Source organism: Salvelinus sp. IW2-2015, linkage group LG23, assembly GCF_002910315.2.
Source record: "Salvelinus sp. IW2-2015 linkage group LG23, ASM291031v2, whole genome shotgun sequence".
NCBI lineage: Eukaryota > Metazoa > Chordata > Actinopteri > Salmoniformes > Salmonidae > Salvelinus > Salvelinus sp. IW2-2015.
This window is the reverse complement of record NC_036863.1, coordinates 26,542,367-26,614,455: the sequence shown is the minus strand read 5'-3', so window position 1 is coordinate 26,614,455 and position 72,089 is coordinate 26,542,367. Positions and strand designations below refer to the sequence as shown.

Here is a 72,089-nt window from a genome sequence, read left to right as displayed (position 1 = left end):
ACACAACTAGCTGTATAAGGCCATAAGCAAACAAGAAATTGTACCAGTGAATCACTCAATAAGGAAGTGGTCAGATGACGCAGATGCTAAGCTACAGAACTGTTTTGCTAGCACAGACTGGAATATGTTCTGGGATTCTTCCGATGGCATTGAGGAGTACAGTCAATGGCTTCATCAATAAGTGCATCGATGACGTCATCCCCACAGTGACCGCACATACATACCCCAACCAGAAGCCATGGAATACAGGCAACTTCCACACTAAGCTAAAGTGTAGAGCTGCCACTTTCAAGGAGCAGGACTCTAACCCGAACGCTTATAAGAAATCCCGCTATGCCTTCCGACAAACCATCAAACAGGCAAAGCGTCAATACAGGACTAAGATTGAATCCTACTATACCGGTTCCAACGCTCGTCGGATATGGCAGGGCTTGCAAACTATTATGGACTACAAAAGGAAGCACAGCTGTGAGCTGCCCGGTGACATGAGCCTACCAAACAAACCAAATTACTTCTCTGCGCGCTTCGAGGTAAGCAACACTGAAGCATGCATGAGAGCACCAGCTGTTCCGGACGACTGTGTGATCATGCTCTCCGTAGCCYATGTGAGTTTTTAAACAGGTCAACATTCACAAGGCCGCAGAGCCAGACAGATTACCAGGACGTGTACGCCGAGCATGGGCTGACCAACTGGCAAGTGTCTTCACTGACATTTTCAACCTGTCCCMGACCGAGTCTGTAATACCAACATGTTCCAAGCAGACCCAAGAACACCAAGGTAACCTGCCTAAATGACTACCGACCCGTAGCACTAACGTCTGTAGTCATGAAGTGATTTGAAAGGCTGGTCATGGCATACATCAACACCATTATCCTAGAAACCCTAGACCAACTCCAATTTGCATACCGCCCCAACAAATCCACAGATGATGTAATCTCTATTGCACTCCACACTGCCTTTTCCCACCTGGACAAAATGAACACCTATGTGAGAATGCTATTCATTGATTACAGGTCAGCGTTCAACACCATAGTGCCCTCCAAGCTCATCACTAAGCTAAGGACCCTGGGACTGAACAACTCTCTCGACAACTGAATCCTGGACTTCCTGATGGGCCGCCCCCAGGTGGTAAGGGTAGGTAACAACACATCTGCCACGTTGATCCTCAACACGGAGGCCCATCAGGGGTGCATGCTCAGTCCCCTGCTGTACGTCCTGTTCACTCATGACTGCATGGCCAAGCACGACTCCAACACCATCGTTAACTTTACCGACGTCAAGACAGTGGTAGGCCTGAGCACCGACAACGATGAGAGCCTATAGGGAGGAGGTCAGAGACCTGGCCGTGGGGTGCCAGGATAACAACCTCTCCCTCAACGTGATCAAGCCACCGTGCTTCCTAGCCACTGTGCTTCTACACCTGCATTGCTTGCTGTTTGGGGTTTTAGGCTGGGTTTGTGTACAGCACTTTGAGATATCAGCTGATATGATTTTAGTGAACTATTGCTTCAAAAATTGAAATAATTGTAACATTCTGTACCAGATAGAACCTTTTTACTAAACCCAGATTGACATTAGAGAACTACAAGGTTCAATTTGCAATTCCCTAAAAAATTGGTTTTAAGAATGTCTCAGGATTTGCGCTTTAACTGGCTCACCAAGAAACAAATATAAAAATGATGTTTTTAGACTTAAATGCCTACTTAAAACGTGATATATAAAGCACGTTTCAACCAGACGGTTGAGTTGCCCAATTAGGAATTAGTATTAGAATTTGCATAGACTTTTAAAATCCTAAAAAATTTACTTAACATTATGTCTGCTTCAGTTACTCATAATGGAAGATACATTTGTGTGCCAAAACATGAAAATGTAAATATACAGTACCAGTCAAAAGTTTGGACACACCTATTCATTCAAGGGTTTTTCTTTATCTTTACTATTTTCTACATTGTAGAATAATAGTGAAGACATCAAAACTATGAAATAACACATATGGTATCATGTAGCAACCAAAAAAAGTGTTAAAGAAATCAAAATATATTTCAGATTTTAGATTCTTCAAAGTAGCCAGCCTTTGCCTTGATGACAGCTTTGCACACTCTTGGCATTCTCTCAACCAGCATCATGAGGTAGTCACCTGGAATGCATTTCAATTAACAGGTGTGCCTTGGTAAAAGTTAATTGTGGAATTTCTTTCCTTTCCTAATGCATTTGAGCCAATCAGTTGTGTTGTGACAAGTTAGGGGTGGTATACAGAGATAGCTCTATTTGGTGAAAGACCAAGTCATAATGATGGAAAGAATAAGCAAAGAGAAATGACAGTCCATCATTACTTTAACTTCTTGCAACTATAGGGGTGCTGTTCCGCATTACATATTTGTGTCTCCAAATTAAACTGCCTCGTGCTAAATTCTTGATCGTACAATATGCATATTATTGTTATTATTGGATAGAAAACACCTTCTAGTTTCTATAGAAGTTGGAATTTTGTCTCTGAGTGGTACAGAACAATTTCTACAGCACTTTTCATGACAGGGTTCAGATTTCAGAAATTTTTACCCCTGATCTGGGGTCTGTTTTTAAGGCGACAGTGAATGCTATGAAGAAACGACACTGCCTACGTCTTCCTCTGGGTGTCTGTACGTCATCACGTTTTGAATGAAATCGATGGGACATTCACAGCCTTATAAAACCACAAAATGTTTAGGGACCGCCCTTTCTCGTCGTGCGCCTGAAGCGTGAAGGCCATCGGACTTGCCTCGTTCCAAATCGTTTTCTAACCAGCAATATTTCTCCGGTCATGTTTTCAGTCGTTATAGTTGTTAAAAAAATCATAATGTAGTTAATTTGAACCGTTTTATAGCAATTTATATCCGTTTAGTGCGATTTTGAGGAATTTCTTTGTTGTGCATCCTGAAAGTTTGGACACGTTTTGGGGTCCCGTTCGATCGTTAGTGGATATTTCGAAGGACAGAGGACATCTATCGACCAAAGACGTTTATAACATAGAAAGGATACATTGCCCAAGAATCTGATGGAAGAACAGCTCAAAGTAAGCAATATTTAATATGATAAATCGTGTTTCTGTCGAATATTTTAAACGCATATTTCGCCATTTTGTTTGGTATAGCTTCACTTGGCGAACCCTGTTTGAAAAGTAAGGATAATTTTAAAAATGTAATCAGCGGTTGCATTAAGAATAATTTGTCTTTCGATTGCTGTCAACCCTGTATTTTTTAGTCAAGTATATGATTAGCTTTCAATTAAACTAGATCACTCTGATAGATGACGTCAGACATATTGAGGCTTGATTTCCTAGTATTTTTATTGTGTAACCACGGTTTTGTATGGCTAAATATGCACCTTTTCGAACAAACTGTATATGTATATTGTAAAATGATGTTACAGGAGTGTCATCGGAAGAATTCTGAGAAGGTTAGTGAAAAATTAATATATTTTGGCGGTGATTACGTTATAGCTCTTTGGCTGGAATCGATGCTCTGGTAACGTTTGCACATGTGGTATGCTAACTTATCGATTTATTGTGTTTTGCTGAAAAACGCTTAGAAAATCTGAAATATGGTCTGAAATCACAAGAACTGGGTCTTTCCATTGCTATGCTTTGTCTATTTTTATGAAATGTTTTATGATGAGTAAATTGGTCATACACGTTGCTCTATCTAGTAATTCTAGTCGATTTGTGTGGTGGGTGCAATTGTAAACTGTGATTTCTACCTGAAATATGCACTTTTTTCTAACAAAAACTATCCTATTACCATGAATATGTTATCAGACTGTCATCTGAAGAGGTTTTTTCTTGGTTAGTGGATATCAATATCTTAGTTGAGCCGAATTGGTGATAGCACCTGAAGGAGTAAGAAACTGATGGAGTTAGAATAGTGGTGTATTTTGCTAACGTGTTTAGCTAATAGATTTACATATTTTGTCTTCCCTGTAAAACATTTTAAAAATCTGAAATGGTGGCTTTATTCACAAGATCTGTATCTTTCATCTGGTGTCTGGAACTTGTGATTTAATGATATTTAGATGCTACTATCTATCTGTGAAGCTATGCTAGCTATGCTAATCAGTGTGTGGGGGATGGGGGTGCTCCCGGACCCGGGGTAGAGTCGTTAGAGTTAAGACATGAAAGTCAGTCAAGAACTCTGAAAGTTTCTTCAAGTGCAGTCGCAAAAACCATCAAGCGCTATGATGAATTGGCTCTCATGAGGACCACCACAGGAAAGGAAGACCCAGAGTTACCTCTGCTGCAGAGGATAAGTTCATTAGAGTTACCAGCCTCAGAAATCTGCAATTAACTGCACTTCAGATTGCAGTCCCAGTAACAGACACATCTCAACATTAACTGTTCAGAGAGAACTGCGTGAATCAGGCCAAACTTTTGTCCAAACTTTTGACTGGTATGTACGTAAATGAATGCATTAACATTTACATTTACATTTGGTGCATTCACCTTATGATATCCAGTGGAACAACCACTTTACAATAGTGCATCTAACTCTTGTAAGGGGGGGGTTAGAAGATTACTTTATCCTATCCTAGGTATTCCTTAAAGAGGTGGGGTTTCAGGTGTCTCCGGAAGGTGGTGATTGACTCCGCTGACCTGGCGTCGTGAGGGAGTTTGTTCCACCATTGGGGTGCCAGAGCAGCGAACAGTTTTGACTGGGCTGAGCGGGAACTGTACTTCCTCAGAGGTAGGAGGCGAGCAGGCCAGAGGTGGATGAACGCAGTGCCCTTGTTTGGGTGTAGGGCCTGATCAGGCCTGAAGGTACGGAGGTGCCGTTCCCCTCACAGCTCCGTAGGCAAGCAACATGGTCTTGTAGCGGATGCGAGCTTCAACTGGAAGCCAGTGGAGAGAGCGGAGGAGCGGGGTGACGTGAGAGAACTTGGGAAGGTTGACCACCAGACGGGCTGCGGCGTTCTGGATGAGTTGTAAGGGTTTAATGGCACAGGCAAGGAGCCCAGCCAACAGCGAGTTGCAGTAATCCAGACGGGAGATGACAAGTGCTGGATTAGGACCTGCGCCGCTTCTGTGTGAGGCAGGGTCGTACTCTGCGAATGTTGTAGAGCATGAACCTACAGGAACGGGTCACGCGCTTGATGTTAGTTGAGAACGACAGGGTGTTGTCCAGGATCACGCCAAGGTTCTTAGCACCTCTGGAGGGAGGACACAATGGAGTTGTCAACCGTGATGGCGAGATCATGGAACGGGCAGTCCTTCCGGGAGGAAGAGCAGCTCCGTCTTGCCGAGGTTCAGCTTGAGGTGGTGATCCGTCATCCACACTGATATGTCTGCCAGACATGCAGAGATGCGATTCGCCACCTGGTTATCAGAAGGGGAAAGGAGAAGATTAATTGTGTGTCGTCTGCATAGCAATGATAGGAGAGACCATGTGAGGATATGACAGAGCCAAGTGACTTGGTGTGTAGCGAGAATAGGAGAGGGCCTAGAACAGAGCCCTGGGGGACACCAGTGGTGAGAGCACGTGGTGCGGAGACAGATTCTCGCCACGCCACCTGGTAGGAGCGACCTGTCAGGTAGGACGCAATCCAAGCGTGGGCCGCGCCGGAGATGCCCAACTCGGAGAGGGTGGAGAGGAGGATCTGATGGTTCACAGTATCAAAGACAGCCGATAGGTCTAGAAGGATGAGAGCAGAGGAGAGAGAGTTAGCTTTAGCAGTGCGGAGCGCCTCCGTGACACAGAGAAGAGCAGTCTCAGTTGAATGACTAGTCTTGAAACCTGACTGATTTGGATCAAGAAGTTCATTCTGAGAGAGAGAGTAGGAGAGCTGGCCAAGGACGGCACGTTCAAGAGTTTTGGAGAGAAAAGAAAGAAGGGATACTGGTCTGTAGTTGTTGACATCGGAGGGATCGAGTGTAGGTTTTTTCAGAAGGGGTGCAACTCTCGCTCTCTTGAAGACGGAAGGGACGTAGCCAGCGGTCAAGGATGAGTTGATGCGAGGTGAGGTAAGGGAAAAGGTCTCCGGAAATGGTCTGGAGAGAGAGGAGGGGATAGGGTCAAGCGGGCAGGTTGTTGGGCGGCCGGCCGTCACAAGACGCGAGATTTCATCTGGAGAGAGAGGGGAAAAGAGGTCAAAGCACAGGGTAGGGCAGTGTGAGCAGAACCAGCGGTGTCGTTTGACTTAGCAAACGAGGATCGGATGTCGTCGACCTTCTTTTCAAAATGGTTGACGAAGTCTACCGCAGAGAGGAAGAGGGGGGGGGGGGGGGGGGGGGGGGGGGGGATTCAGGAGGGAGGAGAAGGTGCAAAGAGCTTCCTAGGGTTAGAGGCAGATGCTTGGAATTTAGAGTGGTAGAAAGTGGCTTTAGCAGCAGAGACAGAAGAGGAGAATGTAGAGAGGAGGGAGTGAAGGATGCCAGGTCCGCAGGGAGGCGAGTTTTCCATCATTTCCGCTCGGCTGCCCGGAGCCCTGTTCTGTGAGCTCGCAATGAGTCGTCGAGGCCCGGAGCAGGAGGGGAGGACCGAGCCGGCCTGGAGGATAGGGGACATAGAGAGTCAAAGGATGCAGAAAGGGAGGAGAGGAGGGTTGAGGAGGCAGAATCAGGAGATAGGTTGGAGAAGGTTTGAGCAGAGGGAAGAGATGATAGGAGTGGAAGAGGAGAGAGTAGCGGGGGAGAGAGAGCGAAGGTTGGGACGGCGCGATACATCCGAGTAGGGGCAGTGTGGGAAGTGTTGGATGAGAGCGAGAGGGAAAAGGATACAAGGTAGTGGTCGGAGACTTGGAGGGGAGTTGCAATGAGATTAGTGAAGAACAGCATCTAGTAAAGATGAGGTCAAGCGTATTGCCTGCTTGTGAGTAGGGGGGGAGGTGAGAGGGTGAGGTCAAAAGAGGAGAGAGTGGAAAGAAGGAGGCAGAGAGGAATGAGTCAAAGGTAGACGTGGGGAGGTTAAAGTCACCCAGAACTGTGAGAGGTGAGCCATCCTCAGGAAAGGAACTTATCAAGGCGTAAAGCTCAATGATGAACTCTCCAAGGGAACCTGGAGGGCGATATGATAAGGATGTTAAGCTTTAAATGGCTGGTAACTGTGACAGCATGGAATTCAAAGGAGGCGATAGACAGATGGGTCAGGGAAGAAAGAGAGAATGTCCACTTGGGAGAGATGAGGATCCCAGTGCCACCACCCCGCTGACCAGAAGCTCTCGGGGTGTGCGAGAACACGTGGGCAGACGAGAGAGAGCACATAGGAGTAGCAGTGTTATCTGTGGTAATCCATGTTTCCGTCAGTGCAAGAAGTCGAGGGACTGGAGGGAAGCATAGGCTGAGATGAACTCTGCCTTGTTGGCCGCAGATCGGCAGTTCCAGAGGCTGCCGGAGACCTGGAACTCCACGTGGGTCGTGCGCGCTGGGACCACCAGGTTAGAGTGGCAGCGCCACGCGGTGTGAAGCGTTTGTATGGTCGTGCAGAGAGGAGAAGAAGGGATAGACAGACACATAGTTGACAGGCTACAGAAGAGGTACGCTAATGCAAAGAGATTGGATGACAAGTGGACTACACGTCTCGAATGTTCAGCAAGTTAAGCTTACGTTGCAAAAAATCTTATTGACTAAATGATACAGTACTGCTGGCTGGTGAAGTAGGCTAGCTAGCAGTGGCTGCGTTGTTGACTTTGTTTGAAAGTGTAGTTGGCTAGGTAACCTCGATAACTGGCTAGGTAACCTCGATAACCTCGATAATTACTCTAAACTACACAATTATCTTGGATACAAAGACAGCAAAGACAACTATGTAGCTAGCTAACACTACACTAATCAGGTCGTTCCGTTGTAATGTAATAGTTTCTACAGTGCTGCTATTCGGTAGGAGTTGGCTAGCTGGCTAGCTAGCAGTGTTGACTACGTTAGAAGGACGAAAATAGCTGGCTAGCTAACCTCGATAATTACTCTAAACTACACAATTATCTTTGATACAAAGACGGCTATGTAGCTAGCTAAGAAAAAATTGCTAAGATCAAACAAATCAAACCGTTGTACTGTAATGAAATGAAATGAAATGTAATACTACCTGTGGAGCGAAATGTAATACTACCTGTAAATTAAATGTACTGAATAATATTGTGAAACATATTGAAGATAACAGGCAAACAGTAAATACTGAAATGAATATGAAAATATTATTCTATTTACACAGACCAAAAATTCCATAACAATATTTCTCCATTGTCCAAATAACATTAATTTAATGGACATCTCAACCACCTGGTAGACAACATTTTTCTAGCGTTCCTAAAATGATAAAACAACATTTGAATAATTTCATTCCAAAATTATGTTTTAGAGGTCAACAACATTTTACAGTCAAAATTTCCAATTTTATATACAGTGCCTTCGAAAGTATTCTGATTTTGATTTTTTTCCACATATTGTTACGTTACAGCTTATTCTAAAATTGATTAAATATTCCCCCCCCCCGTCAAATATTAACACAATAACTACATAATGACAAAGCAAAAACTGCTTTTTTAGAAAGGTTACTAATTTATAAAAATCTAAAATACTGAAATATCACATTTACATAAGTATTCAGACCCATTACTCAGTACTTTGTTGTAACACCTTCGGCAGCGAATACAACCTCAAGTCTTCCTGGGTATGATGCTACAAGCTTGGCACACCTGTATTTGGGGAGTTTCTCCCATTCTTCTCTGCAGATCCTCTCAAGCTCTGTCAGGTTGGATGGGGAGAATTGCTGCACAGTTATTTTCAGGTCTTTCCATAGATGTTCGATCGAGTTCAAGTCCGGGCTCTGGCTGGGCCACTCAATGACATTCAGAGACTTGTCCCGAAGCCACTCCTGCATTGTCTTGGCTGTCTGCTTAGTGTCGCTCTCCTGTTGGAAGGTGAACCTTCACCCCAGTCTGAGATCCTGAGCACTCTGGAGCAGGTGTTCATCAAGGATCTCGCTGTACTTTGCTCTGTTCATCTTTGCCTCAATCCTGACTAGTCTCCCAGTCCCTGCCACTGAAAAACATCCRCACAGCATGAGGCTGCCACCACCATGCTTCACCGTAGGGATGGTGCCATGTTGCCGCCAGAACTGACGCTTGGCATTCAGGCCAAAGAGTTCAATCTTGGTTTCATCTGACCAAAGAATCTTGTTTCTCATGTTCTGAGAGTCCTTTAGGTGACTTTTGGCAAACTCCAAGCGGGCTGTCATGTGCCTTTTACTGAGGAGTGGCTTCCGTCTGGCCACTCTACCATAAAGGTCTAATTGGTGTAGTGCTGCAGAGAGGTTGTCCTTCTGGAAGGTTCTCCCATCTCCATAGAGGAAGTCTGGAGCGCTGTCAGGGCCCTTCTCCCCTGATTGCTCAGTTTGGCCGGACAGCCAGCTCTAGGAAGTGTTTCCAAACTTCATACATTTAAGAATGATGGAGGCCACTGTGTTCTTGGGGACATTCAATGCTGCAGAACATTTTTGGTACCCTTCCCCAGATCTGTGCCTCAACACAATCCTGTCTCTGAGCTCTACGTACAATTCCTTCGACCTCATGGCTTTTGCTCTGACTTGCACTGTCAACTGTGGGACTTTATATAGACAGGTGTGTGCCTTTCCAAATCATGTCCAATCAATTMAATTTACCACAGGTGGACTCCAATCAAGGATGATCAATGGAAACAGGATGCACTTGAGCTCAATTTCGAGTCTCATTGCAAAGGGTCTGAATACCTATGTAAATAAGGTATTCCTGTTTTTAATAAATTTGCTGAAAATTCTGAAAACCTGTTTTCGCTTTGTCATTATGGGGTATTGTGTGGAGATTGATGAGGAAATTGTTTTATTTAGTCATTAATATAACAACATGTGGATAATGTCAAGGGGTCTGAATACTTTCCTAAGGCACCGTATAATTAATACTGAAAATGTGTGATTAATGAGGTTTGGTTTGCTACACGTTCACATCCTGCCAGCATGCTCACCACAACAACAGTTTATGACTGAGGGCTGGCCTCCTCGACCACCATCCACGCCAAAACCCTCAAACAAAACTCTAACAACTACCACCCCTGCCAACATGTTTGTCAAATGGTGGAAAGCTGAACCTCGTGAATTTAGTAATAGCGCAAACTTTGGAGAGGTGTGTGACCACTWGGAGACGCCAGTTAGTCCTTTTACGCAAACCCTTGTCATTTTTTTGTCTTATGTTGCACCTACCTGACATTTTCCATAAATATTGTTATTATGTTACTGAATGTACAGTATCCATGTCACGCCCTGACCTTAGAGAGCCGTTTTATTTCTCTATTTGGTTAGGTCAGGGTGTGATTTGGGTGGGCATTCTATGTTTTCAATTTCTTTGTTTTTGGCCGAGTGTGGTTCCCAATCAGAGGCAGCTGTCTATCGTTGTCTCTGATTGGGAATCATACTTAGGCAGCCTTTTTCCCACCTATGTTGTGGGTAATTATTTATTTTCTCTGTGTGTTTGTGTGCGCCATGTTTGTTTCTGTTTACCTGTTCTTTTTGTGAAGGTTTCACTACGATTAAAAGAAATGTGGAATTACATGCACGCTGCGCCTTGGCTCATCTATGACAGGGAGTTTGAAGACAGTGAACGTGACAATCCAAAGTATTTTCAGTAAAGGATTAAGGAAAAGGTTTTCACAAAAATGTGTTTGTTCACGGAATATAATTTAAAAGTATGCATTAKTTAGGAGTCTGTAATATAAAATAGTTGGCAAAAATGAATGTAGACATTAATAAATGCATTTCTATATCTTCCAAAACCTTTCAAACAATAGTGGAGGATAACAAACATTGTGATGCAGTGGCTTCAAAACAGTGCACCCTGTCAGTCATCATTTATATACATAAATGTCAAAAAGAAACATGAGGTGACAGAGGTTGGTTGAGTGGTAAAACCGTCAAGTCTAGAGAACACATATCCCTTACTGGAGACTGAGGTTCAAATCCTGTTTATGTTTTGTCCACCTATGCCAATCACCCACTATTCTTCCTGAAAAGGGCAATGTAATTCCATTTTGCCTTTAAAAACTAACATGAAAAATTGACTGCACACACAATGCCTAAATGGACTAGCTTACATCACTCAAGTTACAATCTGAAGCAGTTGCCAATTATTTTTCCTGGAGTTTGATTTCACCAGAGGCCTCCAACCTTGTAACCATGGGAGTTTGGGTTGGGAGTATTACCATGTTCAGAGTTTTGGATAAAAGGCTGTGATGCTGTTTCAGTCTTGAGGGGTGGAAGATCATCTCACCCTTTTTGTTAGTGTTATACTTCAACAATTTATGTCAGGTACAATCCTTCTTATGTTATCTAATGTGCTTGTTGTGATGCTGATGTTTTATATCTGTTAGAGTTGAAAGTGTTATTGTGTCCATTGTATCTACATCTATTGAATTATACAACATTGAATTATAGTCAGTTGTTGTTCTCTTTTGTGAAATATATTATGTTGGTTTGTTTTTGGTTACTTTTTTCACTTTTTCATGAAATCATTTGGTTAAATATATTGACAGTAATTGTTCTAAAACAGTATTTAATGAGCGATATTAATGAGAGGCAAGGTAATGAACAAGGATTATCAAATTGTATTTGTTGCTTGGTAGACCTTTTTTTAAAGTCATAATACCACTGCTATTTATTTGGTATTTATTATTAAATAACTTTATTGCATTCTCCTCCAGGTTGTGACATTCACTCTGGGTGGCAAATGGAGAACCACACCTACCCTAAGAACATGTTCCTCCTGGAGGGGTTAAAGGTCACTCAACAGTCCTCCTACCCTGCCTTCATCCTTCTCCTCATCATCTACATCTTCACGATGGTGTCCAACATCGGCCTCATACTACTGATCTCCATGGAGAGGAGCCTGCACCAGCCCATGTACATCCTCTTCTGCAACCTACCTCTRAATGACGCTCTTGGAGCCACGGTTATCGTCCCTCGTTTGCTGAGTGACATATTTGTGGCAAGCACAGACCGCTACATTAACGACGTTGCGTGTGCCGTCCAAGCATTTTGCGCCCACATGTTTGGCACAACATCACATACAATACTGATTATCATGGCCTTTGATAGATATGTGGCCATCTGCAACCCCCTGCGATACGCCACCATCATGACCAAAAGGATGATTGCAAAACTGACTGCTTTTGCCTGGGGGTCTGCCTTTCTGCTTGTGGGGGTCCTCCTGGGCCTCACACTCAGCCTGTCACGATGCAGATCTGAAATCTTCAACCCCTTCTGTGACAATGCCTCGTTATTCAAGCTCTCCTGTGAAAGCATTATTATTAACAATATCTATGGACTCACTTTTACCGTCCTACTCCTGGGGTCCTCCATAGGGAGTGTGACACTAACATACCTTAAGATAGCTATTGTGTGTGTGAGAAACAAAAACAGGGTTCTGAATAGCAGGGCCTTGCAGACCTGCTCCACACACCTGTCTGTGTACATCATCATGCTGGTGTCCGGTTTCACCATCATCTTTCTCCATCGCTTCCCTCAGTGGGCCGACCACAGGAAACTGTCAGCCATTTTGTTTCATGTGGTTCCTCCTTGGCTCAATCCTATTATCTACGGTCTGCAGACCAAAGAGATCAGACAGAAAATCTTCAACAAGTTTCATAATAATAAAGTGACTGTATGATGAATGTGTATTAATTCTTCTCTCTCTCTCTCTCTCTCTCTCTCTCTCTCTCTCTCTCTCTCTCTCTCTCTCTCTCTCTCTCGTTATGAAAAGCCAACTGACATTGGTGTTGAATTGTTGCACCCTCTAGGCCAGGGGTTCACATTTTCACTCGGAGGAACATCACCTGTGCAACATCTATTTCTATGGGCACAAGCACTGTTCATGACACAAACTGATGCAGTTTTTAAGCTAATTTTCATACAATTCTGTACATTTTGCAATGTTACAATGTATAGAGGAACTGATGATGCACTACCCAATTTCAATTTAGACTATTGTATTACAACATTCAAGAGTAAGTTTAAAGATGGACTCAGTTCCTCTTTTTTTGCAGGATGGGGGGGCCATTGCTCTAGGCTACCAGTTGCATTGTTTCGGATATGAAAAGGAGACCACTGCTGTCTGCTGAATGATCAATATGCCAGATGGGAATGTTCTGAAAGCTTGATTCTAATCAACCGTCTGAATAAAATAAAGACAGAAAACGGCGAGTTGGTGGCCCACTCATTTTCAATGGAACCAAAGCTGGGGACGAAATTTGGTGCATGCAAAAATAGTTTTACTGAAAGGAAGAATTTCCCTTACCTGAGGGAATTATTTAAGGTCATTACATTAAGGTCAATACCCTCAAAGTTTTTCTTAGGTTAGGGCATACTTAAGGGGTTGTACGGTAGTTTGAAGGCATGTACAGAAGAATGAGTTTCTGGTTACCATGGAGATGACCTTCACTGACTGAACTTCTCATCAAAGATATCACATTTATTTTGGGAGATCGCAAAATAGAACTTCTATATTCAAGACAGGAGAATTGATTCAGAAGATAATGATCTGGATCAGAAGATAAAACATTTATTTTAGTTACTTTTTTTCTCAACTTGTTTCTATTATTTTTTAGCACGTCAAGCTAYTTTACAGAGTAGTCATGGATTGTGCAACTTCCATTGTTTAGTTAAAGTGGAACTGGCAGCATTTTATCAACATGAAATCTTTTWWTTTTTTTTCTCTGARAAGCGAGCACTTAGATATGGTCATTTTCATGTTTTCATAAATTCGTAGAATGTTTGGGAATTACGTATACTAAAGCATTTGTGAAAATTCTATTCGCCTCATTTTCAATGGAAATATGGGCAGGGTCTCTAGTTTTTTTTGTGGGGGCCTTACCGTTAAAACACTTRCGGACAATAGTTTGCATTTAGCTAACTAACTCGCTATCGCTATCACAACTTCCCAAACATGGATTCACGCAAAATGTGCCTTTTATGTTCAGTAAGGGATGCCACAATAACTGACAGAAAAGAAAGCTGTTCATGGATAGGAGTGTTTTGACCACCAAACTTTTTAGAGGAGGGAGTGCTGTTGCGGTAAAGCAAGATGTAGCGGAGCGCCAAGTCTAGGTCCAAAAGGCTTCTTAACTTCTTAAAGCATTGTTGGTTAAGGGCTTGCAAGTAAGCATTTCACTGTAAGGTTTACAACCTGTTGTATTCAGCGCATGTGACAAATAAAATTTGATTTGATTTATGTTGGTCATATACCACACCCCCACGGGCCTTATTGCTTAAATATATACTGTATTATAGTTTCCTGTTTAATCTGATTCATTTTAATGCTCCTACATGTACTGTACCTTTGCCTGTTCCTGATCATTACAGGGATCCACTAGGATCAGGGGTGGGCAAATTCCAGTCCTCGAGGGCCTGATTGGTGTCACAATTTTGCCCCAGRCCCAGCTAACACACCTGACTCCAATAATCACCTAATTATGATKTTCAGTTTAGAATGCAATTTGATTAATCAGCTGTGTTTGCTAGGAATGGAGAAAAAGTCTGACACCAATCAGGCCCTCGAGGAGTGGAGTTGCCCACCCCTGCATGGTGCTGCAATCATWCCAAAATGTCTCTAACAGACCAAGAGSGAAGACAACTGTTTATCAAGTGCCACATTGTTTTTCATAATTTGTGCCACTTGAAAACCAAACCCAGAATCAAACTGAAAACACATTTGAAACTCTCCTATTCCTTCATTTCAAAATGTTAAGTATTAAAGAAAATGTCAACAAAGTGGAATTTCATAGTGTTTTTATTAACACCATAATTTGCCAAGTGCAAGATGAGTTACGGTATGCTTAGTTCATGAAGTGCCATATGAAAAGAGCTAAACAATAAAAATATTCATAAATCATAAGGAGTTATCCTTAGGCATTAGATAAACATGTATGAAGAGAGCTGTACAAGGCAAGCCATAAAACAATTATGCAAATATAATCATGTAAATATGCATATGAAGAGAACTGTGCAAGACAGAAAAATCAAGTGTTATGTTTAGATAATAAGGTAGAGCTGACAAAGAGAGCTGTAGAAGGCACAAAATATGAGAACTATTTAAAAACACAAAGTATTAGGCCCTGAGCCTAAATACCACATAGTTTAACATATTTGGAGCACAGAGTTAGTCTGCCTGACTGGAACTCATATACTGTCCTTGGCAGCATATGTATGAAATAGAATGTCTTCAGTTCAGGGATAACATCAGCACTGACATTCACATCAACAATAACAACCTGCCCYGATGGAGCCCAGACAGTAGTTTGCATCTCTCCAGTCCTGTGCAGAACATGCCCATTCGCCCCTGCATGTAGTACCCACAGGCTCCATTAGGTTGCAGCTGAGGAACTCCATCCACCAGCTTCACATCGGTGAGTTTGCCAGAAAACAGTTCAGTCAGAGACTTACTCAGAACAGGACATTTGATTTCTAGAAGTTCTTGAGAGTTTAACACTCCATCTGGGCTTGCAGAAACCATGGCTCCTTGACACACTACTGTGCCTCTACTCTCCAGACTAAACCCACAGCTCTCCCATCCATGTGTAGGCCACCTGCTCATTTTCTTTGCCATATGTGGTTGCTGAGTTCCCATGGAACCTGGGGAAGAGATGCTCCTGCACAAAGTTGTAAGGATTTGTTGAGGTGCGCACAGGAACTTTCTTTGCTGAGCTAGCAGTGATGCAAAGTTTACGTGCATCATACTACTCACGGGAGGAACTCTGTCCTTTAGTGACCTCCTCCAAGCTGGCACGTTTACACTCCTTCAGCTTAGCAAAAACATAATAAAAAGACAAGCATTTCTGACACTGCATGTTGATGCCATGTAAACCATTAGGCTGCTGTAGCTGTGTGGCTGCTGCTGGAACTTGATGACTGGTTTAGCTTTGATGCACTCGTGCAGAACATTGGCCCCTTCCAAACTCTTCTTAAGTGCGTTGTGGGAGTGGTATACAGGAGTTGGAGGTAGAGATGGAGAAGCAGCTGGGGTGCTGTCAGAGAACTCGTCATTTGGTTTGTGAACTTTAAAACAGATCCCGCTCAACCTTTTGTGAGTGAAATTCCGCTGCGTCCCCGAGTTCCACTGGCATTGCTCATCTGTACAGGACACCCCTGTCAATCATCCATACCCAGCATTGCACCTATTGTTAGAATAGTCAATTACAGTATGGAACACTCGTTAACATGGTGTTCACAGTTGACTAGTTTACACAGTTCCCTTTTAACTAGTAAGTTTAGGTTATGTTGGACTCCTGGGTGGCGCAGTGGTCTAAGGCACTGTATTGCAGTGCTATCTGTGCCACCAGAGATTCTGGGTTCGATTCCAGGCTCTGTCGCAGCCGGCCGTGACCGGGAGGCACATGGGGTGGCGCACAATTGGCCCAGCGTCGTCCGGGTTAGGGAGGGTTTGGCCGGCAGGGATATCCTTGTCTCATCGTGCACTAGTGACTCCTGTGGCGGGCTGGGTGTGGTGCACGCTGACCAGGTGTATGTTGTTTCCTTTGACACATTGGTGCTTCTGGGTTCGATGGGCATTGTGTCAAGAATCAGTGCTGGTTGTGTTTTGGAGGACGCATGGCTCTCGACCTTTGTCTCTCCCGAGTCCGTATGGGAGTTGCAGCGATGAGACAAGATTGTAACTACTACCAATTGGATACCACGAAATAGGGGGTAAAAAGTTTAGGTTTTATGTTGGTAATTTCCTATTTAATTGTAAAACTCACCTTGATTCTGTACCTACTTCATCGCCATTCGAGATTAGACTGATATACTTACACAATGAGCCATTGAAACCAAGAACCATGTGTGCATGTTGTAATAGTTAACGTTGTCAGTTCTGGTCAGTGATATGGTATCATCACAATCAGCTAGCTAGCTAAGTAACGTATCAGTCATAGAAAGGCAAGTTAGGCAAGTTATGATAAATAAAAAGCCAGTGAGCTAGCTACCTTCCATAGTATTGCAGCTGCATGACTGCAAGTCTTCGACCTGCCCTGCAACAGAAGAACATCCTGCAGTCTCCACCATGTCGACAGATGATACAAGAATCCAGGCAGAATGATGGTGTGTTTAGCTCAGACTGGGCTGGACATCTGCTTTGAGGTATACCAGATTGTCATCCTCAAGACAGTGAATAAGCCCGCACCCAACTTTGCCACTGTGGAGGTATTAATATTTCTCTGTGCTTTTGTAGCTCCTCATCTCTGTCCCATCCACACTGAGAGACAAGAATAAATCATTAAAGATGTCTTCGTTGGTGATATGTGGCCATTTTTTCATATCGTCCTCCCACTCTTGAATAATCTGAGGATGTGGCATAGACTTGCCATTTGACTTTAAAAGGTTTTTCTTGGTATGATCCCACAACATTTTGACCTAAAAGCAGCCGTGCGTTTGGACAATTAATAGACACTGCAGTAAATAAAACCTGTCTTGTCCAGGAACGGAGTCTACGCAGACCGGTGCACCATAGCCAATCAGAGCTACAGTAGGCCTTCATGCCAACAAGAAATTTGCCACACAGGCCTGCCATTCACTTTGAATTGGAAGGTGTGTTTACAGGAAGTTGCAACAGCACAAKTTTAGATCATTCGAATGCATTTGCAAAAAGCGAGAGGAGAGGAGTCTTTGAAGAACCTGGCGAACATGTTGGATGTGTTCAACCATGGACCTGGAGAAGATGAGGATGTCATCCAGGTACACAATCACAACTGGTGAAGTAAGTCGCGCAGCACATCATTAACCAGGGCCTGGAAAATGGCCGGAGCATTTGTAAATCCAAACGGCATGACACGGTACTCATAATGTCCATTTGGAGTGTTGAACGCTGTCTTCCACTCGTCTCCCTGTCTGATGCGCACCACATTGTATGCGTTCCGTAAATCAAATTTTGAAGAAAATGTAGCTCCCTGGAGTCTCTCAAAGGCTGACGACATAAGAGGAAGAAGGTAACGGTTCTTGATGGTAATGTTATTTAAACCCCGGTAATTGATACAGGGACGGAATCCCACATCCCTCTTTCCAACAAAGAAAAAACCCGCTCCTGCAGGTGAAGTGGACAGCCGAATAAAACCAGCCGCCAGCGCCTCCTTAATTTAACTGTTCATGGCTGCAGTCTCTGGACCTGAGAGAGAATACAGCCCTCCTCTCAGAGGAGTGGTGCCGTGCAGGAGGTCGATGGCACAATCGTAGGACCTGTGAGGAGGCAGTTCGCTGGCCCTTCATTTACTGAAGACCTGACCCAGAATCCAGTAATCCCGAGGTACGCGGGAAAGATCAGGCTTGTCATCCCTAGCCGGGGGAACAGGAGAATCAGAAGCCTCCAGACGAGCAGGGCTGGAAAGATGTAGAGAGAGTTGCTGGCAGGTGGACTGGCATGAAGGATTCTATCACAGAAATCTTCCCAAGGGCCAGTCAATTTGAGGATTATGGATAGAAGGCCACGGATGTCCAAGAACCAGGGGAAGCTCAGGAGAGTCCAACAAATGTAACTGGATAAACTCCACATGATAATCCAGAACTCGTAGCTGAATAGGCATGGTGAGTTGCTTCACCTTCCCAGACCCAAGGGGTTGAACTTCCAGCTTAGTGAGAGGCAGCCCCTGTTGGCGAGCTAATGTGTGATCCAGAAAACAGGTAGCCCCAGAGTCTATGAAAGCAGGAATGTCCAACTGCCCATTGTCTCACCACAGGTTGGAAGGAAGCAAGGTGCGTACCGTGTCGGCAGCTGAAGACTGTATTTGACTCGACAGTATTCTCCCGTCTACTGACGAGTCATCCCGTTTCCCGTCAGCTCGGGACAGGAGGCATGGACATGTCCAGACTGACCACAGTAAAGAATACGTTGCTTGTTAATCCTGCACCATCTCTCCAGAGCGGAAACCTGGTGCGTCCCAATTGCATTGGCTCTTCTGAAGTATATGAAGGAGAACCAGAGCCGAATTGAGGACTCTGACGGGGTACAGGACAAGCAGACGCAGCATAAGGCAGTGGAACAAACAAAGAATCGACTCCCTCAGCGGAACCCAAAACAACTCTGATCCCCTCCGTCCTCTCACGACGACGTTCCCGAAGCCGGTTGTCAATCCGGATGGCCAGAATGATAAGCTCATCCAGAGTGTCAGGGTTGTCCCGGGAAGCCGGTTCATCCTTGAGAACCTCGCTGAGTCCGTTCAGAAAGGCTGAGTGAAGTGCCTCTGTATCCAACCGCTTTCAACGGCAAGCGTCCGAAAGTCAATGGTGTAATCTGCTACCCTCCGGCTGCCGTGTCGAAGCATAATGAGTCTTTGAGCAGCGTTCCTGCCACTGATGGGGTGATCAAAAACCGTCTTCATCTCCTGGGTGAAGCTTTGCCAATTAAAACAAATGTCTGATTGCTTCTCTCATATGGCCGTACCCCAGGCCAGAGCCTGTCCTGAGAGCAAGGAGATGACATATGCCACTCTGGAACGCTCGGTGGGAAACGTTGTTGTTAGCAGCTCGAAGGCCAGTGAGCATTGGAGCAGTAACCCACGACACCTCCCAGGATGCCCCTCATAGCGCTCCTGTGCCGGGAGATGAGGCTCCCAAAGGGAGGAAGACGCTGAGCTGGTAGGGAGTGGAGGATTAGGAACAGCCACAGGTGCAGCAGCCGTTGCTACCGTCTGTCCTGTCTGCAGAGCGGACACAAGAGTTCTAAAATCATCCGACAATGTCTGCAGCCGCGCCTCATTGCGACCAATTTTTATTTTTTATTTTACTTCACCTTTATTTAACTAGGCATGTACATGCACATCCAATCACAGTTCCATGGTGGGTGTGAGCCGACCATAAATGGTGGAATTCAGAGTGTTCCTCGGACGACTGAAAAATCTCTGCTGGGTCCATTGTAGGCTTAGGACTACTGTACCAATAATGCTAGTACAAACTCGAATCCAGGCGCAGAGAAACACAGCAAGCAGGGGTAAGGATAAATCCAGAACTTTTACTTAGTCTTAACAGAAACAAGGCAACCGCACAAGAGCACACTAATAAAACATGAGACCTAAGCAAAGATACAGACCAACTGAGGAACCTAAATAACAAGGCAACCAGGTGAACAGAGAAGGRAATTAAACACAGGAAAATCCAATAAGTAATAATCAGGGTAACCTGAAAACTAGAAAACAGGGTAAGGGTGCCCTCTAGCAGTAACCTAAGGAAACAACAATCAAATAACACAGAAAGATCATAGGAAATCCCAGGACGTAGTGTCTATAATACTGTAATAAACTCACATAGTTGCTGTCACAAACTCCACACAGTTGTCACTGACTAGTTGGATATTTATTTCCCACTGAGCAAACAATTTCTGTACTTACAGCATTCATATAAATTCCTTTTTATCAGGTTTTTTAATAATAAAAACATATAAACATGCAGATAAATGAAAGTCAGATGGGTCTCGGGACTGATAAGGTTATGGATTACAAATCATGAATTACAGTTTTTCTATCAAGTTATAAAATCCTGAACTTCCCTTCAATCACTTAAAGGTCACTCAACAGACCTCCTACACTGACCTAATCCTCTTCCTTATTATCTACATCTTCACCTTGTGGCCAACATCAGCCTCATAGTACTGATCTCCATGGAGAGGAGCCTGCATCATCTCATGTACATCCTTTTCTGAAACTTGTCTCTTAATAACATAGTCGGGGCTACAGCGATGATACCTCGTCTGTTAGGGGACATTTTGACCGCAGCTCCTGAGCGATATATCACCTACATAGATTGTGTCATTCAGGCTTTCTGTGCTCATGTTTATGCTACGACATCACACACCGTTCTCATGATCATTGCCTTTGACAGGTATGTGGCCATCTGCAACCCCCTGCCGTACGCTACCATCATGAACAGCAAAATGGTAATCAGGTTGTCAGTGTCTGCCTGGGGGGTGGCCATAGTCTTAGTGGGGATTCTGCTGGGCATCATATCCGCCTATCACGCTGTAGGTCTAACACATTTAACCCGTACTGCGACAGTGCCTCCTTTTTCAAGCTCTCCTGCGAGACCGGGTTTATAAATAACATATATGTCTTAACATTTACTGTTATGCTGTTTGTCTCGTCCATAGGCAGCATCAGTCTCGCCTATCTGAAGATTGCCATTGTTTGTCTGAGTAGTAGAACAGCTCTTTAAACAGCAAGGTCCTGACAACCTGTAGCACACGCTTACTGGTCTACCATATTGTGCTGGGATGTGGGTTTACCATTATCATCCTCCATCGCTTCCTAGCCTATGCAGACCTGCGCAAACTGAATAGTGTGCTGGGTAGTGTGGTCCCTACCTGTGTCAACCACATAATATATGGTTTACAGACTAAAGAGATTAAACAGAGGATATTTAGGGTGTTCAAAGAGCCAAGGTAGACGCAGGATTTTGTGTTAAATTTGATGGGAAAATAAATAATATATAATATAATGAGAACTGCAGTGTATGTGTGTGGCGTTCATAAAACAAGGGTGGAGTTTCTTCTCAACCACCACCTGAGGGACCTGTAAGGGTTCTGTTGAATTGGACCCTAACATTAGCTGAGAGACATTATTTCATTGATGGTATGCATATTCAAAGCCTGTTGTAACAATTAAAACATACAGCTGCCCCGGTTTGGGTTAGTACTGATGGAAAAAAATCTTAATTCCTGGCATAATGCAAATCTACTGTAAAATACATAACTAGGAAGAACACTACTGTATGTTTNGTTTGGGTTAGTACTGATGGAAAAAAATCTTAATTCCTGGCATAATGCAAATCTACTGTAAAATACATAACTAGGAAGAACACTACTGTATGTTTTCAAACTGACATTTATTTTAGGTGGTGCAACGTTTTGGGGGGTGTTCCATTAATCATTTATAGATTTAATTTCCACGTGCAAACCATCATAGAATATTTTATTGTGCAAAGTTTTATTTTAATTTGTGACGCTTACAGAGAAGGCAGAGGCACAAAACCAAAATCTGTTGGTACACTTTATTTGACAGTGTGCTATTTCCCTGATATTTAGAAATTATATTACGAGATTYTAATTACACAWTAATCACCTAACAATTACTGTTGTTTCTTTGGTATTGATTAAAAACAAGTATAATCGCATACCATTTAGTACTGTATCTGGTAGTTGTACAATGCGATTGAACAGGACTGTATAGTTGTTATTTCATTTTTGTGGTTCTTATCAATAAACTTAAAACTATTAAACAGTTGTATACAGTTGTGTAACCTACACCATGAACCAAATGGTAAACACTGTTATTGTTCGGTTTCGTTTATAAGTGCATGATAATGAAACATTTAGCTGTTCTGCCTTCCAAAGAACAAACAATAATTGGAAACAGTGACTTGGCATTATTTTGGAATCTCTGAAAATTGTCACACTTTTTAGCCCATACTAAACTATTTTAAAGGAGATTGTATTGAATGTTTTGCTGTCAAGACAGTGTGTTGAGTGTTTTGCGGCCCCGCGGTGAGACGTCTCTGTGTCGGCAGAAGGCCCTCTTGATGGCCGCTCTCAGCTCCTTGTTCCTCAGGCTGTAGATCATCGGGTTCAGGAAAGGAGTCAGAGCCGAGTACAGCACCGACACGATGATACGCACCTACAACAATAACACAACATGAATACAACATTAAGACAACCGCAATGCAACAATGATACCCACAACCACAATATAATAAACAAAAAGTTACACATTATTAAACAACAATGATACGCACTAACAACATCAACACAACGTTATCTAACCTTATCACAACGTTATTAACAGTATGACCTTGATCATATTCAACCATAAACATATACATAAGATTAATAATCTTATGGTTGGATGGTTGGATTCCATTTAAATTCCAATCAATTCAGGAAGTACTCTGAAATTCCAATTATCCTCAATGCCTTTCAATTAGGAAAATGGAATTACAATTGGAATTTCGTATACTTTCTTAGTTGACTGAAAATGGAATTAGATGGAATTAGACCCCAACTTTGTTATTAGGATTTTCACAGTACTGCCACCATGACACAAATCTACAATGACTGAAGAGCATCAGTATGTTACACACAATTAATACAACAGTGCCATCTCCTGGTGGGAATGCCTTTTGCGTACCATTAGACATCAACAGTGAATGACAAATCAGAGAGGACATGGGTAACCAGAGTAATGGCACAAATATCAGTCAAACTCTTCAACTGGTGAATGTAAGATTCACAGTGTTGACTGAAGGTGACTGATGGTAGAGTCAAACAGTCAATAGAACAGAGAAAGGAGGGGGGGGAGAAAGAGGATGAAGAGGAGGGTCACCTCTGGAGAGAAGTTTCCCACACGGTAGGAGATGTAGACAAATGAGGCAGAGCTGTAAGAAATGGACACAACCGTCAGGTGGGCGGCACAGGTGCTAAACGCCTTCAGTTGCTCTGTGGCGCCCATTTTAGCTATCTTCACACCGATGAGGATGTAGGAAGTGAGGATGAGCACACCCGTGGTGAGCAGCGCTACGAGAGCAGAAGACAGTGACACGATGCTGTCCACCTGAGTGTCCCCACACACCAGCAGCCTCACTGAGGACGGGTCGCACCAGCAGTGGCGCACCACGTTGGGTCCACAGTATGAACGCTGCAATGCCATGCTAGTGGTTGGGAAGGTGCAGATGGCGCCGAAGGTCCACGCCCCAATGATGAGTAGCAGGCAGACGGGGCGGGTCATCACAGCGGCATAGCGGAGAGGATTACAGATGGCCACATAGCGGTCATAGGCCATAACGGTCAGCAGGGCGCGGCCKGTAACAGACATGTGGATGAAACAGTACATCTGGAGGAAGCAGCCGGGGACGGWCACAGTCTTGACCTCAGTCAGGAAGCCTGACAACATGTTGGGGATGGTGACCGTTGTGTAAATCATGTCCACGATGGACAGGTTGTGGAGGAAGAAGTACATGGGGGAGCCCAGCTTCGGGTCYGTCCGGACCTTRAGGACGAGATAAAGAAAGCYGTTAGACAGTGATGTCATAGATAGGCCCAGCAGAGASTTTRTCCTGACAACATGTCTRGACCAGGGGAAACTCTGGGCCCAAGCCATAAATCTCAAGAGTACAAAACTCCTGACTCCTGAGGAGTATAGTGTAGTCTACGGGCACTTAGAGCAAATTCTAAGTGAGAGGACCTGAACAAAACCTTTTGATTACTTACACTAACTACACCTCATGGTCTCTCTTATAACATCATCTCTATCTAATGTTATTGTGATCTGGTTCTGGCTGTGCGTGTACAATGTACAGTACCAGGTAGATGATCATGATGTTTCCACCTAGGATGATGGTGTAGGCCAGCAGGAAGATGATAAACAGGACCATCTTCTTCTCCCCCAGACTGGCCAGGCCCTGGATGATGAAGAAGGCGACAGGGCTGGACTGGGTGCTGTTCATACCTCTGGACCAGTGGGCCTGATAGGACCTCAGACAAACCTGGTGCAGACAGCGAGATACATTGATACCTTGTAGCCTAGAGATAGAAGAAGCTCTTTCTTAACAAACATGGCTTTGTACAGTTATATTCTTGTTACGAAAGTATCTACAATAATCCATGGTGTAACTATAATTTCTATGGAAAGTGTTGCCTATAGAAGCAAAAAATATAACTCTTATTATTTCAGATTTTCAACCTGGGTGGTGTCAGAGTGGGGAAATCTGTGATATATTCAATGTGATATAACACAAACATGTATAATAATTCACAGCAAGTGGCTCTCAATTATGTTTCGTTACAGGCCCAATGCAGTCAAAATTCTGTTTTCCTGTGTTTTGTATCATATTGTACAACAGCTGATAAAACGCAGACTGTACAAGTGTAGAAGAAATTTGATCAGTTTATTTCCTGATAGTTGCTAGTTGAAAAATAACATCTACACAAGACCTTCTAATCGGAGGTTTTGTATGGGTGGAGATGTGTATGGATCGAGGCATTATAATGCCTCGATCTATACAACTGGGAACTTGTGAACTCAACTTCCATCTTCAAGTCGAAACACGATCTTTCTAGGCCTCTGACTTTGCCACCTGGAGATCACTGACATCATGATTTTACCTTGTTTTTGAGTTCCAGTTGTCCTGAAAGTTACATTATTAAAGTCAGCTTTAATATTGCAGATAGATGTAACTTCCATCAATGAATTGTCTGCATAATTCTAATCCCCATATATATTTTTGGTAAATATATAACAGCATACATACATAGTAGCATATGCACAGCACATATACATACATATATATATACTATATATCATATATATATATATATATATATATATAATATATTACTATTAGTAACATTTGTTAATATAGACCAATAACAAACAGTTTCAAACCTTTTTCATCCCTCTCCCCACTCAGACCACTCCCAGACAGTCCAACGAAAAAATTATTGCTTAGAAATAGTTTTTTGCTGAAAAGCATTTTTGTTTCTTTTTGACAATTTTTATGGAAAAATCTTACAGTAAGGTACTATTTGTTAGCCAGAAATTATTTGATATTGAAATAAAAATGCCTGGCATTCGGCCTTTAACAATTCCAGACAAAAGATTGAACACTGAATTCAAAATGTGTTAGTGAATGCAAATGTTGTGACTAACTGTTGAAATCTGATTACTATAACATAAAAGTTTGTAAACAAAACACACATTTACACTTAACGCTCATTATAAATAATATCTCTATGGTTATCTATACAAATTCACATAGGTTTCCTACGGAATATTTTCAGACAAATCCACAAATCCAACTGTTAAAACAAAATCTTAAATGATAATTTTGCAGATTGTAGTGAGGGTTAACCTCTTACCTGAGTGAGTGCAGGTCACTCAGTGATCTTGAAGCTGAGCAGCTCTTAAATACAATTATTTTACCAGCATCCCATAGTCCCTGTTTTTCCACAGGACGATGTGAGAGGCCGAAGGGACTTGTTATTTATCTAGTTTGTACGTCTACACTACATTCATTAAGAACTTTCCCTGGATTAATTAAACAAGAGAACTCCAATGCAACGTATGTTTACATTAAACCCCAGGTAATAATGCATCATTACAGAATATTAATCATAAAAAGTAATTTAGCTACTGTATTTAACTGTAATTGGTGGTGTTTGTGTGTATTGTGTTACTTCTCTTGTGAGTAATTATGTATGGCCTCATTAGCTGCAAACAGATGTTAAATTTGGATTTTGTACTGGGTGAACTGTCCGTAAAATCATGTTTAACAACTCTTACTGTGCACTGTCTTCTATTCCTACGGTGGATAAACAAAGGCCAGAACTGTAAACACATGGCATTGTACTTGTGACTCTGAGAAATATACATGTTTTACTTAGGGAACAGAAACAGATAATTAACAACTGGACATAAGCAGAAGAAAAAGAGGCCTCAAGGCAAATTTCAAATGACGTCCTCCACATTCAGTGTACACGTTTTGGGCCTCATTTGTTCTCTTGTCAAAAGTTAGGAATAAGGGCTCATTTGAGACCAGACCTTCAGATAAAACAACAGTTTACCTTCTCACCACAGCCTTGTCAATATTCAAAATTAGAATACCCCTGCTGTAAGGTCCTCTTCCTTTATGTTCTCTGTTTATCAGAGTTCTTAAATGTACAGATGCCTTTCGAAAGTATTCACCCCCTTTGGCATTTTTCCTATTTTGTTGCCTTACAACTGTTAGGGTTCGTTCCTTACGTCCTTCTTTGTCAATCATTGGTCTTGGTGAAATTAGCATTATGACAATATCTTTAATTAAATCATTCAAAAACCTTTATTAATGCAATTGCAGACAGAAGTTGACAAACAGCAACATAGCATGCATGTTTCTGAGTAAGTTCTGCCCCCACCAAAAGGTCTCCAGTGCTTTTTTATTAAACCCTAAATCGCGCCCTGCGTTGATGTCACTGCCCCTAAAGTCGCCCTCGCCTGTGATTCACTGCCTACATTCATCATCCTTTCTACTCCTGGCGACCAAAACCATGACCTTTACAACCAAAGCTATTATTAACAGGGCCTTTATTGTTAGCTAAACACTTAGCAGTAAATGTCCCTTCCCCCAAAGTTGACCTATTGTGGAATGTTTACCTAGTCTTATCTCCTTCACTCCCCTGCAGAGTTCTGTCTAAGGGCCTCTTTATAATGAGGCAGAGAGAGAGAGAAAACTAAAATACAACTGTAGAACAATACTAAACTTCTACAATGAATATATCTATTGTTAATCAGTAGTCTAAAACCCTATAAATGTAAGGAGGGAGGGGTCTTTTAACCCCTCCCCTTCTATTATTAATAAAACATATGCATAATACATTTTTTCTAATACATCAAACATTTGGGTAAAACCCTTTTTATGACCCCTAGGTGAACCCGACACAACCTGGAATTAAAACAGATTTTTGGGATGTTTGTATCATTTGATTCACACAACATGTCTATCACTTTGAAGATGCAAAATATTTTTTATTGTGAAACAAACAAGAAATAAGACAAAAAAACGTAAAACTTGAGCGTGCATAACTATTCACCCCCCCCTAGAGTCAATACTTTGTAGAGCCACCTTTTGCAGCAATTACAGCTGCAAGTCTCTTGGGATATGCCTCTATAAGCTTGGCACATCTAGCCACTGGGATTTTTGTCAAAACTGCTCCAGCTCCGTCAAGTTGGATGGGATCCTGCTGGTGTACAGCAATCTTTAYGTCATACCACAGATTCTCAACTGGATTGAGGTCTGGGCTTTGACTAGGCCATTCCAATACATTTAAATGTTTCCCCACTTGAGTGTTGCTTTAGCAATATGCTTAGGGTCATTGTCCTGCTGGAAGGTGAACCTCCATCCCAGTCTCAAATCTCTGGAAGTCTGAAACAGGTTTCCCTCAAGAATTTCCCTGTATTTAGCGCCATACATCATTCCTTAAATTCTTACTATTTTCCCAGTCCCTGCCGATTAAAAATATCCCCACAGCATGATGCTGCCACCACCATGCTTCACTGTGGGGATGGTGTTCTCAGGGTGATGAGAGGTGTTGGGTTAGTGCCAGACATTTTCCTTGAAGAACAAAAAGCTAAATTTTTGTCTCATCTGACGAGAGTACCTCCTTCCATATGTTTGGGGAGTCTCCCACATGCCTCTTGGCAAACATCAAACATGTTAGCTTATTTCTTTATTTAGGCAATGGCTTTTTTTTGGGCCACTGTTCCATAAAGCCCAGCTCTGTGGAATGTACGGCTTAAAGTGGTCCTATGGACAGATACTCCAATCTCCGCTGTGGAGCTTTGCAGGTCCTTCATGGTTATCTTTGGTCTCTTTGTTGCCTCTCTGATTAATGCCCTCCTTGCCTGGTCCATGAGTTTTGGTGGGCGGACCTCTCTTGGCAGGTTTGTTGTGGTGCCATATTCTTTCCATTTTTAATAATGGATTTAATGGTGCTCCGTGGGATGTTCAAAGTTTCAGATATTTTTTTATAACCCAACCCTGATCTGTACTTCTCCATAACTTTGTCCCTGACCTGTTCGGAGAGCTCCTTGGTCTTCATGGTGCCACTTGCTTGGTGGTGCCCCTTGCTTAGTGGTGTTGCAGACTCTGGGGCCTTTRAGAACAGGTGTATATATACTGAGATCATGTGACAGATCATGTGACACTTAGATTGCACACAGGTGGACTTTATTTAACGAATTATGTGACTTCTGAAGGCAATTGGTTGCACCAGATCTTATTTAGGGGCTTCATAGCAAAGGGGGTGAATAGACATGCACGCACCACTTTCCGTATTTATATATCTTTTTTTGGGATAGGGGGCAGCATTTTCACTTTTGGATGAATAGCGTGCCCAGGTGTAACTGCTCCTCTCTGTCCCAGATGCTAATATATGCATATTATTATTACTATTGGATAGAAAACATTCTGAAGTTTCTAAAACTGTTGAATGATGTCTGTGAGTATACAAAACACTCATATGGCAGGCAAAAACCTGAGAAAAAATCCAACCCGGAAGTGGGATATCTGAGGTTGGTCGATATTCAACTCAGTCCCTATTGAATGCACAGTAGGATATGGATCTGTTTGCACTTCCTACGGCTTCCACTAAGATGTCAACAGTCTGTAGAACCTTCAATGAGGCTTCTACTGTGATGTGGAGCCGGGTGGGAGCTGTTTGAGTCAGTGGTCTGGCAGAGAGCCAGGTCCTGGTCATGCGCATTTTCACATGATAGCGACCTGCGTTCCATTGCTTCTCTACAGACAAAGGAAATCTCCGGTTGGAAGGTTATTGAATATTTATGGTAACAACATCCTAAAGATTGATTCTATACTTAGTTTGACAAGTTTCTTCGACCTGTAATATAACTTTTGAAGTTTTCGTCCGACGTTTGGCTGGACCTGCACGAGGCATTTGGCTATGTGTACTAAACGTGCTAACAAAAGTAGCTACTTGGATATAAATAATGGACATTATCGAACAAAACAACAATTTACTGTGGAACTAGGATTCCTGGGAGTGCATTCTGATGAAGATCATCAAAGGTAAGGGAATATTTATAATGTAATTTCTGATTTCTGTTTACTCCAACATGGCGGGAATTTTATTTATTTTCTGAGCGCCGTCTCAGATTATTGCATGGTTTGCTTTTTCCGTAAAGTTTTTTTTAAATCTGACACAGCGGTTGCATTAAGAACAAGTGTATCTTTAATTCTATGTAAAACACGTATCTTTCATCAAAGTTTATGATGAGTATTTATGTTATTTGACGTGGCTCTCTGCAATTTCTCTGGATATTTTGGAGGCATTTCTGAACATGGCGCCAATGTAAACTGAGGTTCTTGGATATAAATATTAACTTTATCGAACAAAACATATATGTATTGTGTAACATGAAGTCCTATGAGTGTCATCTGATGAAGATCATCAAAGGTTAGTGATGCATTTTATCTCTATTTCTGATTTTTGTGACTCCTATCTTTGGCTGGAAAAATGTCTGTCTTTTTTTGACTTGGTGGTGATCTAACATAATCATATGTTGTGCTTTCGCTGTAACGCATTTTTGAAATCGGACACGATGGGTAGATTAACAAGATGTTTATCTTTAATTTGCTGTATGGGACTTGTTAATGTGTGAAAGTTACATATTTCAACAAAAAAAAAATGGAATTTCCTTTTCAGCGGAGTGTTGTCGAGGGGTTCCGCTAGCGGAACGCATGTCCTAGACAGGATATTTTTTATTTTTTCAAACAAGTAATTTTTCTAATTTCACTTCACCAATTTGGACTATTTTGAATTTGGACTATTTTGTGTATGTCCATAACATGAAATCCACAGGTTGTAATGCAACAATATAGGAAAAACGCCAAGGGGGTGAATAATATTGCAAGGCACTGTATTCCAATGAAGACAAGTGTTAGATTCTCATGTATTGGTCACCTATGAATATAAGGACACAGATGCAGCCACAGAGAGTACATTTCTGAACAGGATTAGTTTCAGAATGAGGGGTGCTGTAGGTCTGCTGGTTTGGCTGTTCGGTCTGTTCGGGACATAGGCTCAGGGAGAGAGGGGAGGGGTCTGACATCACTCCACAGGCCTACAGCGAACAGGGAGTGGGGTCAAGTAACGGAGTCTGAGGAGACAACTCACAAACAGATGAAAGGTCAGACCTCTGCTGACATCTGGGCTGAACTGAGAGTGCTGAGACACGTGGTGGTGGAACAGAGAGGGGAGCTGAGGAACACAGAGTAGCAGGTTGGGGAGCTGTAGAGAGAGAGACAACAGGCAATAAATACCCTGTTGGGGATTTGAAGTAATTTTGTTATGTAATTTAGTTATGATGAAGATTCACATACTGATCCATGTCATTCATTTTGTTTTCCAGCTCAAGTAGCAGCCTTGGAGGCCAGAGTGACCACCACTGAGAGAGAAAATGTGGGTAAGAATATGTGATACAGTTGAAGTCGGAAGTTTACATACACAAGGTTGGAGTCATTAAAACTCGTTTTCAACCACTCCACAAATTTCATGTTAACAAACTATAGTTTTGACAAGTCGGTTAGGACATCTACTTTATGCATGACACAAGTCATTTTTCCAACAACTGTGTACAGACAGATTATTTCACTTATAATTCACGGTATCACAATTCCAGTGGGTCAGATGTTCACATACACTAAGTTGACTGTGCCTTTAAACAGCTTGGAACATTCCAGAAAATTATGTCATGGCTTTAGAAGATTCTGACAGGCTAATTGACATCATTTGAGTCAATTGGAGGTGTACCTGTGGATGTCCTTCAAGGCCTACCTTCAAACTCACTGCCTCTTTGCTTGACATCATGAGATAATCAAAATAAATCAGCCATGACCTCAGAAGAAAATTGCAGACCTCCAGAAGTCTGGTTCATCCTTGGGAGCAATTTCCAAATGCCTGAAGGTACCACATTAATCTGTACAAACAATAGTACGCAAGTATAAACACCATGGGGCCACGCAGCCGTCATATCGCTCAGGAAGATGTTCTGTCTCCTAGAGATGAATGTACTTTGGTGCAAAAAGTGCAGATCAATCACAGAACAACAGCAAAGGACCTTGTGAAGATGCTGGAGGAAACAGGTACAAGAATAAAACGAGTAAAGCGAGTCCTATATTGACAGAACCTGAAAGGCCGCTCAGCAAGGAAGAAGCCACTGCTCCAAAACAGTCATAAAATAGACAGACTACGGTTTGCAACTGTCCTCTGGTCTGATGGAGAYAAAAAAATAGAACTGTTTGGCCATCGTTATATTTGGAGGAAATAGGGGGACGCTTGCAAGCCAAAGAACACCATCCCAACCGTGAAGCATGGGGGTGGCAGCATCATGCTGTGGGGGTGCTTTGCTGCAGGAGGGACTGGTGCACTTCACAAAATAGATGGCATCATGAGGAACAAAAATTATGTGGATATATTGAAGCAACATCATTCAGGAAGATAAAGCTTGGTCGCAAGTGCGTCTTCCAAATGGACAATGACCCCAAGCATACTTCCATAGTTGTGGTAAAATGGCTTAAGGACAACAAAGTCAAGATATTGGAGTGGCCATCACAAAGCCCTGACCTCAATCCTATAGAAAATGTGTGGGCAGAACGTAAAAGCATGTGCGAGCAAGGAGGCCTACAAACCTGACTTCGTTACACCAGCTCTGTTAGGAGGAATGGGCCAAAATTCTCCCAACTTATTGTGGGGAGCTTGTGGAAGGCTACACAAAACGTTTGACCCAAGTTAAACAATTTAAAGGCAATGCTACCAAATACTAGTTGAGTGGATGTAAACCTCTGACCCACTGGGAATGTGATGAAATAAATAAAACTTAAATAAATAATTCTCTACTATTATTCTGACATTTCACATTCTTAAAATAAAGTGGTGATCCTAACTGAATATTTACTTGGATTAAATGTCAGGAATTGTGAAAAACTGAGTTTAAATGTATTTGGCTAAGGTGTATGTAAACTTCCGACTTCAACTGTATGTGTTAAGTAATACGTTTATGATAGGCTAACATATTTTGAGGGTGGGAAAGGTGGTCTACAAATTCATAATAATAATAATAATTATTACTATTATTATATTTTGAATAAGATGGTTAGGTTTGTCCATGTTTCTCTCCATTGCAGCATTAGCTGTCAGATTGAATGTCAGCGAGAACCAGGTAGATGAGCTGAAGAGAGAGAATACAGGCAAAATGACACAAACTTGAGTTAGGCCTATATAAATCACTTCACATTGATTGTTATTCAAGCCCAAGAAGCAGAACTGTCAGCCTTGGAGGACAGAATGACAGAGTAAAAGTGAAACTGCAGGTAAAGCATTGCTAAACTTGTTTTATCTAATATTTGTGAGGGGCTTAGATTATAAAAAATATTATTATGATTATAGTCTTGGAAGGTAGACAGTGCCAGTGAGAGCGAAGTGGAGATAAAAATAAAGAATTAAGGTGTATTTAACCTCTACGGGATCGGTGTCTCTCCACCAGGACGGCTGAGCTAACGTGCACTAATGTGATTAGCATGACGTTGTAAGTAACAAGAACATATAAGACATAGACATATCTTATATGGGCAGAAAGCTTAAATTCTTGTTAATCTAACTCCAATTTACAGTAGCTATTACAGTGAACAAATACCATGCTATTGTTTGAGGAGAGTGCACAACAACAAATAACTTTTATCACGGCAAACTTTTTGATACATTCACCTCTGAAGGTAAATAATGTGCTTACATTCAGTAATCTTACTCTGATTTGTCATCCTGGGGGTCCCAGAGATAAAATGTAGCATAGTTTTGTTTGATAAAAGCAATTTTTATGTTCAAATGTAGGAACGTTTGAACTCCTGTTGTTCTTAGGCAAAATGCCACAAGGAGTGCCTGGATACAGCCCTTAGCCATGGTATATTGGCCATGAACCCCCAAGGTGCCTTATTACAATGATAAACTGGTTACCAACATAATCAGAAAAGTAAAAAAGTAATTTTGCGTCATACCAGTGGTATATTGTCTGATATGCCACAGCTTTCAGCCAATCAGAATTCAGGAGCAAAACTACCTGGTTTATAATTTAAAATGCAGTGCCTTCAGAAAGTATTCATACCCCTTTACTTATTCCACATTTTGTTGTGTTACAGCCTGAATTCAAAATGGATTAAAAAATATTCTCACCTATCTACACACAATACCCCATTATGACAAAGTGAAAACATGCTATTGAAAATGAAATTCAGAAATATCTCATTTACATAAGTATTCACACCCCTGATTCACCTTTGGCAGCAATTACAGCTGTGAGTCTTTCTGGGTAAGTCTCTAAGAGCTTTCCACAGTTGCATTGTACAATATTTGCACATTATTCTCAAAAAAAGTATTCACGCTCCTTCAAGTTGATTGTTGCAATGGCTGGACAGCCATTTTCAAGTCTTGCCATAGATTTTCAAGCCAATTTAAGTCAAAACTGTAACTAGGCCACACAGGAACATTCAATGTCGTATAGGGTAAACAACTCCAGTGTATATTTGGCCTTGTGTTTTAGGTTATTGTCCTGCAAAGGTGAAATTGTCAGCCATTGTCTGTTGGAGAGCAGACAATCAGGTTTTTCTCTATGATTTTGCCTGTGCTTTGCTCTAATGTGTTTATTTTGTATCCCCCCAAAAAACTCCCTAGTTCTTGCCGACAAGCATACTCATAACATGATGCAGCCACCACCATGCTTGAAAATATAAAAAGTGATTGTCAGTGATGTGTTGTGTTGGATTTGCCCCAAACATAACGCTTTGTATTCAGGAAATAAAGTTAATTTCTTTGCCACATTTTTTTGCAGTGTTACATTGGTGCCAATTGCAAACAGGATGCATGTTTTGGAATATTTTTTATTCTGTACAGGCTTTTTTCTTTCCACACTGTAATGTAGGTTAATATTGTGGAGTAACTACAATGTTGTTGATCCATCCTTAGTTTTCTCCTATCACAGCCATTAAAATCTGTAGCTGTTTTAACCCTTGTGCTTTGCTGAATTTTTTTTACGTCCATTGTGGTATGGGTCAGATTGACCCACATAGTTTAAACACACTCAATGTTTTGCGGAGTGGAACAGGGAATCCCAAGAGCAGACTCAGACGAGGAGACTGGGATGAAGTAACCAAGTGTTAAGATATTTTATCAAGGTTTAAGATAAATTATTAAATAATTCTACTCAGAAACTTAACCATTAGGATTAGAGGTTTTGTAGCATGGACAAGGGGTAATTAAAAATGATAACCATTGTGGAAGAAAGGAATGTATGTGTGTGCCTAAAGAAAACAAAGTAGATCATTAACCTATGTTTGAACCGACCAAACTATAACTCTGTAGAGATAAGGGAAGACAGCAAAAGCCCCTCTAGGTTTTCCACTGGAACTGTCAGCTAAGTGGTAATAAACTGTGGTGAGACTTCAGGAGATAATCCAGATATTGTGTTTAAGGTATGTGCGTTAGTGTGTTGGAATGGACTTTGGTCAGCGTTGTCCTTGTCGGAGAAGAGGAGGGACATTTAGAAAGCTATGACGCTGTGTGTGATATATAACCTAATGAACATGGCTTTTTGAGTAGAGATCTCTCGAGAATAAACGCTATTGATTAATTTGGTGGCTGGTCTTTGTCTATTTTATGCAAATAAGGATCTTACAAATTCTTAGAAANATAAACGCTATTGATTAATTTGGTGGCTGGTCTTTGTCTATTTTATGCAAATAAGGATCTTACAAATTCTTAGAAACGGACAGAGTGTTTGCTTTGTTATAATTAAATTGGTTAACGAACATATAGGAAATAAAATTCCTTTATCAATTGGTCCTTCGAGTCGGAGGTCAAAATCTACCTCTGTCGTCCCAGGAAACTGCTGAAAGCCGTGCACGGGCGGATCTAAGATCCGTAAGACAAAGACCTGACCTCTGAGTTGAGGGTTAATTTCAGGCCAGGGGCAAACTCGTACACGACAGAGGTGGTGACGAGATCCAAAATACATTGCTTTTCCCAGTCTGAAAAAAACAACAAAAAAAGGTCAGTAGTCTTTATTCTCGAATTTGGGGGGAATGATTTAAGATATCTTTGATTGGATGTTCTAGAAATTTTTTGAATTAATCAATAATAGGTGCTTGGTTATTCTAAACAAATACACTAGGTTTCTACTTTGTAGTTTAACCAAATTCGAAAGGAAGGAAGGCAGGTCCGAAAAGACCTGAGGTAATGTGCACTACCACAAATAAAAATAACGGAAGGAAGGGATATAATCGGTGTTGTTAGATAGGACGGTCGTTTTGTACAAATAGGACAGCCATAAATTCAAAAGACATACCTAAATAAAGTCCTAAGACCTAAATAGTCTATCTGTATATGGGAAGTAGTCCGGGAGTATGAAAAGTAGCGATAGATATATTAAAACAGGTGAGGATATAAACTAGGCTTGGTGAGAAAGGAAGGTAATTCTAGGCGAACAAAATAACTTAACCTATTCAATACTAAAATAAATTAATATCCAAAAAGGAGGAGAGGGAGGCCTAAAGTAGCGGAGTAAGATACGAGATATTAACTTTAAAAGTCCTTTGACACAACAGAAAATAGGTTGTTAACTGGGACTTTACGACCCCGGGGAAATATCTAATAGTTGTACAGGTAAGATTTAATGTCCAATAAATGCACCTCTATAGATAAGGTTTCCAGAAAGGAGAAACACACATTAAACATTACATACACATAGAGTGTGTAAAAAATACCATAGAACATAACTATTGTAATTGGATAACAGTAGGAAGCACACACATAGATCATAGAGACCTAATATAGACACACACCATAGAGTGTGTGAAGAGATCAGAGTTTTAAAAAGCACACACATAGAATAAGAAGATAATAATTTGCGTGTGCGATAGATATATTGATCATAATATAGACACACGCACATAGGGAGTAGTGACATACACATTAATTGTGAGACACCTAGAGATAAAGTTTTACTAACAATGGGCAGAATATTCTCAAAGGAGGTCCCGGAATTAACGGGAGATGAGTGCTTCATGGAACAGAGAGAAACAGAGAGCCAAGAAACGCTGCCCTCCGCTCCCGCAGCCGAAAAAGTTAGCCAATTGGGCGGGGGTGGGAGTAAAAAACTATATCCTTGTCAGGACCCGGTGCGAGAAACAGTCACTAATAATCGTCAGAACCCAGAAGATGAGGCAGACACAGCAGTACTAGAGATGGTGGTTTAATTAAAGAACAAAATCTTCAGGCAAAGAAACTAAATCCACAATGTCCAAAAATAAAGCCAAGAGGCACAAAAATGGAAAACCTCCAAAATACAAAAGAAACTCCACAAAGTGGTAAAAACAGCAGGGAAAAACAAACCTCAAAAGACTACTCAAATAATACACAAGAACTAAACCAGAGAACCTCTGGAAAATCCAACAAGAGAAATATCTGTATAAAACAAGGCTTGGGCTGGGGCTGGGTGCTAACTTACAAACACTGAGCAAGGAACTAAGAAACACACAGGGTTTAAATACTAACAAGGGAATGACCTACAGGTGCAAACAATAATTAGAGCAAGAAAAACAAAAAGGTACAAAAAAGGTGCAATGGGGACATCTGGTGACCAAAACCCGAACAGTCTTGGCCAAAACCTGACAATCCTTCTCTAGTAGAACAAGAGGGAGGGAGAAATAATGAGCTGAGATGTTTCAATTGTAATAAAACTGGACATTTCGCCAGAGAATGTAAGACACCTTGTAAACATTGTGATAAAAAGGGCCATAATCACCGCGATTGTAAACAGAAACCTTCCCGCAAGGGAGGAAAGGGGACAGATAGAAATAATGACAAATGTTATAATTGTAGCCAGAGCGGGCACTTAGCCAGGGATTGTGAGGCACCGTGTGAATATTGTATCAAAACAGGACATAATAACCGAGAGTGTCTAACCAAGAAGGATAGAAAAGGTTTAAATTGCGATGAGACAGGATATGTCGCCCGGGAGTGTAAGGCGCCCTGTAAACATTGTGACCGAGAAAAGAAAAAAAAAGGTAAAGTGAGGAAGGAGAATCATCGTTGGAGAAACGCTTGGACCTTAAATTTAGGGCAAGTTTCTGGGAATTATCTCGGTAGAACGTGACTGATTTTCCAGCGAAATATAGCAGTCAAAAAAAGCAGAAATAGAGATAAAATTAATCACTAACCTTTGATGATCTTCATCAGATGACACTCATAGGACTTCATGTTACACAATACATGCATGTTTTGTTTGATAAAGTTCATATTTATATCAGAAAATCTGAGTTTACATTGGCGCGTTACATTCACTAGTTTCAAAAACATTAAGTGATTTTGCATAGCCACATCGTTTCAACAGAAATACTCATCATAAATGTAGATGATAATACAAGTTATACACATGGAATTATAGATATACCTCTCCTTAATGCAAACGCTGTGTCAGATTTCAAAAAAACTTTACGGAAAAAGCAAACCATGCAATAATCTGAGACGGAGCTCAGAACAAGAGTCAAATTAGCCGCCATGTTGGAGGTCATAAGAAACCAGAAAATACATGATAAAAAATTGTTTCCTTAACCTTTGGATGACTTCATCAAGAAGTGCAGTCCTAGGAATCTCCAGGTCCCAAAAATGCTTGATTTGTCTCGATAATGTCCGTTATTTATGTCCAATTAGCTACTTTGGTTAGGCATGTTTGGTAAACAATTCCAAGTCACACAAAGCGGTCACTATAACGTGACAAAATGGTCCAAAGTTCTCCGTAACAGTCAGTAGAAACAGTTCAAACGATGTTTGATCAATCCGTTAAGAATTTTGTTAACATACATCTTGAAATAACGTTCCAACCGGAGAATTACATTGGACTTCAATTGAAGCGATGAAATGGAGCTGCCTTCACGTGAACGCAACGAGTGTTGCCATGCGTGGTCACCCTCATGGCAAGTGGTGAATCATTCCTGTCTCCTTCGGCCCCCTCACATTAGAGTCATGCAGACAAAAGTTCATATTGACTGTTGACATCTAGTGGAAACCGTAGGAAGTGAAAACTCATGCATATACTCGCTGTAATTTCAATGGGAGCTTGTTTGAAAATCAACCAGCTCAGCAAAAAATCAAAGCAGGAAAGTGGAACTTCTCAAGGTTTTTGCCTGCCATATGAAGTTCTGTTATACTCAGCAGACTAATTTCAAACAGTTTTTAGAAACTTCCGAGTGTTTTCTATCAAATATACTATAATATGTCATATATTAGCAACTATGACTGAGAGACAGGCTGTTTATCTCTAGCACTCTGTGCACCTTTCATCCAAGCTACTCAATACTGCCCCTGCAAGCCATAGAAGTTAACCTATGTTTGAACCGACCAGCTAGCCACAATCTTGTAGAGATAAGGGACGACAGAAGCCCCTCTAGGTTTTCCACATCTGGGGGGTGGGGGGGGGGGGGACTGAACTGTCAGGTAAGTGGTAATAACTGTGGTGAGATTCAGGGAGATAATCCAGATATTGTGTTTAAGGTATGGTGCGTTAAGTGTAGTTGGAATGGACTTTTGGTCGCGTTTTGTCCTTGTCGGAGAAGAGGAGGGACATTTTAGAAAGCTATGACGCTGTGTGTGATATACTAACTAATGAACATGGCTTTTTGAGTAGAGATCTCTCGAGAATAAACGCTATTGATTAATTTGGTGCTGGTCTTTGTCTATTTTATGCAAATAAAGGATCTTACAACATTCTAGAAATGGACAGAGTGTTTGCTTTATTATAATTAAATTGGTTTAACGAACATATAGGAAATCAATTCCTTATCACCAAGGTATTTTATTGAAAACAGGGGGAAGATGGAGTGCAGGCGCAGGGGAAGCTCGGGTGGGTTTTGCGGAAACCAGGTGCAGAGGTGAGGCTGGAGCGAGAGGGGTTGGGAAGGGTAAGCAGGCCCGGAGGGGAATACAAGGGAGCTGTAAGATGGGAATCCAGGGCAGAGTAGGCAGGATGAGGAGACGTGGGATGGAGACAGGGACCAGAGTCAGAGCGGGCAGAACTGGTAGCGGAGAGGAAACACCGGTGTCAGGCAAGAAACAGGCACAACAGAATAACAGGATTAAATAGTAAAAACGGCTAGAACATGACTGACTGAGGCAAGATTACGATCTGGCAGTGTGGAAGTGGGCAGGATGAGTATTTGTAGCGGTCTTTGATTATGGACACAGGTTGCAGCTGGTGGGGATCTGCTCTGGCCTCCAGCACATCTGTCTTCCGCCCACACCTTCACACACACAGAGGGAGAGGGACGAGGGAGAGGGCGAGGGAGAGGGAAGAGGGAGAGGGAGAGGGAGAGGGAGAGGGAGAGGGAGAGGGCACTGGGAGAGTGGCGGCAGGTCAAGGAGACACAGGATGAGCAGTAAGGGCGTGGCAGGAGCAGATGTAATACTCAAGACAGTCAAAGAATCAAGTAAAAACAGGCAAAACTTTATTTTGTCTTATCAGACCTTTCAGACAGAGGAAATACAAGAACATTTGGTTTCAAAAACTCTACATTTAAGAACTATTTATTAAACATATTTCCTTTCTCACAAACAAGCATTTTCTGTTTGGAGCTCATTTGAGTATCTGTATCAGAGATCTGCTGCTCTTGCACTGTGAAGTAGAAGCTTGGGAAAGCTCCTTTTCACCCAAACATAATTATGAAAGTGCAACCAGAACCAATCAAAACAAAATACATCAAAGACACTTGTTTATTTTGGACCTGTGCAAATATCTATACGCATGAAACCTCTGGGTCAAAATGACCTACAACATCATGTTTGTATACAAAATCTACACAGACATTCCAAAACACATCCGTGTCCACATTTTGAAGTTAGATTCATGACCGTAAATTAGGAAAAGTAATTTAGTTTCATGGAGAAAAAGAAAGGTTAACTAATATTTTAGACAACTCAAAAGTGAAAATGTGTGAAAATGTGTCAAATTGAGCCGCAACATAATAGGAAGGTTAAAGTCACCATTGGCCTCATGGTGAAATCCCTGAGCGGTTTCCTTCTTCCTTGTCAACTAAGTTAAAAAGGACTCCTGTATCTCTGTAGTGACTGGGTGTATTGATGCTGTCACGTTCTGACCTTAGTTCCTTTTTTATGTCTTTATTTTAGTTGGTCAGGGCGTGAGTTGGGGTGGGCATTCTATGTTGTTTTTCTATGCTTTGTTCTGTTGTTATATTTCTATGTGTTTGGCCTAGTATGGTTCTCAATCAGAGGCAGGTGTCAGTCGTTGGCTCTGGTTGGGAGCCATATTTAGGTAGCCTGTTTTCTATTGTGTTTTGTGGGTGGTTGTTTCCTGTTTCAGTGTTTGCACCATACGGGACTGTTTCGGTTGTTTGTTCGTGTTTTGTTATTTTTGTTCTGTGTTCATTTTGATTTATTAAAAATCTATTATGGACACTTARCACGCTGCACATTGGTCCGATCCTTGCTACTCCTATTCAGACGAGGACGAAAGCCGTTACAGATGCACCATCCAAAGTGTAATAACTTCACCATGCTCAAAGGGATATTCAATGTCTGCTTATTTTGTAYCCATCTAGTATTTTTTACCCATCTACCAATAGGGGCCCTTCTTTGCGAGGATTTGAAAACCTCCCTGGTCTTTGTGGTTGGATCTGTGTTTGATAATTGTATGTTTGGGGTACATAGATGAGGTAGTCATTCGAAAATAATGTTAAACACTATTATTGCACTCAGAGTGAGTCCATGCAACTTATTATGTGACTTCTTAATCAAATGTTCACTCCTGAACTTATTTAGGCTTGCCATAACAAAGGGGTTGAATACTTATTGACTCAAGTCATTTCAGCTTTTCATGATTAATTTGTAACATTTTCTAAATACATAATTCCACTTGGTCATTACAAAATCTCATTGTAATCAATTTCAGGCTGTAACACAAATGTGGAATAAGTCAATTGGTGTGAATATACTGTTTATATTTAGGTGCAGGAACTGCAATACATTTTAGCTTATATTCCATAAGAAGTGAAGGAACAAAAGCAGTAGAAAGTCAAGCACTGACAATACAGTATGTTTTAATAAAACGTTGAAGGAATATTCGAGCTTCAGCAAATGAGGATGATGTTTGTTATTTACAGCAATTCTGGGAAATGTCTCTCAGTGTACTCTCTCTCCTGTCTTCACAGACCAAAGATGACATTTTCTGCTGCTCTGACTGAAGTATAGGCCCCTTCAGTTATGATCACACACTGAAATATCCTACTACCATCCACCAGGATTTTCCAATCCCTATTTTATCCAAATTATTGCACCTGAATTTGACTCTGAAAATTTGACAATCATATTTTCTCTGAAAGCTTTTAAGCAATTAATATAATGCGTACAGTTACTTTAATTCAGTAGCTAAGTGAGGAGGTAATGATGATCACAATAACTTATAGAAAAGAGTGTGAGCGTGTGTGTGTGAGCGAGAGAGAGAGAGAGATTGCTAGCTAGCCTAATTCTTGAAAGTTGTACCCCCTGTCATGGAAATTCTTACACAGAGACACTCAAAGTCAATCTTAAATGAATCATTGTTTATTGTCAGCCTGCTGGAGAGGTTCCAACCAACTCAATGCACCATAGTACACGTGTCTGTCAGAAAACTCTGCCGTAGCAGTCCCAACAGTTGTCTTATATACGGCTATACACAAACAAGTTATATTTGCATGGTTTAGCATAATTATTAAATCATTACCATTTTGTTTCATTCATGTGACCGACCAATACAGTTTCATTACATGTGACAGACCAACACCTCACGAGGCCTCTTCTCTCTAAGCTGAGACCTTGAAACTGAGATATCTTTCGTTTGTTCTTAAAACACGGTCATTCGTTCTCAAGAAAACGTTTGGGCGTACTGCAAAATTGCAGCTACTGATAGGTGTGATTTGTACAACCACTTGCATGAACACAGAAGTTGGTTTATAGAACAGCACATGAATAGAACACAGAAATTAGTTATAAGAATATTATTAGTTATAAGAATAGCACAAACATAAAAATGTCCCTTACACCCCCAATATAGACGTGAAGTTTTCCTTGATTCATCAGGGATCCTTGTATCTTTGTGTATTTTGTGTTTGACAATCATACATTTTGCCTATCCCTGCTCCCCCTCAACACTCATTCTAACGTTACACCTCTCAACTGTCCATTTCAATTGTTGATTTAAAAATATATACATTTAACCTTTATTTATCTAGGCAAGTCAGTTAAGAACAAGTTCTTATTTACAGTGACGGTGTACTCCGGCCAAACCCGGAAAAAGCTGGCCCAATGGGACTCCCAATCACAGCCAGATGTGATACAGCCTGGATTTGAACCAGGTACTATAGTGACACATCTTACACTGCGATACATTGCCTTAGACAACTGTGCCACTCGAGAGCCCAATCTCTCTCTTGGCCATTCTCCCTGTCGCTATCTCAAACTCACACATGCTCAGTTGCAGAGAAGAGGAAGAGATTTTCCAATTACACCCATTTCTAACAATGTTTGTTGCAGGAATCATATGATATACACACATAACTTTTGAAAAAGATAATATTTTATTGTCTTTACACATACTTTAATTTTTGTATTTACATTTATTTTTTTAAGACTGCAGAGCTGTCTTCAATTGGGGGAACCTCTGTCCAGGACAATGTCCTCAGGATTATGGAGCGGTGGTTTATAAAACGTTGTTTGAATATTACAACATGTATTAGGATTAAGCAAAGCTTTACCATTTAAAGATTAAAAAAAATATATATATCTATTCAACTACTGTCTACTTTTTGATATCCTCTTTCTTAAAATGTTTCAGACTACCGATGAATGAATGTCCCACTTCAATATGAAGACACAGAGGAGCAAACATGCCTTTGCTACCACTCGTTTGTGCTCCATTCTATTTGGTAAGTAAATGTGAGCAGATGAGACATTTGACATAGCCAATGAGACATTTTTGGTGCTTTTATTTACTATGCGTTACGGTTCTGTCGTATCCTGCATGCCCACATAATGCCAATTGTTTATTTATTTTCTTCTCTTTCTATGCTTACAGTGTCATGAAAAGCCAGAAAACTCAGGAGGTTGATGTGTTGCAGGACCTCTGGAAAGTCCTCAAATATGCAACGTATGTATATGAGCAAGTTGCTCTTTCTTGAAGACATCTCTAAGTTATCCTTTTGTCAATATGGGGGCGCTGTTTTCACTTTGTAAAAAATCGTTCCCAAATTAAACTGCCTCGTACTCAATTCTTGCTCGTACAATATGCATATTATTATTACTATTGGATAGAAAACAKTCTCTAGTTTCTAAAACCGTTTGAATTATGTCTGTGGGTGAAACAGAACTCTTTCTGCAGCGAAATTCATGACAGGAACTGCGAAGGTCTGAAAACGAGGCTCTGTTCTCAGCATCAGTTATTTATTTTTATTTATTAAAAGATCTTTTTTTTTTGTTTTTTTAAAGCTCTGTATGTATCCTATGGGTCGACATGAACTGCACCGCCTTCCCCTGGATGTTCAGTAACCAATGAGAATTGGAATGGAGGTTCTTACGTAGATCTCAGACCTTATAAAAAGGCCATGGCATGGGGGGTGCGCTCTTTTCGACGACGTTCGTCAAGACGCAAAAGGAGGACCCTCAGGATGGCATGCTCAAAAGCTCTCGTTATAGGCTCCTAAGATATATCCGCTCTGTGATTTCTTTATCGATATAGGGTGTTAGAAACATCATAACGAAGTTATTTTTAAACCGAGTTATATCAGTTTATGCGAGTATTATTGTGATTTCGGAATTTCCTTAGTATTGCGTTTTTGAACATTTGATTTGGGCATGTCTGCGCCACAGCTATTGTTAGCTGCTAGTCCAAAGTTTGAAAGAGGACGTTTTACAACCGAGCAACGATTCTTTTGTACAAAGGACAACTTGCCCAAGATTCTGATGGAAGCTCGTCCAAAAGTAAGAGCTAGTTATGATGTTATTCCGTATTTATGTGGAAAAAAATGTAAAAGGATTTTGTCCGCCATTATTGCGGCACTGGTCTGGCTGTAACGCACTGTATGTCTTAGTAACGATAATTTAAAAATCTAACACAGCGGTTGCCAATTATAACTAATGCATCCTTTCATTTGCTCCAACCTGTATTTTTTAGTTCAAGTTTACGATTATTTATCGATTAGATTAGGTGCCTCTCCAAGATGGCGCCGGCCAGAATGCTGAAATTGCTGCTACTGATCACATTGTATAACCACGATTTTGTGCTGCTAAATATGCACATTTTCGAACAAAACCTATATGCATTGTGTAAATATGATGTTACAGACTGTCATCTGATGAAGTTTATCAAGGTTAGTCCAATTATATTATTTTGCTGGATTGTTACGATCGCTAACATTTGCGTGCTGGTAAATGCGGTTTTGTGTTTCTGGCTATTGGTGGAAGCTAATATAATGCTATATGTGTTTTCGCCATGTAAAAACACCTAAAAAATCTGACATATTGGCTGGATTCACAAAGGGTTGGGCTTTCATTTGCTGTACGCTGTGTAGTATTTCAGAAATGATTTATGGTGAGTAATTAGGTATTTGACGTTGGTTCTCTGTAATGTATCTGGCTGCTCCGACGCTATTTTCAGATTGCAGCGCAATTTGTAAGTAACGTGTATACCGCCTGAAATATGCACATTTTTCTAAAAAAACACATATGCTATACAATAATATGTTATCAGACATGCTCATTTTGATGAAAGTTGTTTCTTGGTTAGTGGCTATTTATATCTTTTATTGGTCGAAATTGGTGATAGCTACCTATGCAGGGAAAAAAATGTGGAGAAAAAAAAAGTTGTGTCTTTTGCTATCGTGGTTAGCTAATAGATTACATATCTGTGTCTTCCCTGTAAAAACATTTTAAAAATCAGAAATGATGGCTGGATTCACAAGATCTGTAATCTTTCATCTGGTGTCTTGGACTTGTGATTTAATGATATTGAGATGCTAGTATTTACTTTTGGCGCATTGCTAGGCTATGCTACGTCAGTCTTTTTTTTTACTGATGGGGTGCTCCCGGATCTCAGGATGCCCGTAGCAAGTACGAAGTAAATAAATAAATAAATAAGCAAACACGTTTGCCGAAGGCATTTGCGGAGACTCCCCAAACATTGTGAAGAAGGTACTCTGGTCAGATGAGACTAAAATTGAGCTTTTTGTCCATCAAGGAAAACGCTATGCCTGGCACAAACCCAACACCTCTCATCACCCTGAGTACACCATCCCCACAGTGAAGCATGGTGGTGGCAGCATCATGCTGTGGGGATYTTTTTCGTCMGCAGGGACTGGAAAACTGGTCAGAATTGAAGGAATGATGGATGGCACTAAATACAGGGAAATTCTTGAGGGAAACCTGTTTCAGTCTTCCAGACATTTGAGACTGGGACGGAGGTTCACCTTCCAGCAGGACAATGACCCTAAGCATACRGCTAAAGCAACACTCAAGTGGTTTAAGGGGAAYCATTTAAATGTCTTGGAATGGCCTAGTCAAAGCTCAGACCTCAATCCAATTGAGGATCTGTGGTATGACTTAAAGAATGCTGTACACCAGCGAAACCCATCCAACTTGAAGGAGCTGGAGCAGTTTTTCCTTGAAGAATGGGCAAAAACCCCAGTGGCTAGATGTGCCAAACTTATAGAGACATACCCCAAGCGACTTGCAGCTGTAATTGCTGCAAAAAAGGTGGCTCTACAAAGTATTGACTTTGGGGGAGTGAATAGTTATGCACACTCAAGTTCAGTTTTTTGTCTGATTAATTTTTTTCCTTTTTTCTTTATTGAATATTCGAAACAATACAATATACCTGCAGTGAAGCCGCTCAATAACTACATCATACCAGTCATCCAACAGATTGTCACATTCTGACCTTAGTTTATTTTTTATGTCTCTATTTTGGTTTGGTCAGGGCGTGAGTTGGGGTGGGCATTCTATGTTTTGTTCTAGGTTTTGTATTTCTGTGTTTGGCCTGGTATGGTTCCCAATCAGAGGCAGCTGTCAATCGTTTTCTCTGATTGAGAACCATACTTAGGTAGCCTGTTTTCCCACTTTGAGTTGTGGGTGATTGTTTTCTGTTTTGTGTGTATACCTTACAGAACTGTTTCGCTTCGTTCTCTCTCTTTGTTGTTTTTGTCATTTCAGTGTTCAGTTTATTTTATAACATTAAAAATGAACACTTACCACGCTGCACCTTGGTCCTCTTCTCCTTCTCCTTCTCCCGACGACGTTCGTTTCACAGATTCCCATTCAGAGAGACACACAGAACCATCCAGGGTCAATGCCCTGCTCAAGGGCATGTTGACCGATCTACCACCAGGCCAAGAAATGTGAACCCAAATCCTCCAAGATCCCCCCACAGTTCCCCAATAGCTGTCCCTCAACTATTCGAGACCCCTCCCACAGTACCCCTCCCACAGTTCCCCCCCAGGAAGAAAAAAAAGTTAAAATACAATGAATTCCATTCCCCACCCCCAAGAACCCCCCCAATGCACCAACAACCAAGAGAATGGACTAGAGAAAAAAGGAAAAGACAGAAGAAAACAGCAAACAACAATGCAAAAATAAAAAATGAAAAATAAATAAAACAAAACAATACATTTAAAACAAAGGACATCAAGGACAACTAAAATCATAACAGCAATGCCAACTGTATATGTTTGTGTGCATGTCTGGCACTATTACATGTATGTGTGTGTTCTTTTATGTGTTTTTTTGAATGAGAGTGTGTGTATATGCATGTGTACAAACACCTGCACGGCATCAGCCTCAGGCAAACCGGCATTAGTTGTAAAAACACTGGCACTTAGTACTTTATATTATGTTTTATTTTGACTTTTTATTGGATTTTTTTCTTACTTTTATCTTTGACCATCATTCTATCTCTCACACAGTAACTCCATTCCCACTTGTCTCCAATTTATAATACCAACCCTCAGCTTCCCTCAGCCCATCCTCTTGAATCTTTATGTCATTACAGCACTCTCTGATTACTTTACAGGTAATAAAGACAATGTAAAGCAAAGGTATTTTGTTGTATTAGTTGACACATGTACACTTAAGAATGTAGCTGTAGGAGACATGGTCAGTTCAGGAAGAAAGAGAGAACAAAAGGCAAAGTATATAAATAGGTAGAAAGAAGCAGACAGACAACCAGAGAGGGAAGGAAAGAGAGAGAGGGAGCAGGATTCTGAGTCAGGGGATCAGGCTCTGGTGGTAATCAGGGCAGAAGTGCAGCATGGCTGTTTCTCCTCCTCTGGCACCCTCTAAGACTGAATCTTAGCAGAGTTATTAAGGAGTAAGCAAGAACCGCTGAGAACCATCTCAAGGTCGAAATCCCCCTTCACAGAGTGGCAGTATGATTTTAAACACCGATTCAATAGAACCATTGAGAGTTAGACAACCTACAGGAGCACTGACCCTCTCAACACAATGACTGACAGATTTAACAAGGTTAATCATTAGAGAGATATAGATTTAAAGAACTTACTGAGGCAGTGACCTGTATCGGAGCTATATGATGTAATTATTTAGAAGGGTAGGTCTAGTTCTGGAAACACAGGGAATGTTAAAACCTGTAGACTTCCATTTGGATATGGTGGGGGAATGAATCTGAAGGGTAGTTCACTTGTAGGTACAGATGTAGGATCTTACTATGATCACTCTTTTGTTGCTGAGAATTTTCCTGTAATACAGGAACTGCAAACTTCTAAGTTGGTCATTTCTACTGTCAAATTTCCGACCTAATTTGCCATAAAGAAAAATGTATCAACCCCTAAATAAAAATTCCATTAATTATAATCCACATAATAATTCACATTTCCTGTTGCTGCAGCATTATTTTCCTGCTCTAGCAAACTGCCTGAAATTAAGATCCTACATCTGTAACTATAACTCTGGTCCGAATATTGTGTCTGCCTTTGGGAGGGCCACACACATTAACAGCAGAGGGAACACTCACTGCACAAGTCGTGTTTTTTCCACGCCCTGATCTGTTTCTCCTGTCCTTGTGACTGTCTCCACCCCTTCCAGGTGTCYCTTATTTTCCCAGGTGTATTTATCCCTGTGTTTTCTGTCTCTCTGTGCCAGTTCGTCTTGTCTTGTCAAGTCAACCAGCATGTTTTTTCCGTGCTCCTGCTTTTTCTTCTTTCTCTTTTGCTAGTCCTCCCGGTTTTGACCCTTGCCTGCCCTGACTCTGAACCCGCCTGCCTGACCATACTGCCTGCCCTGACCTCGAGCATGCCTGCCACTCTGTACCTCCTGGACTCTGACCTTGTTATGATCATCTTGCCTGTCCACGACCATTCTCTTGCCTGCCCCTTGGATACTAATAAATATCAGAGACTCGAACCATGTCTGCATCTGGGTCTCGCCCTGTGCCCTTATAGTTTTCGTCAGTTTGTTATATACTGGAATTACAAGATTAAGGCTTTATTTGCATTCTTTTCCAAAGAGACAGAGATTTAGTGAGCGAGAGAAGGGGTGCCAGAGATACAGAGAGGGGGAGTTTGCTATTCCCCAATTAACCTGGCAGCATGCAAGTGTGTGCGTTCATGTGTGTGATTGTTTTGTGTATGTGATAGTGAGGTCATAAGGGTTCATGATAGTTAGTGGGGTTTTAATTAGTAGGGAAAGTGTGTTTATGTTGACACTGCCCTATTAGTCTTCACTTCAGAGAATGTTCAATGCAGACACCTGGGGCCATCACCTCTCTTAATGAGCTATTACATCAAACAGACTCACGCACGTACACACACATGTACACCCTAAGGACTCCATGTGCTACATTCTGCCCCAGGTTAACTCTCAAACACTTGTGTGTAACACTTAAGCTTGATTCCTCCCTGACCTTTGACAGCCACATCAAACAACTGTAAAATGCCATTCAATACCTGAAGAACATTGCCAAAGTTCGTCCCACACTCAGTCTGACTCAGAGGAGCTTGTCCATGCTTTTATCTCCTCAAGGCTGGACTATTGCCTATTACCGAAAGATTGGAAAGCTGCCGCGGTCATCCCCCTCTTCAAAGGGGGAGACAGTCTAGACCCAAACTGTTATAGACCTATATCTATTCTACCCTGCCTTTCTAAAGTCTTCGAAAGCCAAGTTAACAAAAAGATCACCGACCATTTCGAATCCCACCGTACCTTCTCCGCTATGCAATCTGGTTTTTGAGCGGGTCATGGGTGCACCTCAGCCCCGCTCAAGGTCCTAAAAGATATCATAACTGCCATCAATAAAAGACAGTACTGTGCAGCCGTCTTCATCGACCTGGCCAAGGCTTTCGACTCTGTCAATCACCACATTCTTATCGGCAGACTCAACAGCCTTGGTTTCTCAAATGACTGCCTCGCCTGGTTCACTAACTACTTTATAGAGTTGTCCGGACCTCTGGCAGTCTCTATGGGGGTGCCACAGGGTTAAATTCTCGGGCCAACTCTTTTCTCTGTATACATCAATGATGTCGCTCTTGCTGCTGGTGATTCTCTGATCCACCTCTACACAGACCGACAGCCATTCTGTATGCTTCTGGCCCTTCTTTGGACACTGTGTTAACTAACCTCCAGACGAGCTTCAATGCCATACAACATCCTTCCGTGGCCTCCAACTGCTCTTAAATGCAGGTAAAACTAAATGCATTCTCTTCAACCGATTGCTGCCCGCACCCGCCTGTCACGTTCCTGACCTTATTTCCTTTGTTTAGTCTTTGTTTAGTTGGTCAGGACGTGAGCTGGGTGGCATTCTATGTTTTGTGTTTCTTATGTTGGGTTTGTTGTTTGGCCTAATATGGTTCTCAATCAGAGGCAGGTGTTTGTCATTGTCTCTGATTGGGAACCATATTAAGGTAGCCTGTTTCACTGTTTGTTTTGGGGTGATTGTTCCTGTTTCCAGTGTACCAGGTTGTTAGTGTTCACGTTACGGGACTGTATCGTCTTCGTTCCTTTTTTGTCGGTTTGTTGTTTTGTTCGTGAGAAGGACCCTGGGCACAGGCTGGGGAATATCGCCGCCCCAAAGCTGAGCTGGAGGAGCGAAATGCTGAGTGGCGGCGATATGAGGAGGCAGCACGCAGCACGACAGGTACGAGAGGCAGCCCCAGAAATGTTTTGGGGGGTGGCACACGGGGAGTGTGGCTAAGCCAGTAGCAGACCAGAGCTCACTCCTCGTGCTATATATAAGCAGCGCGTTACTGGTCAGGCACCGTGTTATGCGGTTAAGCGCACAGTGTCGCCAGTACGTGCCCATAGGCCCGGTGCGCTACAGGGCAGCCCCCCGAAAGTGTATGCGAGTGTGGGCAATCCAGCCAGGGCGTATTGTGCCTGCTCAGCGTGTCTGGTCTCCGGTACGCCGTTTCGGTCCAGGGTATCCTGCGCCGGCTCTGCGTGCTGTGTCTCCGGGGTGCTGGGAGGGTGCAGTGCGTCCTATGCCTGCGCTCCGCTCGTGCCGGGCAAATGTGGGAGTGGAGCTAAGGAGAGGTGTGCTAGTAGGCACTAGATCTCCAGTGCTCACCCACAAGCCCGGTTCAACCTGTGCCTGCACTCTGGAGGGTCTGGGCTAGAGTAGTATACCAGCCTGGGGGAGTGGTGCCAAGACTGCGTACCAGAGCTCAGTGCTCCCCCACAGCCCGGTCCTTCAGGTGCCTCCTCCTAACACCAAGCCTCCTGTAGGTCTCCCCAGCCTGGTGGGTCCTGTGGCAGCCCCACGCACCAGGCTGTCTCTCGTCTCCTCCCTACAGTGTGCCTCTGCCCAGCGCCGCCTGCGCTGTCTGTCTGCCCAGCGCCGCCTGCGCTGCCCGTCTGCCCAGCGCCGCCTGCGCTGCCCGTCTGCACCGGCGTCCGTCTGAGCTGTCGTCTGCACCGGCGCCGTCTGAGCTGTCCGTCTGCCCAGACGCCGCCTGCGCCGGTCCGTTACTGCCGCGCCGTCAGAGCCGCCCGTCTGTCCTGAGCCGTATGAGCCGCCGTCTGTCCTGAGCCGCCAGAGCCGCCCGTCTGTCCGAGCACCAGAGCGCCCGCTGTTCTGAGCCGCCAGAGCGCCCGCCAGTCAGGAGCCGCCCGCCAGTCAGGACGCCAGGAGCGCCCGCCATCAGGAGCCGCCAGAGCCGACCGCCAGTCAGGAGCCGCCAGAGCGCGCCCGCCAGTCAGGAGCCGCCAGAGCCGTCAGTCAGCCGGACCGGCCAGAGTCGTCAGTCAGCCCAGGACCGGCCAGAGTCGTCAGTCAGCCAGGACCGGCCAGAGTCGTCAGTCAGCAGGACCGGCCAGAGTCGTCAGTCAGCCGGACCGGCAGGCGGCCGTCGTCAGCCATGACCTGCCAGAGACCGTCAGTCAGTCCGGAGCTGCCCCTCGGTCCGGAGCTGCCCCTCGGTCCGGAGCTGGCCCCTCGGTCCGGAGCTGCCCCTCAGTCCGGAGCTTGCCCTCAGTCCGGAGCTGCCCCTCCGTCCAGAGGCGCCCATCAGTCCAGTGGGGTTAATTTGGAGGGTCGCCCGTTAAGAGGAGGCCACGGAAGCGGAATGAACAATAGGTGGGGTGGGGGCACTCCAGCGGCCAGAGCCGCCACCTGTGGACAGATGCCACCCAGACCCTCCCCTATATAGGTTCAGGTTTTGCGGCCGGAGTCCGCACCTTGGGGGGGGGGGGTGGTACTGTCACGTTCCTGACCTTATTTCCATTTGTTTAGTCTTTTGTTTAGTTTGGTCGGACGTGAGCTAGCCGTATCCATAATATCATTTAGAAGAACTAGATGAATGGGTAACGGTGTAATGACAGCAAATTCATACTTTACACTGAATTTAGCAGGTGAGTGAAACCCGGAAAAGGAATCATTTTATCCATGGGAACAGAAAATCATCAAAAGTGGGGCGAGGGGTGTCTATTAGAGACCGGTTGATCCTAAGATGTTGCCATCTATTTTGTATGTATCTTAGTAGCTGTGAGTCGATAGGTTGTGGTGGTTTGGGTTGAATGTATTAATAATATAACAATATGATCGATGAATTTCATTAACATGCGCTCGTTGCAGTGATCTTGGGTCCTTTCCTCTTGCTTTTCGCCGCAAGTCAGTCTTAGTTACACGCCGCCCTCTGTAATCTCCTCTCTTTCACCCGAAGACAGTCGTTACACGCCCGCCCTTCTATCATCACTACTCTGGACGGTTCTGACTTAGAATATGTGGACAACTACAAATACCTAGGTGTCTGGTTAGACTGTAAACTCTCCTTCCAGACTCACATTAAGCATCTCCAATCCAAAATTAAATCTAGAATCAGCATCCTATTTCGCAACAAAGCATCCTTCACTCATGCTGCCAAACATACCCTTGTAAAACTGACTATCCTACCGATCCTTCACTTCGGCAATGTAATTTACAAAATAGCCTCCAACACTCTACACAGCAAATTGGATGCAGTCTATCACAGTGCCTTCCGTTTTGTCATCAAAGCCCCATATACTACCCACCACTGCAACCTGTATGCTCTGGTTGGCTGGCCCTCACTTCATATTCGTCGCCAAACCCACTGGCTACAGTTCATCTGTAAGTCTTTGCTAGGTAAAGCCCCACTTTATCTCAGCTCACTGGTCACCATAGCAGCACCCACCCATAGCACGCGCTCCAGCAGGTATATTTCACTGGTCCTCCCCAAGCCAACTCCTCCTTTGGCCGCCTTTCCTTCCAGTTCTCTGCTGCCAATGGCTGGAACGAATTGCAAAAATCACTGAAGCTGGAGTCTTATATCTCCCTCACTAACTTTAAGCGTCAGCTGTCAAAGCAGCTTACCGATCATTGCACCTGTACACAGCCCACCTGTAAATAGCCCACCCAACTACCTCATCCCCATATTGTAATTTTTGTCGCACTGCTTTACTTTATCTTGGCCAGGTAGCAGTTGTAAATGAGAACTTGTTCTCAACTGGCCTACCTGGTTAAATAAAGGTGAAATAAATAAATAATAATAATACATTGCAACACACTCTTCCTCGGGATCCCTGGCAGGAGTGTCCAGAAGCTCCAATACATCCAGAACAGCGCTGCCAGGATCTTGATGAGAGTGCGGAAACACCATCACATCTCCCCCCATCCTACATCTCTGCACTGTCTCCCTTTGCAGGATGGGGGGCCATTGCTCTAGGCTACCAGTTGCATTGTTTCGGATATGAAAAGGAGCCCACTGCGGTCTGCTGAATGATCAACATGCCAGATGGGAATGTTCTGAAAGCTTGATTCTAATCAACCGTCTGAATAAAATAAAGAACTTATCATCAAAGATATCACATTTATTTTGGGAGATCGCAAAATAGAACTTCTACATTCAAGACAGGAGAATTGATTCAGAAGATAATGATCTGGATCAGAAGATAAAACATTTATTTTAGTTACTTTTTTTCTCAACTTGTTTCTATTATTTTTTAGCACGTCAAGCTAGTTTACAGAGTAGTCATGGATTGTGCAACTTCCATTGTTTAGTTAAAGTGGAACTGGCAGCATTTTATCAACATGAAATCTTTTTTTTTTTTTCTCTGATAAGCGAGCACTTAGATATGGTCATTTTCATGTTTTCATAAATTCGTAGAATGTTTGGGAATTACGTATACTAAAGCATTTGTGGAAAAATTCTATTCGCCTCATTTTCAATGGAAATATGGGCAGGGTCTCTAGTTTTTTTTGTGGGGGCCTTACCGTTAAAAACACTTTCGGACAATAGTTTTGCATTTTAGCTAACTAACTCGCTATCGCTATCACAACTTCCCAAACATGGATTCACGCAAATATGTGCCTTTTATGTTCAGTAGAAGGGATGCCACAATAACTGAGCAAGAAAAAAGAAAGCTTGTTTCTGGTAGCGAGGTGTTTTGACCACCCAAACTTTTTAGAAGGAGGGAGTGCTGTTTGCCGGTAAAGCAAGAGGTAGCGAGCGCCAAGTCTAGGTCCAAAAGGCTTCTTAACTTCTTAAAGCATTGTTGGTTAAGGGCTTGCAAGAAGCATTTCACTGTAATGTTTACACTCTTTGTATTCGGCGCATGTGACAAATAAATTTGATTTGATTTATGTTGTCATATACCACACCCCCACGGGCCTTATTGCTTAAATATATACTGTATTATAGTTTCCTGTTTATCTGATTCATTTTAATGCTCCTACATGTACTGTACCTTTGCCTGTTCCTCGATCATTACAGGGATCACTAGGATCAGGGTGGGCAAATTCCAGTCCTCGAGGGCCTGATTTGGTGTCACAATTTTGCCCCAGTCCCAGCTAACACACCTGACTCCAATAATCACCTAATTATGAATCTTCAGTTTAGAATGCAATTTGATTAATCAGCTGTGTTTGCTAGGAATGGAGAAAAAGTCTGACACCAATCAGGCCCTCGAGGAGTGGAGTTGCCCACCCCTGCATGGTGCTGCAATCATWCCAAAATGTCTCTAACAGACCAAGAGSGAAGACAACTGTTTATCAAGTGCCACATTGTTTTTCATAATTTGTGCCACTTGAAAACCAAACCCAGAATCAAACTGAAAACACATTTGAAACTCTCCTATTCCTTCATTTCAAAATGTTAAGTATTAAAGAAAATGTCAACAAAGTGGAATTTCATAGTGTTTTTATTAACACCATAATTTGCCAAGTGCAAGATGAGTTACGGTATGCTTAGTTCATGAAGTGCCATATGAAAAGAGCTAAACAATAAAAAATATTCATAAATCATAAGGAGTTATCCTTAGGCATTAGATAAACATGTATGAAGAGAGCTGTACAAGGCAAGCCATAAAACAATTATGCAAATATAATCATGTAAATATGCATACGAAGAGAACTGTGCAAGACAAAAAAATCAAGTGTTATGCTTAGATAATAAGGTAGAGCTGACAGAGAGAGCTGTAGAAGGCACAAAATATGAGAACTATTTAAAAACACAAAGTATTAGGCCCTGTGTCACGAATACCACGGAAGGTGGCTCCCCTTCCTGTCCGGGGGCGCTCGGCGGTCGTCGTCGCCGGTCTACTAGCTGCCACCGATCCCTTTTTCCTTTTCGTTTGTTTTTGTCTAATTGTTTTCACCTGTTCCTTGTTGGGGTTTTGGGATGGGTGTTATTTAAGTTCATTTAGCCCGCTGGTGTTTGTGCGGGCTTGTGGTTATTTTTGACGTTTGTGGTGTTTACTGACTTTTGGGTTTTCGCTGTCCGGTATTTTGGTATCAGTTGTTTTGGGTTTGTTGCGCCTGTGTTTTGGGGTTCACCCATGTTTGTACCTGTTACTGTGCTTGAGGCATTAAAGCGTTTTTTCCCGTCTACCTTCTGCTCTCTGCGTCTGACTCCACACCCATCACTCTCCCGGCGTTACACCCTGAGCCTAAATACCACATAGTTTAACATATTTGGAGCACAGAGTTAGTCTGCCTGACTGGAACTCATATACTGTCCTTGGCAGCATATGTATGAAATAGAATGTCTTCAGTTCAGGGATAACATCAGCACTGACATTCACATCAACAATAACAACCTGCCCAGATGGAGCCCAGACAGTAGTTTGCATCTCTCCAGTCCTGTGCAGAACATGCCCACCCGCCTCTGCATGTAGTACCCACAGGCTCCATTAGGTTGCAGCTGAGGAACCCCATCCACCAGCTTCACATCAGTGAGTTTGCCAGAAAACAGTTCAGTCAGAGACTTACTCAGAACAGGACATTTGATTTCTAGAAGTTCTTGAGAGTTTAACACTCCATCTGGGCTTGCAGAAAGCCATGGCTCCTTGACACACTACTGTGCCTCTACTCTCCAGACTAAACCCACAGCTCTCCCATCCATGTGTAGGCCACCTGCTCGTTTTCTTTGCCATATGTGGTTGCTGAGTTCCCATGGAACCTGGGGAAGAGATGCTCCTGCACAAAGTTGTAGGGATGTGTTGAGGTGCGCACAGGAACTTTCTTTGCTGAGCTAGCAGTGATTCAAAGTTTACGTGCATACTCACGGGAGGAACTCTGTCCTTTAGTGACCTCCTCCAAGCTGGCACGTTTACACTCCTTCAGCTTAGCAAAAACATAATAAAATGACAAGCATTTCTGACACTGCATGTTGATGCCATGTACACCATTAGGCTGCTGTAGCTGTGTGGCTGCTGCTGGAACTTGATGACTGGTTTAGCTTTGATGCACTCGTGCAGAAGGCTCCCCACTGGATATTGGCCCCTTCCAAACGATTCTTAAGTGCGTTATTGGAGTGGTACACAGGAGTTGGAGGTAGAGATGGAGAAGCGGCTGGGGTGCTGTCAGAGAACTCGTCATTTGGTTTGTGAACTTTAAAACAGATCCCGCTCAACCTTTTGTGAGTGAAATTCCGCTGCGTCCCCGAGTTCCACTGGCATTGCTCATCTGTACAGGACACCCCTGTCAATCATCCATACCTAGCATTGCACCTATTGTTAGAATAGTAAATTACAGTATGGAACACTCGTTTACATGGTGTTCACAGTTGACGAGTTTACACAGTTCCCTTTTAACTAGTAAGTTTAGGTTATGTTGGCCTCCTGGGTGGCGCAGTGGTTTAAGGCACTGCATCGCAGTGTGCCACCAGAGATTCTGGGTTCGATTCCAGGCTCTGTCGCAGCCGGCCGTGACCGGGAGGCACATGGGGTGGTGCACAATTGGCCCACCGTCGTCCGGGTTAGGGAGGGTTTGGCCGGCAGGGATATCCTTGTCTCATCGTGCACTAGTGACTCCTGTGGTGGGCTGGGTGCATTGTTTCCTCTGACACATTGGTTCTGCTGGCTTCTGGGTTGGTATTTGATACAGGGACGGAATCCCCCATCCCTCTTTCCAACAAAGAAAAAACCCGCTCCTGCAGGTGAAGTGGACGGCCGAATAAAACCAGCCGCCAGCGCCTCCTTAATTTAACTGTTCATGGCTGCAGTCTCTGGACCTGAGAGAGAATACAGCCCTCCTCTCAGAGGAGTGGTGCCATGCAGGAGTTCGATGGCACAATTGTAGGACCTGTGAGGAGGCAGTTCGCTGGCCCTTCATTTACTGAAGACCTGACCCAGATCCCAGTGATCCCAAGGTATGCGGGAAAGATCAGGCTTGTCATCCCTAGCCGGGGGAACAGGAGAATCATAAGCCTCCAGACGAGCAGAGCTGGAAAGATGTAGAGAGAGTTGCTGGCAGGTGGACTGGCATGAAGGATTCTATCCCAGAACTGTTCCCAAGGGCCAGTAAATTTGAGGATTATGGATAGAAAGCCACGGATGTCCAAGAACCAGGGGAAGCTCAGGAGAGTCCAACAAATGTAACTGGATAAACTCCACATGATAATCCAGAACTCGTAGCTGAATAGGCATGGTGAGTTGCTTCACCTTCCCAGACCCTAGGGGTTGACCTTCCAGCTTAGTGAGAGGCAGCCCCTGTTGGCGAGCTAATGTGTGATCCAGAAAAAAGGTAGCCCCAGAGTCTATGTAAGCAGGAATGTCCAACTGCCCATTGTCTCACCAKAGGTTGGAAGGAAGCAAGGTGCGTACCGTGTTGGCAGCTGAAGACTGTATTTGACTCGCCAGTATTCTCCCGTCTACTGACGAGTCATCCCGTTTCCCGTCAACTCGGGACAGGAGGCATGGACATGTCCAGACTGACCACAGTAAAGACAACGTTGCTTGTTAATCCTGCACCATCTCTCCAGAGCGGAAAGCTGGTGCATCCCAATTGCATTGGCTCTTCTGAAGTATATGAAGGAGAACCAGAGKCGAATTGAGGACTCTGACGGGGTACAGGACAAGCAGATGCAGCATAAGGCAGTGGAAAAATCGGCTCCCTCAGCGGAACCCGAACCACTGGAAACAACTCTGAACCCCTCTGTCCTCTCACGACGACGTTCCCGAAGCCGGTTGTCAATCCAGATGGCCAGAATGATAAGCTCATCCAGAGTGTCAGGGTTGGCAAAGCTTCACCCAGGAGATGAAGAGGGTTTTTGATCACCCTATCAGTGGCAGGAACGCTGCTCAAAGACTCATTGTGCAGGGCTCCGGGCAGCCGAGCGGAAATGGAGGAAAACTCGCCTCCCTGCGGACCTGGCATCCTTTCACTCCCTCCTCTCTACATTCTCCTCTTCTGTCTCTGCTGCTAAAGCCACTTTCTACCACTCTAAATTCCAAGCATCTGCCTCTAACCCTAGGAAGCTCTTTGCCACCTTCTCCTCCCCTCCTAACTCCTCCCCCCCCCCCCTCTTCCCTCTCTGCGGATGACTTCGTCAACCATTTTGAAAGAAGGTCGACGACATCCGATCCTCGTTTGCTAAGTCAAACGACACCGCTGGTTCTGCTCACACTGCCTACCCTGTGCTGACCTTTTTCTCCCCTCTCTCTCCAGATGAAATCTCGCGTCTTGTGACGGCCGGCGCCAACAACCTGCCCGCTTGACCCTATCCCCTCCTCTCTTCTCCAGACAATTTCCGGAGACCTTTTCCCTTACCTCACCTCGCTCATCAACTCATCCTTGACCGCTGGCTACGTCCCTTCCGTCTTCAAGAGAGCGAGAGTTGCACCCTCTGAAAAAACCTACACTCGATCCCTCCGATGTCAACAACTACAGACCAGTATCCCTTCTTTCTTTTCTCTCCAAAACTTTGAACGTGCCGTCCTTGGCCAGCTCTCCTGCCTTCTCTCTCAGAATGAACTTCTGTTCCAAATCAGTCAGGTTTCAAGACAGTCATTCAACTGAGACTGCTCTTCTCTGTGTCACGGAGGCGCTCCGTACTGCTAAAGCTAACTCTTCTCCTCTGCTCTCTTCCTTCTAGACCTATCGGCTGCTTTATACTGTGACCATCAGATCCTCCTCTCCACCCTCTCCGAGTTGGCATCTCCGCGCGGCCCCACGCTTGGATTGCGTCCTACCTGACAGTCGTCCTACCAGGTGGCGTGGCGAGAATCTGTGTCCCGCACCACGTGCTCTCACCACTGGTGTCCCCAGGGCTCTGTTCTAGGCTCTCCTCTATTCTCACTATACACCAAGTCACTTGGCTCTGTCATATCCTCACATGGTCTCTCCTATCATTTTATGCAGACGACACCACAATTAATCTTCTCCTTTTCCCCCTTCTGATAACCAGGTGGCGAATCGCATCTCTGCATGTCTGCAGACATATCAGTGTGGATGACGGATCACCACCTCAAGCTGAACCTCGGCAAGACGGAGCTGCTCTTCCCCGGGGAAGGACTGCCCGTCCATGATCTCGCCATCACGTTGACAACTCCATTGTTCCTCTCCAGAGTGCTAAGAACCTTGGCGTGATCCTGGACAACACCCTGTCGTTCTCAACTAACATCAAGGCGGTGACCCGTCCTGTAGGTTCATGCTCTAACAATTCGCAGAGTGACCCTGCCTCACACAGGAAGCGGCGCAGGCCCTAATCCAGGCACTTGTCATCTCCCGTCGGAATTACTGCAACTCGCTGTTGGCTGGCCTCCTGTGCCTGTGCATTGAAACCCCTACAACTCATCAGAACCGAGCCCTTGTGCAACCTTCAATTCTCTCACGTCACCGCCGCTCCTCCGCTCTCTCCACTGGCTTCCAGTTGAAGCTCGCATCCGCTACAAGACCATGGTGCTGCCTACGGAGCTGTGAGGAACGGCACCTCCGTACCTTCAGGCTCTGATCAGCCCTACCACCAAACAAGGGCATCGTTCATCACCTCTGGCCTGCTCGCCCTCCTCCTGAGAAGTACAGTCCGCTCAGCCCATCAAAACTTCGCTGCTCTGGCACCCAAGGTGGAACAAACTCCCTCACGACGCCAGGTCAGCGAGTCAATCACCACCTTCCGGAACCACCTGAAACCCCACCTCTTAAGGAATACCTAGGATAGGATAAAGTAATCCTTCTAACCCCCCCCCCCTTAAAAGAGTTAGATGCACTATTGTAAAGTGGTTGTTCCACTGGATATCATAAGGTGAATGCACCAATTTGTAAGTCGCTCTGGATAAGAGCGTCTGCTAAATTACTTAAATGTAAATGTAATGTAATGTTGTCCCAGGAAGCCGGTTCATCCTTGAGAACCTCGCTGAGTCCGTTCAAAAGGCTGAGTGAAGTGCCTCTGTATCCAACCAGCAAGCGTTCAAAGTCAATGGTGTAATCTGCTACCTCCGGCTGCCGTGTCGAAGCACAATGAGTCTTTGAGCAGCGTTCCTGCCACTGATGGTGATCAAAACCCCTCTCATCTCCTGGGTGAAGCTTTGCCAATTTAAACAAATGTCTGTTTGCTTCTCTCATATGGCCGTACCCCAGGCCAGAGCCTGTCCTGAGAGAAGGAGATGACATATGCCACTCTGGAACGCTCGGTGGGAAACGTTGTTGTTAGCAGCTCGAGGCCAGTGAGCATTGGACAGTAACCACGACACCTCCCAGGAGCGCCCTCATAGCGCTCCTGTGCCGGGAGATGAGGCTCCCAAAGGGAGGAAGACGCTGAGCTGGTAGGGAGTGGAGGATTAGGAACAGCCACAGGTGCAGCAGCGTTGCCACTCTGTCCTGTCTGCAGAGCGGACACAAAGTTCTAAAATCATCCGACAATGTCTGCAGCCGCGCCTCATTGCGACCAATTTTTATTTTTTATTTTACTTCACCTTTATTACTAGGCATGTACATGCACATCCAATCACAGTTCCATGTGGGTGTGGCGACCATAATGGTGGAATTCAGAGTGTTCTCGGACGACTGAAAATCTCTGCTGGGTCCATTGTAGGCTTAGGACTACTGTACCAATAATGCTAGTACAAACACTCGAATCCAGCCACAGAGAAACACAGCAAGCATGGGTAAGGATAAATCCAGAACTTTACTTAGTCTAACAGAAACAAGGCAACCGCACAAGAGCATAATAAACATGAGACCTAAGCAAAGATACAGACCACTGAGGAACCTAAATAACAAGGCAACCAGGTGAACAGAGAAGGCAATTAAACACAGGAAAATCCAATAAGTAAAAATCAGGGTAACCTGAAAACTAGAAAACAGGGTAAGGGTGCCCTCTAGCAGTAACCTAAGGAAACAACAATCAAATAACACAGAAACTGTGACATTTCTGGCTTGTACCATTGGTTTTGTCTATTTCTTCTGCATCCGTTGGTACCATTAGTCTGTGTGTTTAATGGGGCTGAGCTAGAAACGTGTTTGTGAGACAAGGGCGGATCCTGAAGGGCCCAAGTCTTTTAACAAAAATGTCTGTAGAGTTCGAATGGTTTGAGCTGCAAACAATCAAAAGCTATCTATGAAAAGCTGAAACTCTCATGTGACATGTTGTGCTCTATATAGACGTTCACAAGCTACCAAATAGTCGTTAGAAGGTAAGGGGTGGGGTTCTTCATAGAAGATCATAGGAAATCCCAGGACGTAGTGCTATAAATCTGTAATAAACTCACATAGTTGCTGTCACAAACTCCACACAGTTGTCACTGACTAGTTGGATTATTATTTCCCACTGAGCAAACAATCTCGTACTTACAGCATTCATATAAATTCCTTTTTATCAGGTTTTTTAATAGTAAAAAAATCATGAGATAAATGAAAAGTCAGATGGAGCCATTATTTCATTGATGGTATGCATATTCACAGCCTGTTGTAACAATAAAACATACAGCTGTTTGGGTATAAAACTATGGAAAAAAATCTTAATTCCTGGCATAATGCAAATCTACTGTAAAATACATAACTAGGAAGAACACTACTGTATGTTTTCAAACTGACATTTATTTTAGGTGGTGCAACGTTTTGGGGGGTGTTCCATTAATCATTTATAGATTTAATTTCCACGTGCAAACCATCATAGAATATTTTATTGTGCAAAGTTTTATTTTAATTTGTGACGCTTACAGAGAAGGCAGAGGCACAAAACCAAAATCTGTTGGTACACTTTATTTGACAGTGTGCTATTTCCCTGATATTTAGAAATTATATTACGAGATTYTAATTACACAWTAATCACCTAACAATTACTGTTGTTTCTTTGGTATTGATTAAAAACAAGTATAATCGCATACCATTTAGTACTGTATCTGGTAGTTGTACAATGCGATTGAACAGGACTGTATAGTTGTTATTTCATTTTTGTGGTTCTTATCAATAAACTTAAAACTATTAAACAGTTGTATACAGTTGTGTAACCTACACCATGAACCAAATGGTAAACACTGTTATTGTTCGGTTTCGTTTATAAGTGCATGATAATGAAACATTTAGCTGTTCTGCCTTCCAAAGAACAAACAATAATTGGAAACAGTGACTTGGCATTATTTTGGAATCTCTGAAAATTGTCACACTTTTTAGCCCATACTAAACTATTTTAAAGGAGATTGTATTGAATGTTTTGCTGTCAAGACAGTGTGTTGAGTGTTTTGCGGCCCCGCGGTGAGACGTCTCTGTGTCGGCAGAAGGCCCTCTTGATGGCCGCTCTCAGCTCCTTGTTCCTCAGGCTGTAGATCATCGGGTTCAGGAAAGGAGTCAGAGCCGAGTACAGCACCGACACGATGATACGCACCTACAACAATAACACAACATGAATACAACATTAAGACAACCGCAATGCAACAATGATACCCACAACCACAATATAATAAACAAAAAGTTACACATTATTAAACAACAATGATACGCACTAACAACATCAACACAACGTTATCTAACCTTATCACAACGTTATTAACAGTATGACCTTGATCATATTCAACCATAAACATATACATAAGATTAATAATCTTATGGTTGGATGGTTGGATTCCATTTAAATTCCAATCAATTCAGGAAGTACTCTGAAATTCCAATTATCCTCAATGCCTTTCAATTAGGAAAATGGAATTACAATTGGAATTTCGTATACTTTCTTAGTTGACTGAAAATGGAATTAGATGGAATTAGACCCCAACTTTGTTATTAGGATTTTCACAGTACTGCCACCATGACACAAATCTACAATGACTGAAGAGCATCAGTATGTTACACACAATTAATACAACAGTGCCATCTCCTGGTGGGAATGCCTTTTGCGTACCATTAGACATCAACAGTGAATGACAAATAAGAGAGGACATGGGTAACCAGAGTAATGGCACAAATATCAGTCAAACTCTTCAACTGGTGAATGTAAGATTCACAGTGTTGACTGAAGGTGACTGATGGTAGAGTTAAACAGTCAATAGAACAGAGAAAGGAGGAGGGGGAGAAAGAGGAGGAAGAGGAGGGTCACCTCTGGAGAGAAGTTTCCCACACGGTAGGAGATGTAGACAAATGAGGCAGAGCTGTAAGAAATGGACACAACCATCAGGTGGGCAGCACAGGTGCTAAACGCCTTCAGTCGCTCTGCGGCGCCCATTTTAGCTATCTTCACACCGATGAGGATGTAGGAAGTGAGGATGAGCACACCCGTGGTGAGCAGCGCTACGAGGGCAAAAGACAGTGACACGATGCTGTCCACCTGAGTGTCCCCACACACCAGCAGCCTCACTGAGGACGGGTCGCACCAGCAGTGGCGCACCACGTTGGGTCCACAGTATGAACGCTGCAATGCCATGCTAGTGTTTGGGAAGGTGCAGGTGGCGCCGAAGGTCCACGCCCCAATGATGAGTAGCAGGCAGATGGGGCGGGTCATCACAGCGGCATAGCGGAGAGGATTACAGATGGCCACATAGCGGTCATAGGCCATAACGGTCAGCAGGGCGCGGCCCGTAACAGACATGTGGATGAAACAGTACATCTGGAGGAAGCAGCCGGGGACGGTCACAGTCTTGACCTCAGTCAGGAAGCCTGACAACATGTTGGGGATGGTGACCGTTGTGTAAATCATGTCCACGATGGACAGGTTGTGGAGGAAGAAGTACATGGGGGAGCCCAGCTTCGGGTCYGTCCGGACCTTRAGGACGAGATAAAGAAAGCYGTTAGACAGTGATGTCATAGATAGGCCCAGCAGAGAGTTTTTCCTGACAACATGTCTCGACCAGGGGAAACTCTGGGCCCAAGCCATAAATCTCAAGAGTACAAAACTCCTGACTCCTGAGGAGTATAGTGTAGTCTACGGGCACTTAGAGCAAATTCTAAGTGAGAGGACCTGAACAAAACCTTTTGATTACTTACACTAACTACACCTCATGGTCTCTCTTATAACATAATCTCTATCTAATGTTATTGTGATCTGGTTCTGGCTGTGCGTGTACAATGTACAGTACCAGGTAGATGATCATGATGTTTCCACCTAGGATGATGATGTAGGCCAGCAGGAAGATGATAAACAGGACCATCTTCTTCTCCCCCATACTGGCCAGGCCCTGGATGATGAAGAAGGCGACAGGGGTGGACTGGGTGCTGTTCATAACTCTGGGCCAGTGGGCCTGATAGGATCTCAGACAAACCTGGTGCAGACAGAGAGATACATTGATACCTTGTAGCCTACAGATAGAAGAAGCTCATTCTTGACAAACATGGCTTAGTACAGTTATATTCATGTTTCGAAAGTATCTACAATAATACATTGTGTAACTATAATTTCTATGAAAAGTGTTGCCTATAGAAGCAAAAAATATAACTCTTATTATTTCAGATTCTCAACCTGGGTGGTGTCAGAGTGGGGAAATCTGTGATATGTTCAATGTGATATAACACAAACATGTATAATAATTCACAGCAAGTGGTTCTCAATTATGTTTCGTTACAGGCCCAATGCAGTCAAAATTCTGTTTTCCTGTGTTTTGTATCATATTGTACAACAGCTGATAAAACGCAGACTGTACAAGTGTGAAGAAATTTGATCAGTGTTATTTCCTGATAGTTGCTAGTTGAAAATACAATCTACACAAGACCTTCTAATCGGGAGGTTTTGTATGGGTGGAGATGTGTATGGATCGAGGCATTATAATGCCTCGATCTATACAACTGGGAACTTGGAACTCCAACTTCCWTCTTCAAGTRGGAAACCGACATCTTTCTAGSCCTCTGACTTTGCCACCTGGAGATCACTGACATCATGATTTTACCTTGTTTTTGAGTTCCCAGTTGTCCTGAAAGTTACATTATTAAAGGTCAGCTTTAATATTGCAGATAGATTGTAACTTCCATCAATGTAATTGTCTGCATAATTTCTAATCCCCCATATATATTTTCTTGTAAATATATATAATAATATATATAATATATATATATATACATACATACATAGCCACATATGCACAAATATACATATATATAGTAACATTTGTTAATATAGACCAATAACAAACAGTTCCAAACCTTTTTGCCAATAACAGATTACCGTTCAGATGGCATATTCATCCCCCTCCCCACTCAGACCACTACCAGACAGTCCTAGAAAAAGTATTGCTTGAGAAATAGTTTTTTGCTGAAAAGCTATTTTTGTTTCTTTTTGACAATTTTTATGGAAAAATATTACAGTAAGGTACTTATTTGTTAGCCAGAAATMATTTGATATTGAAATAAAAATGCCTGCATTCGGCCTTTAACAATTCCAGKCAAAAGATTGAACACTGAATTCAAAATGTGTTAGTGAATGCAAATGTTGTGCACTAATCTGTTGAAATCTGATTACTATAACATAAAAGTTTGTAAACAAAACACACATTTACACTTAACGCTCATTTATAAATAATATCTCTATGAGTTATCTATACAAATTCACATAGTGTTTCCTACGCAAATATTTTCAGACAAATCCACAAATCCAACTGTTAAAAAACAAAATCTAAATGATAATTTTGCAGTATTGGAGGTTAACCTCTTACCTGAGTGAGTGCAGGTCACACTCAGTGATCTGAAGCTGAGCAGCTTCTTAAATACAATTATTTTACCAGCATCCCATAGTCCCTGTTTCCACAGGACGATGTGAAGGCCGAAGGACTTGTTATTTATCTAGTTTGTACGTCTACACTACATTCATTAAGAACTTTCCCTGGATTAATTAAACAAGAGAACTCCAATGCAACGTATGTTTACATTAAACTCCAGGTAAATTGCATCATTACAGAATATTAATCATAAAAAGTAATTTAGCTACTGTATTTAACTGTAATTGGTGGTGTTTGTGTGTATGTGTTTACTTCTCTTGTGGAGTAATTATGATTGGCCTCATTAGCTGCAAACAGATGTTAAATTTGGATTTTGTTACTGGTGGAACTGTCCGTAAAATCATGTTTAACAACTCTTACTGTGCACTGTCTTCTATTCCTACGGGTGGATAAACAAAGGCCAGAACTGTAACACATGGCATTGTACTTGTGACTCTGAGAATATACATGTTTTACTTAGGGAACAGAAACAGATAAATTAACAACTGGACATAAGCAGAAGAAAAAGAGGCCTCAAGGCAAATTTCAAATGACGTCCTCCACATTCAGTGTACACGTTTTGGGCCTCATTTGTTCTCTTGTCAAAAGTTAGGAATAAGGGCTCATTTGAGACACAGACCTTCAGATAAAACAACAGGTTTACCTCTCCCACAGCCTTGTACAATATCAAAATTAGAATACCCTGCTGTAAGGTCCTCTTCCTTTATGTTCTCTGGTTTATCAGAGTTCTTAAATGTACAGTGCCTTTCGAAAGTATTCACCCCCTTGGCATTTTTACCAATTTTGTGGCCTTAAAATCTGTTTTAATTCCAGGTTGTTGGCTGGTTTGTATCATTTGATTCACACAACATGCCTATCACTTTGAAGATGCAAAATATTTTTTATTGTGAAACAAACAAGAAATAAGACAAAAAAACTGAAAACCTGAGCGTGCATAACTATTCACCCCCCTAAAGTCAATACTTTGTAGAGCCACCTTTTGCAGCGATTACAGCTGCAAGACTCTTGGGATATGCCTCTATAAGCTTGCACATCTATCCACTGGGATTTTTGCCCATTCTTTAAGGCAAAACTGCTCCAGCTCCATCAAGTTGGATGGGTTCCTGCTGGTGTACAGCAATCTTTAAGGCATACCACAGATTCTCAATTGGATTGAGGTCTGGGCTTTAACTAGGCCATTCAAAGACATTTAAATGTTTCCCCTTAAACCACTTGAGTGTTGCTTTAGCAGTATGCTTAAGGTCATTGTCCTGCTGGAAGGTGAACCTCCATCCCAGTCTCAAATGTCTGGAAGACTGAAACAGGTTTCCCTCAAGAATTTCCCTGTATTTAGTGCCATCCATCATTCCTTCAATTCTTACTATTTTCCCAGTCCCTGCCGATTAAAAATATCCCCACAGCATGATGCTGCCACCACCATGCTTCACTGTGGGGATGGMGTTCTCGGGGTGATGAGAGGTGTTGGGTTTGTGCCAGACGTAGTGTTTCCTTGATAGACAAAAAGCTCAATTTTAGTCTCATCTGACCAAAGTACCTTCTTCCATATGTTTGGGGAGTCTGAGTTTGCTTATTTATTTATTTAAGCAATGGCTTTTTTTCTGGACACTCTTCCATAAAGCCCAGCTCTGTGTAATGTACGGCTTAAAGTGGTCATATGGACAGATACTCCAATCTCCGCTGTGGAGCTTTGCAGGTCCTTCATGGTTATCTTTGGTCTCTTTGTTGCCTCTCTGATTAATGCCCTCCTTGCCTGGTCCGTGAGTTTTGGTGGGCGGCCCTCTCTTGGCAGGTTTGTTGTCGTGCGATATTCTTATCTCATGATGTCAAGAAAAGAGGCACTGAGTTTGAAGGTAGGCCTTGAAGGACATACACAGGTACACCTCCAATTGACTAAAATGATGTCAATTAGCCTATCAGAATCTTCTWGTGCCATGACATCATTTTCTGGAATGTTCCAAGCTGTTGGAAAAATGACTTGTGTCATGCATAAAGTAGATGTTCTAACTGACTTGCCAAACTATAGTTTGTTAACATTACATTTGTGGAGTGGTTGAAAACAAGGTTTAATTACTCCAACCTGTGTATGTAAACTTCCGACTTCAACTGTATCACATATTCTTACCCACATTTTCTCTCTCAGTGGTGGTCACTCTGGCCTCCAAGGCTGCTACTTGAGCTGGAAAACAAAATGAATGACATGGATCAGTATGTGAATCTTCATCATGACTAAATAGGTTGCAAAATTACTTCAAATCCCCAACAGGGTATTCATTGCCTGTTGTCTCTCTCTCTACAGCTCCCCAACCTGCTACTCTGTGTTCCTCAGCTCCCCTCTCTGTTCCACCACCACGTCTCTCAGCACTCTGTTCAGCCCAGATGTCAGCAGAGGTCTGACCTTTCATCTGTTTGTGAGTTGTCTCCTCAGACTCCGTTACTTGACCCCACTCTCTGTTCGCTGTAGCCCTGTGGAGTGATGTCAGACCCCTCCACTCTCTCACTGAGCCCATGTCCCGAACAGACAGAACAGCAAAACTAGCAGACCTACAGCACCCATCATTGTGAAACTAATCCTGTTCAGAAATGTACTCTCTGTGGCTGCATCTGTGTCCTTATATTCATAGGTGACCAATACATGAGAATCTAACACTTGTCTTCATTGGAATACAGTGCCTTGCAATATTATTKACTCCCTTGGCGTTTTTCCTATGTTGTTGCATTGCAACCTGTAATTTACATTGATTTTTATTTGGATTTCATGTATTGGACATACACAAAATAGTCCAAATTGGTGAAGGGAAATTAGAAAAATTCCTTGCTTGAAAAAATTCAAAAAATATAAATATGGAAAAGTGGTAAGATCTGGTGCAACCAATTACCTTCAGAAGTCACATAATTCGTTAAATAAAGTCCACCTGTGTGCAATCTAAGTGTCACATGATCTGTCACATGATCTCAGTATATATACACCTGTTCCGAAAGGCCCCAGAGTCTGCAACACCACTATGCAAGGGGCACCACCAATCAAGTGGCACCATGAAGACCAAGGAGCTCTCCAAACAGGTCAGGGACAATGTTGTGGAGAAGTACAAATCAGGGTTGTTATAAAAAAATATCTGAAACTTTGAACATCCCACGGAGCACCATTAAATCCATTATTTAAAAATGGAAAGAATATGGCACCACAACAAACCTGCCAAGAGAGGGCCGCCCACCAAAACTCATGGACCAGGCAAAGACGGCATTAATCAGAGAGGCAACAAAGAGACCAAAGATAATCCTGAAGGACCTGCAAAGCACAGCGGAAATTGGAGTATCTGTTCACAGGACCACTTTAAGCCGTGCTTTATGGAAGAGTGGCCAGAAAAAACACATTGCTTAAATAAATAAATAAGCAAACACGTTTGCCGAAAGACATTTGGGAGACTCCCCAAACATTGTGAAGAAGGTACTCTGGTCAGATGAGACTAAAATTGAGCTTTTTGTCCATCAAGGAAAACGCTATGCCTGGCACAAACCCAACACCTCTCATCACCCTGAGTACACCATCCCCACAGTGAAGCATGGTGGTGGCAGCATCATGCTGTGGGGATYTTTTTCGTCMGCAGGGACTGGAAAACTGGTCAGAATTGAAGGAATGATGGATGGCACTAAATACAGGGAAATTCTTGAGGGAAACCTGTTTCAGTCTTCCAGACATTTGAGACTGGGACGGAGGTTCACCTTCCAGCAGGACAATGACCCTAAGCATACCGCTAAAGCAACACTCAAGTGGTTTAAGGGGAAGCATTTAAATGTCTTGGAATGGCCTAGTCAAAGCTCAGACCTCAATCCAATTGAGGATCTGTGGTATGACTTAAAGAATGCTGTACACCAGCGAAACCCATCCAACTTGAAGGAGCTGGAGCAGTTTTGCCTTGAAGAATGGGCAAAAATCCCAGTGGCTAGATGTGCCAAACTTATAGAGACATGCAGCTGTAATTGCTGCAAGAAAGGTGGCTCTACAAAGTATTGACTTTGGGGGAGTGAATAGTTATGCACACTCAAGTTCAGTTTTTTGTCTGATTTCTTTTTTTTCTTTATTGAATATTCAAAACAATACAATATACCTGCAGTGAAAACGCTCAATAACTACATCATACCAGTCATCCAACAGATTGTCACGTTCTGACCTTAGTTTATTTTTTACGTCTCTATTTTGGTTTGGTCAGGGCGTGAGTTGGGGTGGGCATTCTATGTTTTGTTCTAGGTTTTGTATTTTTGTGTTTGGCCTGGTATGGTTCCCAATCAGAGGCAGCTGTTAATCATTGTCTCTGATTGAGAACCATACTTAGGTAGCCTGTTTTCCCACTTTGAGTTGTGGGTGATTGTTTTCTGTTTTGTGTGTATACCTTACAGAACTGTTTCGCTTCGTAACTCTCTCTTTGTTGTTTTTGTCATTTCAGTGTTCAGTTTATTTTATAACATTAAAAATGAGCACTTACCACACTGCACCTTGGTCCTCTTCTCCTTCTCCCGACGACGTTTGTTACAGAATCACCCACCAAGAAAGGACCAAGCAGTGTGGTATAGAGAGGCAGCGATATCTGGAGAAATGGACATGGGAGGAGATATTGGACGGCAAGGGACCCTGGGCACAGGCTGGGGAATATCGCCGCCCCAAAGAAGAACTGGAGGCAGCTAAAGCTGAGCGGCGGCGATATGAGGTAAGGCAGCGCAACAGGCACGAGAGGCAGCCCCAAAACTATTTTTTGGGCGGGGGCACACGGGGAGATTGGTGGAGTCAGGCGATAGACCTGAGCCAACTCCCCGTGCTTACCGAAAGCAGCGCGTTACTGGTCAGGCACCGTGTTATGCGGTGAAGCGCATGGTGTCGCCAGTACGCGCTCATAGCCCGGAGCGCTATAGGCCAGCAAGTGCCTTGCGAGAGTGGGCATCCAGCTAGGGCGTATTGTGCCAGCTCAGCGTGTTTGGTCTCCGGTACGCCGTTTCAGCCCAGGGTATCCTGCGCCGGCTCTGCGTGCTGTGTCTCCGGGGCGCTGGGAGGGTGCAGTGCGCCCTATGCCTGCGCTCCAACCGTGCRGGGCGAATGTGGGCATTGAGCCTAAGGGAGAGGTGCGAGTGGTATGCACCAGATCTCCAGTGCTCCCCCACAGCCCGGTTCAACCTGTGTCTGCACTCTGGAGGGTCCGGGCTAAAGTGGTCATCCAGCCTGGAGGAGTGGTGCCAAGGCTGCGCACCAGAGCTCCAGTGCTCCCCCACAGCCCGGTCCATCCGGTGCCTCCTCCACGCACCAGGCCTCCTGTAGGTCTCCCCAGCCTGGTGGGTCCTYTGGCAGCCCCACGCACCAATTTCGATACCGACTCTGTCACATGTGCTTTTCGATACCTTCCTCCACAGATTATCAGAGGAAATAAAAGATGAGCTAGRTGCTCGGGWATAACCGGTTGACCTCGATTCCCTCATCGCTCTCACTATTAGGATTGATGGACGTCTACAGGAATGCAGGAGTGAGAGGAGGTCTGGCCTAGGTCACACTCGTTCATCCGCTGTGGCTCGCTCACCTCGAGGGAATCCGGAAGTCCCTGAAGACTGTTTTTCCGAGACAATCCGAAGCCACCCG

General features: G+C 43.0%; 3 protein-coding genes and 1 pseudogene across 3 annotated transcripts; 2 read left to right on the top strand and 2 right to left on the bottom strand.

Annotated features, from left to right (window-relative positions):
* Nucleotides 1-11,713: 11,713 nt before the first annotated feature.
* LOC111950525 (olfactory receptor 52N5-like) lies at nucleotides 11,714-12,658 on the top strand. The gene has a single exon (XM_023968151.1). The coding sequence runs from the start codon at nucleotides 11,720-11,722 to the stop codon at nucleotides 12,656-12,658; it is 939 nt and encodes a 312-aa protein (XP_023823919.1). The 5' UTR covers nucleotides 11,714-11,719.
* Nucleotides 12,659-17,664: 5,006 nt separating this feature from the next.
* On the top strand, nucleotides 17,665-21,701 carry LOC111950524 (olfactory receptor 13H1-like; annotated as a pseudogene).
* A 241-nt stretch (nucleotides 21,702-21,942) lies between these two features.
* Nucleotides 21,943-24,595, bottom strand: LOC111950918 (olfactory receptor 5J3-like). The gene is made up of 3 exons (XM_023968853.2): nucleotides 24,316-24,595; nucleotides 23,340-24,002; nucleotides 21,943-22,634 (listed from the first exon to the last, which is right to left on the bottom strand). Exons 1-3 carry the CDS (start codon nucleotides 24,457-24,459, stop codon nucleotides 22,470-22,472), a joined length of 972 nt encoding a protein of 323 aa, XP_023824621.1. The 5' UTR covers nucleotides 24,460-24,595; the 3' UTR covers nucleotides 21,943-22,469.
* Nucleotides 24,596-62,503: 37,908 nt separating this feature from the next.
* Nucleotides 62,504-64,984, bottom strand: LOC111950919 (olfactory receptor 5AN1-like). The gene is made up of 3 exons (XM_023968854.1): nucleotides 64,841-64,984; nucleotides 63,865-64,527; nucleotides 62,504-63,159 (listed from the first exon to the last, which is right to left on the bottom strand). Exons 1-3 carry the CDS (start codon nucleotides 64,982-64,984, stop codon nucleotides 62,995-62,997), a joined length of 972 nt encoding a protein of 323 aa, XP_023824622.1. The 3' UTR covers nucleotides 62,504-62,994.
* Between the last annotated feature and the right edge of the window lie 7,105 nt (nucleotides 64,985-72,089).